Source organism: Cricetulus griseus, chromosome 2 (assembly GCF_003668045.3).
Source record: "Cricetulus griseus strain 17A/GY chromosome 2, alternate assembly CriGri-PICRH-1.0, whole genome shotgun sequence".
Classification (NCBI taxonomy): Eukaryota; Metazoa; Chordata; class Mammalia; order Rodentia; family Cricetidae; genus Cricetulus; species Cricetulus griseus.
In genome coordinates, this window is record NC_048595.1 from 8496444 (window position 1) to 8555189 (window position 58746).

Here is a 58746-nt window from a genome sequence, read left to right on the forward strand (position 1 = left end):
CTTTAGAGAATCAAGGTAGAGTGAATTCAGTCTGACTGGCAGTCTATAGAGGGACATTTGGGCTCTGGGGTCAGAAAAGGCTGGCTAACCCCTATGGGGCGTCAGTGTGCCAATAATTGTGCCTAGCAGTTTGCAGTTTTCATCTGATTTAACTTTCCTTTTTAAAAAATGGCATGACTTCAGGGCTAGGGAGATGCCCAGTGGGAAAAGTCCTTACTGCCTGAGGATCTGAGTTTCGATCCCCAGGATGACTGTAAAAATCCAGGCATGGCAGTGTGTGCCTATCACCTAAGTTCTGGGACAGCTGGGTCAGCTAGATCCCCACGGTCGGCTGGCCTGACAGTCTAGACAATCCACAAACTCCTGGTTTGGTGCAAGTTCCTCAAGGTGGAGAGTGATGGGAAAGACACGCTGTGTTGACTCCTGGTCTCCAGACTTAGTAGTGTTGCATGCCTGTCATCTCAACACAGGAGGTAGAGGTGAGAGGGTTAGGAGTTCCAGGCCATCCTCTGCTGACATAGTCAGTTTAAGGCCAGTTCAGACTACATGAGGCACTGTCTCAAAAACAAACTCGAAGCTGGAGAAAGTGGTTAAGAGCACTGGCTTTTCTTCTAGAGGAGGCTTCAATTCCTAGCACCCACATGGCAGCTCACAACTGTCTGTAACTCCAGTCCCAGGGGATCTGATGTCCTCTTCTGGCCTTCAAGGGCACCAAGTACGCACCTGGTACACAGACATACATGTAGGAAGAACACCCAGACACATAAAAATAAACAAATAAAACTTAAAAACAAAAAACAAAAACAAGACCAGGCATTGTAGCATAAGCCTTTTTAATCCCAGCATTCAAGTGTCAAGAGGCAGGTGGATTTCTGTGAGTTTGAGGCCAGCCTGATCTACATAGTGAGTTCCTGGCAATGATGGGTTTAAAGGCAGGTACCACTGCCCAGCATTTTTTTTTTTTTTTTTTGAGACAGGGTCTCATTGTGTAGTCCTGGCTGGCCTGGAACTCACTATGTAGATCAGGCTAACCTCAAACTCATAGAAATCTGCCTGCCTCTGCCTCCTGAGTGCTGGGATTAGAGGCCTGCACCACCACCACCTGGCTCACATACTGTTTTTGAAGAAGAACCCAGTTTGGTTCCCAGTTTGGTTCAGGTCAGGTGCCCCACAACCCCAGTAGCTACAGCTTCAGGGGATCTCTGGACCCCAAGAGCACTTGTATTCACACATGATCAGAACCAATAAAAAATAAATATCTAAGCAATAAGGAACATTTATAAAAGACAAACAAAAAATAATTTAGAGGGGACGTTTGGACATGAAGAAATCCAAGAAAACAAGGGACAGCCCGTGGCAATGACAGCATTGAAACAGTACTACCTGGTATCATTGGGGCAAACAGACTTCAGACAGGCCCAGGGACTTCATCACAACACCCCTACCAACAACACAACTGGACAGCTACCAGAGTGGCTCAGGGAACAACCAGATCTCCCTGCCTCAGGGTCCTAGGTTCCCCAGGCATCTTTCATACCTTCTGGGCAGGAGCCCCCAAATTTGGCAGGTCCCCTCAGGCAAGGCTGTGATCTCCTGATAAGGCTGCTGTGCATTCGTGGGGCTTCCCTTCTGCACCCACACAAATCTGTTTAACTTCAAGCCAGGCCAGTGAAGCAAGCACCCATCAAGGCTGGGGAAGGGCAACTCGTGTGGCCCTGCAGTGGATAGAAGCTGGAGAGTACATGATTAGGGATAGGATTCAGACTCCAAGCAAGCCCACATTCAGACGCTGCCTCAAACACCACTAGCTGTGTGATTTTGGGTAGATCACTCAGGGCCTTCGTGTCTCAAGCATCCCAGTTAGTCAAATGAAAATAAAAGCTATGGATTTTTTAGGCTCTGTTTTGAGACAAGATTTCACGTAGCCCACGCTGGACCTCAAACTCAATATGTTGCTGAGGAGGAGCTTGAATTTCTGACTCTACTGCCCCAATACCTTCTAAGTATTGGGGTTACAGGTGTGTCCCATCACATCCAGTTTTACACTGAGGTGCTGAGGATGGAACCCAGAGCTTTGAGCATGAGGAGTGTGCACTCTACCCACTGAGGTGCTCGCCCAGCTCCAGGTCATGGTTAAATGAGATGAAACTGGCATCTCCTGACATACTGAAGTCCCACAGTGCATTGCTGTGTTGATGCCTTTACTGATCACTGGAAGACTGAAGGCTTGGTTATTGATAGCCGTCTGTGACCACTGGCTTTCATCTGTACCCCTCCCCCCATGTTGCTTCTCACGAGCACAACTGGAGCCCAGGAGTCTTGAGATACTGAGTCAGGCTGCCCACCCACATGGCTGCTCTTCACAGAGCTCTGGAGGAAGTCACATGGACAGGTCACAGGCAGAGAGTGAAGTGTTGTCAGCAGCTGTGACACATTCCTGGAATTCTTCAGCCCACCGCCCATGTGGGACCCAGAAGAGCCTGCAAGTACTTGGACCAAAGCCAGAGTCGTGGCCATGGTCAGGCAGGAAGGAAAGGATGGGCGAACTGCCCGGTGCAGGTGACAGGTACGTGTACACAGGCACTGCCACTCTGCCGTGCCCTGCCCAGGCAGACAGCAGTCATCGAGCCCGGAGCATCCCTGTGCCTGCTACATACGCCAGTGGATGGTGGGTGTGAGAAGTGAAATAGTGGGAGCGGAGTGTTTGCCAGCCCTGCTAGGAAAAACAGTGCCACTGGGGATGAGGGTCCCCAGAGATGCTAGGGAAGGGCTCGTCCCTGCTCCCAGGGCTGAGCTGAGCAAAAACCTGCTGATACCCACAGGAGTTCTGTAACCAGTTGGGGAAGGGGACCCAAAAGGTCCCTGCCCTCCAGAAGTCTCTATGTCTCTAAAGACCACAGGTATGGGTGTGGTGGCTCAAGTCTGTGATGCCTGCACTCAGGAGTATGAAGAGCAGTGGGTGGCCAGCTCGAGTTACAGAGTGAGTTCAAGTGTGGACTACAGATCCTGTCTTCTCACCCACACCCATGCACACAGAAAATACCAATAATTTTTTTAATTTATTTTTATTTCATGTGCATTGGTGTTTTTGCCTGCATGTATATCTGTATGAGGGTGCCAGGTTCACTGGAACTTGAGTTACAGACAATTATAAGCTGCCATATGGGTGCTGGGAATTGAACCTGGAACCACCAGTGAGTGCTCTCAACCTCTGAGCCATCTTCCTAGCCCAAGACCAATAATTTTTGTTGTTGGTGTTTTGTTACTGTATTGACGATGAAGGTTGGCTCTCACAGTTAACCACTCAAACCCAGAAGCCAGTGATAGGAAAAACAAAAAGTCAAACAAACAGTAAAGTAAAAGGCCCCAAGGCATGAAAACCTGAACTTAAGTCTAGAAGAATGATAGCCAGCTGCAGAGAACTAGCTTCCATTTATTGTAATAATAATAATAATAATAAAAGGAACTTGAACTTTAAAACAATCTATTTATTTTTACTTTACGTGTGTGAGTGTTCTGCCTGCACGTACGCAAGTCTACCACATGCATCCAGTGGCCATAGAGGCCGGCAGAGGATACCAGATCGCTGGAACTAGATGAAACTACAGACAGTTATGAACGGCCGTGTGGGCAGTGGGAACTGAACCCCTCCTCTGCAAGAGCAGCCAGTGCTCTTAGCCACCGAGCCCACCGCTCCAGGCCTTGAGGAGGTAATACAGTTGGGTAGACAACTTCAGAAGGCAGAGGGAGAGCTATGGGCACGCCTGGTCACAGGTGGGCTGGTGATCAGAACGGCCTATGGCTCTGGGCCCAGGGAGGCTGAAAGGGCTGCTTGGGGGTGAGCACTGTTGGTGTCTCACACTGGAAGGCGGCTTCCTAAGGACTTCTCTCCGGTCCTCTGCAGCCCATGGATCCCCGAGGTGGCAGTGCCATGAGCCTGAACGGAGAGGACAGAGGCGAAAACCACGGCCAGTCAGGCTGGGGATCCCAGGCCCGCCTTGGTTCGCCTCTCAGGTTCCAAGATGGCTGTCTCTTGCAAGCACGCGCCCCTCCTACTCCTGAAGCCAGGATGGAGCAGAAAGCACAAAGGACAGTCAAAAAAGGAAAAGCACGGCCCAGAAGGTCAGTCCCGCTCGCTCGGGCAGCTCTGTCCCCTCGCCTTTCCGGGCTTGGCACACGGGGAAGTGGTTGGAAACAGCCCCAGGGCTGGCCAGGGGAGAGGTCCCCGTGACTACCACGTGACCAGGGGTGGCGATGGTCCCATTGGTCCTGCAGGCTGACCTCATTGCCCAGGATCGCCAGAGCGCTTCCTGGGGTCACATTCCGCACTGAAGAGCCCCCCTCTCAGACCTTGGTTGGCGCCAATGTCTTTTTAGGAACCAAGGCTCTAATTTTAGTGTTCCGGCCTTTGACACCTTCTCGAAATAGCTCCCTGGTTTCGTTCCTGAACCTGCCCCTTCCTTGGAGGAGGTGAACCCCCTGCATCCCCGTGATCCGAGTCGGTGCTCAGTCCCCAGGCCTTGTATGGGTTTCGGTGTAGCAGGCTCTGTCCCTGCTGTGTTTGTGGCCTGTCTTTGGCCAAGGGCAGCCACCGGCACCATCAGAAGACCCGCTTGGGCCACCTAGGCCTAGCCTCAGTGAGTGTTCTCTCCTCCTCCCTGCCAACCTGCCATGGTCAGACTGCCGTGGTCAGGCAAGACACAAATCCGAGTCCACCCGTAGGAGTCGGGGTGCTAGACCACTTGAGCTGAGGGAAATGGACCTCCCCCGTTTTTCCTGTGCTTTCTCCTATCACCCTCACAGCGGCTTACCGGGCCTGAGCCCTTGCTTGAGTGTCGATTGTTTCCTGTACGTGCTTTAATTCAATTCTCTCAACCACCCAGAATTGTCCCCAAGGTCACACAGCAGCCAAGGGATGAAGCAGGAGCCTGAATTCAGGAGATGCAGCTCCCAGCCGTTTTGGGTCAAATGGAACTGATTTTTTTTTTAATCCTTGCGATTTTCTTCCCACCATCTGTGTCTCAGTCCCTCCACAAAGCGCCCTACAGCACAAAGCTGCCCAGAGGGTGGCCTGAGGTCATAGCCCAGACACTCCACTCACTGCACAGTTCCAAGCTCCGTGGCATTCCCAGAAGAAGGCTGTGGCTTAGCCAGGAAGTGGTGGTTCTGAGAGACAGTCATGTGCCAGACTGGCCACATCCAGGCAAAGGAGGTGCTTCCAGGAGATAGCTGCCGGGGCACTTTGCAGGCAGCAGCCCCATTCCCTAGGTAGTCAACATTGAGAACCCCCACCTCCCCACCCCTGTTTTGCGGTCCTGGGGATAGAAACGGACACCTTGAGCAGACCAGGCAACTGCTACGCCACTGAGCTACTTCTGTAGCCCGGGAAAAGCTCCCTAAAGGGTGTCCAGCTAATGAGTAGCTGGTGGCCGGGACCCATGATTCAGCAGCTCCCAGACACAGCCAATTAGGACCCAAGTTCTTCAGGGCAATGGGTACACCACAAAGAAGAAAAGCAAGACTGGGTCTTACAGGTTCTTTCTCCTGCAGTCAGAGTCCAAACCCCACTTGGAGGCGCTCCCCAAGGACAGTGACAAGTGAAGCACCCTCCAGGGGCCGTTCCAGTGGGGGCTCCTGCCTTGTCACCCAGGAGAGTGACTTCAGGGCCATGATAAGGAGGGCAGGGAGAAACGGGGTGGAAAGGGGCCAGGGGAGAGAGAGCTAGGGAAGGCCAGTATCCTGTCCCTGCTAATCCACTTTACTCAGCTAGAGAAGAGAGTGACTTGGGGCTTTGGGAAGCATCCTCAAACTACAGCCCATCCTGGTGACTTTTGCTTCCCAGGTCAGGCCATGTAGCTTATTGTCAGAGTGGATAATGGCTCTTCTGCAAGAAGCCAGGGCCCAGCAACTCTCCACAAGTGCTGCAGTCTCCTGAGCTGGCTCTCAGCACCGGAGGGTGGGAGCAAGCAAGCAGAGAAGCGCAGAGGGAACAGAACAGATGGCCTGGGACCCACGACAGAGTAAAATCATAACTCTTTTGGAATGCAGCTCAATCATATCTGAAGGGATCCTGCAGTGAGTATTGCCAGCCTGTGACAAATACGCCTGACAGTCAGCTAGGGGTATTGCAGGCATAACAGGACACTGGGGACCCCATGTGAGTAGCTCAAAGTGCAGGAGGAGTGTCTCTTAGGGGAATGATCCCATTTTCCTGATATGGAAGTAGAACAAAGACATTACAGAACACTTAAAACAGTTTTACCGAAAAAAATCTGATTTTAAAATGTTACTAAAAAGGTTGAGGTCCGGGTGTGGTTCCATGGGATAGCACTTACCTAGCACACACAAGGCCCTGGATTCCATTTCCATCACTAGAAAGGTGAAAACAACAAAAATTTCAATATTACGTTTTCCAAACAAAACATTCTTGCAGCTGTGTTGAGAGATGGACAACAACCTAAATGAAAGTTATGCTTTTCTTATTTAAAAAGTACATTGTCAGACTGGAGAGGGGGCTCAGCGGTTCAGAGCACTGGCTGCTCTTCCAGAGGACCAGGGTTAAATCCCTACACCCACATGGCAGCTCACAACTGTCTGTAACTCCAATATCTAATATCCTCACAGAGACATACATTCAAGCAAAAACACCAATGTACATAAAAATGTAAATTATTTTTTAAAAAATGTACATTGTCAGCTGGGTGGTGATGGCACCTACCTTTAATTCTAGCACTTAGGAGACAGAGGCAGGTGGATCTCTGAGTTTGAGGCCAGCCTGGTCTACAGAGTGAGTTCCAGGACAGCCAGGGCTACTCAGAGAAACCCTGTCTCAAAAAACAAAACAAACAAAAGTACATTGTCTTGGGCTTGGGATATAATTGGTAGAATGCTTGCCTAGCATGCATGAAGCTCTTGGTTCAGTCCCAAAACTACATAAACCAGAATGGTGGTACACAGCTATAATCCATGACTTGGTGGGTGGAAACAGGAGAATCAGAAGTTCAAAGTTATTCTCAGCTACACAGTGAGTTTGAGACCAGTCTGGTATGCAGAAGACCTCTCCCTCCCCCAAAAGAAAGCATGTTGTCTTATCTGTCACCGTGACCTTGTGAGCCAGCCTGGGCAGGTCAGCTGCACCCATCTAACAAGCTAGGAAAACTGAGGCCCAGCTAAGTGAAGCACTGTGAAAGTGCCCTGCAGCATCAGCAGAGTCCAGATCTAAGCTAAGGATGTCTCTTACTCCAAAGGCCGTGCTCTCTCCAGTCTACCAGGCCAAAGTCAGGGGGTGAGGAGAGGAGCTGGTTGGCCTACAGCACCAAACCTGCTCCCTACCCTCCCACCCCACCCCCAGCCCCAGCCCCCACCAGTGCTGAGCCACCCCCAGCATCCTCCTTGCTCCCTGCTCTCAGCATCCTCAGAAAAGCTCAGAGTGGAGATAAAGTTACTGAGGTGCTGAAGAGGCACGTGACAGACATCTCTGTAGCTCTGCAGATGCCCCTGCCCTGCAGGGCCACTGTGAAATGTGGAAAGGAAGGGCCAGCAGGTGACAATGATGGGTAGATTCCGGTGTCCAGACTAAGACGGCCTCTCCTCTGAGGTCACACCCCGTTCACAAGCGTCCTGTGGTCCCTTGCCCCATCCATGAGCTTCCTACTCCCCCAAACCATAATCTCACCGCTGGAGCTTGCCTGCCCTTGGGGTCCTGATGCATGGGACCTCCCACAAAGGATGTGCAGCTCCGCAGCCCCCATTGGATCCCTCCCTTCCTCAACAGTAAGCTGGCTTGCTGCAGACCCTGTCTGTGAACCAAATGGACCCCTTAATGCAGGCCCCTAAAAAAGCTAGTGGAACCTTCGCCCACTTGGCCATGTGCTGGGGCGGGATCTCACTTCTGCACACCAGGAAGCTGTGGAACATCTGTTCAGTGTCATCCCGCCAGGAACAGGCCATGTCACCCAGGTAAGGAAAAGACCTTAAGCGCCACCTGCTGGAGATACAGCAGCAGCTTTCTACAGGGGACGTCCCAAGGGTGTCTTGTGAGACTGAGGCGAGGTGTGAGCAGGGACAGGGACGGGACCAGGGGCCTCTCTGGAGTCCTCTACTTGGCTCTATAAATAGGCATGAGCATTTTCCTTGTAGTAACCTCAGGAACTGAAGCTGGAGAGCTTAAGCCATGAGCATGGCCTTATAAGGGTGGGTGGGTGGGTAGGTGCAGGAGGCGTGGACGAACGGAGGCCAGCAGACATGCACAGATGGATAAAGGGAGGAGGCATCGATGGATGATGATGGATGATGGATGATGGATGATGATGGATGATGGATGATGGATGGATGGATGATGATGGATGATGGATGATGATGGATGATGGATGATGGATGATGGATGATGGATGGATGGATGATGATGGATGATGGATGATGATGGATGATGGATGATGGATGATGGATGATGGATGATGATGGATGATGGATGGATGGATGATGATGGATGATGGATGATGGATGATGGATGATGATGGATGATGATGGATGATGGATGATGGATGGATGGATGGATGGATGGAGTAGTTTCCTCCACCCATGTGGTATGGGCTGGTAACAGCACATTGCTCGGTCTCCACAAGTGAAATAACAGCCAATGTTAGTTCAGTGTGGAGCCTGGACTGTGTGCTTGTTGCAGCAAACTTTTTAAAATCTATTTTTATTTAATGTGTATGAGCATTTTGTCCATGCATACGTATGTGTATCATCTGCATGCCGAGTGCCTGTGGATATCAGAAAGGATGTAGGGTCCCCTGAAACTGGAGGTGTGGACAGTTGTGAGGCACCAAATGGCAGTTAAGAGCACTGGCTGCTCTTCCAGAGGACCTGAGTTCAATTCCTGGCATCCACATGGTGGCTCATCACTGTCTGTAACTCCAGTTCCATCTTCTGGCCTTTGAGGACACCAGGTGCACAGACACATATGAAGGCAAACACCCCCATACATATAAAATTAATTTAAAAACTTAAGACTTTGGTGGAAGCATATACAAACTTAGATCACATGACTTGTTTTGAATATGTTGGTAAATTTATGGGGCTTAGACTCTATGGCGGGGGGGGGGGGGGGCATGGCAGGCAGCTGCCCCAATCATCTGCACCCATAAAAGTTTTTACTATAAAAAGTATGAGAGGTTGAGTATATAGTTCAGGTGGTAGAGTGTTTGCCCAGCATGCAGGAGCCCTGTGTCCTAGTTTCATTTCTGTTGCTGTGATAACTGGGAGAGAAAGGGTTATCCTAGCTGGCAATTCCAGCTTGCAGTCCATTGTTACACGGAAGTCAGCCGGGCAGTGGTGGCGCACGCCTTTAATCCCAGCACTTGGGAGGCAGCAGCAGGAGAATCTCTGTGAGTTCCGGGCCAGCCTGGTCTACAGAGGGAGGACAGCTAGGACTGTTATACAGAGAAACCCTGTCTCAAAAATAAAATAAAATAAAAAAGACTGTCCCCAAACAACTTTGAGACACCATCTTACTCCTGTCAGAATGGCTAAAATTGAAAACACCAATGACAGCTTATGCTGGAGAGGATGTGGAGAAAGAGGAACACTCCTCCACTGCTGGTGGGAGTGTCAACTTGTACAGCCACTGTGGAAATCAGTATGGTGACTCCTCAAGAAAATGGGAATCAGTCTACCACAAGATCCAGCAATTCCACTCCTAGGCATATACCCAAAAGAAGCACATTCATATAACAAGGACATATGTTCAACCATGTTCATAGCAGCATTATTTGTAATAACCAGAACCTGGAAGGAACCTAGATAGATGCCCTTCAACCGAAGAAGGGATAGAGAAATTGTGGTACATTTACACAATGGGAAAAAAATGGAATCTTGAAATTTGCAGGAAAATGGATGGAACTCGAAGAAACCATTCTGAGCGAGGTAACCCAATCACAAAAAGACAAACATGATATGTACTCACTCATATGTGGACCTGCTTTTTGATACATAGTAGTGACCGTGCTTTATCAGAGCTGTTTTTAATGATGTTGCTCAGAATGGTTTCCTCCAAGATGATGTCTGAGAAACTAATTTAAAAAAAAAATGGTGCCAAGTACCACAAGAGTAAAAAAAAAAAAATATTTGGCTGCACAACCTTTCTCAGGGCCCTGATTTAATGGACTTCTCTGCAGAAAAGCCACTATAATTCTTTGCCTTTTAATATTTGACACCCCTTTCTCTTTAGTACCACCTCAGACAGCCCTTCTAGACCAGCTGGAATGAACCCATTAGTCTCTGACAAATAACTTGTGTCATTTGGTAAAAAAATATGCAGAAGTTTGGCTTGGTTCTGTCAAAAAAAAAAAAAAAGAAAGAAAGAAAGAAAGAAAAAAAAGAATTCTATGATGGTTTGAAAGAAAATGTCCCCTAAAGGGATTGGTACTATTAGGACATGTTGACTTTGTTGGAGTAGGTATGGCCTTGTTAGAGGAAGTGTGTCACTATGGAGGTGGACTTTGAGGTCTCATAGATGCTCAAGCCATTCCCAGTGACTCTGACCACTTCCTGTTGCTTGTGGGCAATGTAGGAATTTCAGCTCCTTCTCCAGCATCGTGTCTTCCTGCATGCCACCATGTCACACTGTGGTGATAATGGATTAAATCTCTGAAAATGTAAGCCACCCCAATTAAATGTTTTCCTTTATAAGAAAAAAAAAAAAAGACTGTCCCCTACAGACACGCCCACAGGCCAGCCTGATTTAGACAATTCCTCACTGAGACTCTTTCCCAAATGATTCAGATTGTGTCGAGTTAATTTAGTTAACAACTAAACTAACAAACTAGAGACCACCAAGTAACCAAGTACAGTCCCCTGACTTCGTATGACAAGAGGCTTTCTACTTCCTACAAAAGACTCAGGTTCAGTTCCCTGCACCCACAGTATGGCTTTATAACCACCCATAACCCCAGTTCCAGGATCTGACATCCTTTCTGGACTCCGCAGGTACCAGGCATGTATGTGGTACATGGCATACCTGCAGGTAAAACACTCATATACATAAAATAAAGATAAATCATTAAAAAAGAAAACTACGGGCTGGAGAGATGGCTCAGTGGTTAAGAGCACTGGTTGTTCTTCCAGAGGTCCTGAGTTCAATTCCCAGCAGCCACATGACGGTTCACAACCGTCTGTAATGAGATCTGGTGCCCTCTTCTGGCCTGGGTACACTGTATACATAATAAATAAATAAATAAATAAATAAATAAATCTTTAAAAAAGAAAAGAAAGAAAGAAGGAAAGAAAGAAAGAAAGAAAGAAAGAAAACTACACTTTGCTTTTCCTCCAAGGACCCCCCTCCCCCGCTAGCTCCAAAGAAAGAAAGAAAGAAAGAAAGAAGGAAAGAAAGAAAGAAAGAAAGAAAGAAAACTACACTTTGCTTTTCCTCCAAGGACCCCCCTCCCCCGCTAGCTCCAAACTCTGTGGTTTAAGTATGTGGCCCTATCCACACCACAGCAACACGTTTTCTGACTTCCTCTGGGACATGTGGGAGCCAAGATGCTCTGGAGGGCATTTTCTTCTCCTGTGGAGGGACCTGTAAAGTGAAAGTATATCCTTGAGATGGAGAGAGGCAGCATTCCCAAAGACAGCATTTGAGACCCTGGATCCAGCCACACCTGGGGTTACATAACATTTTTCAGGAGCAGGTGCTAAATTATCCTCTTTTCTTCTTGAGCCACAATTAACAGGGGTCCTCTTACTAGAACTGTGGTGTCTGTAAATAGTGGCACTCCTTCCTGCCCACAGCCAACGGTTGGGCTGTGTCTCACATTGAGGTGGGGATGCTTGCTTCTTTTTCTCAATATCAAAGGGAACTCCTACACCTCTCCACTCTCAGTCCATTTCACTGCGGCAGCTTCTAGCCCGCCCTCTGGGGCATCCCTGGCTACCTATTTCAACTTGCTGACCAAACACTGGGTGTCCTGGAAGGGTTAGAGTCTGGGCTTGGACTGGTCACCTGAAGCATACTGGGGTGTCCTTTGGACACTGGAGCACCTACTCTCAAGGAGCTAGAATGTTTCCCTAGTCCCTTCACCATTGAAGAAGGGGAAACCCATGCTACCCACTCCTGAGAGAGGAGACCCTACAATGGGAATGTGTATCTGGAATCAATGAGTGAGCCTTATTGGCACTTAGAGATCCCATCCTACATAGAAACAGGACGCCTTTGAAATACTTCTCTCTGGGAGCTATCCTGGCTCATGTGTAGCCAGTGACCCCATCTTAACAGTTCCCCATGCAGGCTTATGAGCCTGTCATAGTCATTTATATACAGTGTCTGAGGCTAAGCATGTGGCCCACTGTTTGACCATGTCTAGCGTGTTCCAGATGAGGACAGTTTGAAGGATGCCCTGGGTGGGAGATCGGGTTCTGTCCGAGGTGCTGAAAACCACTGTTTACAACATGCTCAGCTCCCAGATCTGGGATACCCACGCCTTACATGGAGCTACCTCTTGGCAGGATTTGTTCCAGCTGCTCAGTGGGAACAGCATCTCTACCCTCAGCCTTACATGTTTAAATACTGCTTTCTGCCCACAAAATTGTCTCTAGTGCATTCTGGGTGCTTCTTTGAGTACACATTAGAGGACATTTTTGTTTTATTTGTTTTTGCTAGGCTGACCTCAAATTCACAGGTCTTCCTGCTGCTACCTTCTAAGCACTGGATTAAAGGCACATGCCACCATCCTTGGCCTACAGGATGGCTCATTTGGTCACCGTGTGTCTCCATGTCTTATGCCCAGACTCTGACTCGCACTGTTTTTCAAAGAGCTGTTCTGTTCCCACCCTCGGCCACATTTCAGAGTTCTTGACTTTTCCTTTCAAATATTCCTGGGAAATTGTTCTTCCTGCTCTCCCACCTTTTCCCTCTCAATAGAGAACTGGCTGTGAAGTGTCCCTTCAATGGCCCGCATCTGGCAGAAACTCAGGTGGGAATAGAGGGAGGAGAGCTAACCAGCAGTCGTGGGAAAGAAATCTGGAAAGACAGGCACAGTGTCCCAGGGTGGAGGCATCTCCTGCCTCCCCAGTAACTGCAAGACTGCTGTCCCCAAGGACCCGGGGGTGTCATCCTCTCTATCTGGTCCTCTACCTTCTTCTCCAAGCCCTCAGCCCTCTCGACTCTGATGTGAGTTCTCTGGTTTGCACGTCTCCTTTTCTCTCTTTCCCTCCATTGTCAGTACGAATGTTCTCTTTCTTCTATAAAAACAACCGTTCAGGTGGGTGTGATGGTTCATCCCAGTACTTGAGAGGTTGAGGCAGGAGGATCACCATGCCTTTGAGGACAGCCTGGATTTTAGTGTAAGACTTTGTCTCAAATAAATGAACAAAACTGTTGAGCTAGCCGTGGTAGCTGACACTTGTAATCCCGGCACTCAGGAGGAGATGTAGGAGATTGGCATAGTTTGAGAAGAGCATAAACTATAAGACTGCCTCAAAACTAAACCCCACCCCCTAACGCCCCAACAGTGACAAGGACAAGTAAGGTGCTGCTTATCACTGAGCCTGATGACCTGAGTCTGATCCCCAGGAACACATGGTGGAAGGAGAGAACCAACTCCTGCAAGGAGGCCAACACACACACACACACACACACACACACACACACACACACACACACACACACACACACAGAGAGAGAGAGAGAGAGAGAGAGAGAGAGAGAGAGAGAGAGAGAGAGAGAATTTTAAAGAATTCCATTTTAGAGTTGTCTAAGAAAAAGTAGAAGTCACTAGCTCTCAGGGAATAATTCTTCAGGGCTGGAGGAATCGTTCAGTGGTTAAGAGCACTTTCAGAGGGCTGGAGTTTGGTTCCCAGCACCCATGTCAGGTGACTTTCAGTTGCCTGTCACTTCAGATTCAGGGGATCAATCCAATACCCTTCCTGGTCTCCATGCTCACCTACACACACACACACACACACACACACACACACACACACACACACACACCACATAAAAATAAGGTATTTTTTAAAACTCAAGAGAAAAACAAACAACCACAGAAACAAGAGGAATCGAGCTTCTAATAGATGTCATTGTCTAGAGTTTAGTCCTGTGATCTCAGAGTTGCATGGAGAGCTGGAAAGGTAGTGTTTATTGGGAAAGTCATAAGCCCGACAGTCAATGGAAAATTCTGTGAGGGAAAAGTTGAATACTGGAGAAAAAGTCAACCATGTCTGGCTCTATAGCTACTTTTCTATTGGGATAAAAATCTGTCATGGCAGGAATCATGACAGCCAGACCTTGTGACTGGAGCAGTCGCTGGGGACTCACATCTCAAAGACCACCTCCAGTGACTCATTCCCTCCTAAACCAAAAAAAAAAAAAAAAAAAAAAAATGCCATCAACCAGAGATCCAATATTCAAACATCTGAGCCCCATGAGGGACAGTCTCATTCAAACCACCACAGAAGGGGAGAGAAAGTTTATTTATTTATTTATTTATTTTTTTCCAGACAGGGTTTCTCTGTAGCTTTGGAGCCTATCCTGGCACTCGCTCTGGAGACCAGGCTGGCCTCCAACTCACATCGATCCACCTGCCTCTGCCTCCTGAGTGCTGGGATTAAAGGCGTGCGCCACCAACGCCCGGCGAGAAAGTTAAACAAAAGAAAAACATTCCCATTTAGGACTGGAGATGTAGCTTGGTTGGCAGAGTGCTTACACACAAGATGCCCTTTGGACTTCTTGAGCCCCTTTGGACTGAGCTCTGGGTTGGCTGTAACTGCCTGTTAACTCCAGTGCCAGGGGACCAATGTCCTCTCTGGCCTCTGCAGGTCCCTGCATGCGTGTGCTCAAACATACACCCAGCTCCACACACATATACATAAAATAAAAATAGTAAAACAATTGTTTACTTCAAGGTCACCTTTTGCTACATAGCGAGTTTGTAACCAACCTAGGACACATGGAATCCTGTCTCAAAAATAAGAGTAGTAACAAAAGAGGAATTTATTTTTTCAGAGACAGGGTTTCCCTGTGTGGCTTTGGAGGCTGTCCTGGAACTCACTCTGTAGACCAGGCTGGCCTCGAACTCACAGAGATCCGCCTGCCTCTGCCTCCCAAGTGCTGGGATAAAGCGTGCACCACCACCGCCCAGCTAAGGGGGAAATGTTAAATTGCAGTTTGAAGTTAATAAATAAAACAAAAGATGGTTTCGGATCTGAGTTCATAGAACTCCTGGGTTCTGTCCTTGGACTTCGGGTAAAGAAGTGCTGACCTGCATGGCAGTGGGTAGAGCACACTTCCCAGGCATTCTGTGAAGTGGAAGACGCTTTAGGCCCATTTGACAGGTGGGGATGTAGAGTGTGAAAGTTTAAGGGACCTGTGTGAGGTCACAGGTATGAGGACCCCATATGACAGAGCTGAATTGGGACCCATGCCCGACTCCACACACAGCTCCCTGGGAGTGCTGCCTAGTGCCCTCAGAAAGTTTCATTCTGAGAAGCCACAGCCTCCTCTCCCCCTCCCTCTCCTTTCCCCGCTCTCTCTCCTCTTTCTGTCTCTGTCTGTCTGTCTGTCTCTCCCTCTCCCTCCCTCCCACTTGCCAGTCCTGTTTGCTAACCCTTCACCTCAGTGGTCAGGTTGACTCCTGTGGTTCCTGGAGGCGTCCAGGAGTCAGGTAAGATGAACAAGAGGTTCATATAAAGGAAATACAAATAACCAGTAACAATGGCATAATCGACCTCATTTGTTGTGGAAAAATGCAAGCTTAAAATATGGCATCACTTTCAGTTATATGAACCAATAGAAGGAAAGAACAACAAAAAAGCTATCCAATCTTCAGATAATAGCAAGGCAATACCTACAGTTGACCAGAGGGTACAAAGATGGTGGTGTTCACACACGACTAAAGTATAAACTGCAGTTTTTCAAGAGAAATATGATAACATATACCAAGGTTGTTTGTTTAAACCCTTTGAACCAGTCATTCCATTTCTAAAACCTGTCTGCAAGATACCATTAAGCACGTCTCTCAAAATGCCAGTTTTCACTGTACTACTGCTTACACTAAAGACACAATTAAAACTAACAGCCGGGCGTTGGTGGCGCACACCTTTAATCCCAGCACTCTGGAGGCAGAGGCAGGTGGATCTCTGTGAGTTTGAGACCAGCCTGGTCTATACAAGAGCTAGTTGCAGGACAGCCTCCAAAGCCACAGAGAAACCCTGTCTCGAAAAATCAAAAATAATAATAATAATAATAATAATAATAATAATAATAATAAAACTGCTAACAAGGAAATGTGTACACTATGATACAGCTCCCTCAAGCCCAGTAATGTTACCTCAATGAATTTCTCCCAAGCCAGGCCTAGCTTTGCCTTTCAATAGTCTATTTTTGACAGTGGTAAAAAATGTCAGACATCTTAGTGGGGGAATCTTTGGGGGGTTATTCAACACTGATAAAACAAACGTCACAGCTTTATAAAGATATAAACCTGGAAGCTCCAGCAGCAGTTTATGTTACTGCAGCTAAAGCAAAATGAGTACTGAAATGCTAATGACAACTTAACCCTTATACTATGTGCCACACAGACATCATAAAAGACAATATCTTAGAACCACTAAGTCTACCCAACAAGAACAGTTACGAAGAGCAGATGTATTTTCTTAAAATTACAAAACACATGACTCTCATTAAAAAAAAGTTAATATGGGGCTGGAGAGATGGCTCAGCAGTTAAAAGCATTGACTGTTCTTCCAAAGGTTCTGAGTTCAATTCTCAGCGACCACATAGTGGCTCACAAGCACCTTGAATGAGATCCGGTACCCTCTGCTGGCATGCAGGCAGAAGACTGTATAGACTATATACATAATAAATAAATAAAAATCTTTTTTAAAAATGTTAATATGGATTCATTTGCAACAAAAGTTTCTGGAATGGTAACTCAAGTCTTACGGTAGTTCTGTGAAAATGCTTGCCTTCAGCAAGTTTACACTTTTTTTCTTTCTATAAATCACATTTATCATTGGAAGATCTGTCTTCCAATTGTGTCTTTAGTGTACACAATAGTACAGTGAAAACTGGCATTTTGAGAGACCTGTTTAATTGTATCTTGCAGACAGGTTTTAGAAATGGAATGACTGGTTCAAAGGGTTTAAACAAACAACCTTTGTATATGTCATCATTTCTATCAACTACAATTCTGGACAGTAAGAAGTAAAAATATTCAAAGGAGCCACTGAACTGGAAATCTGCTCTTTAAAAGCATTTGGGTCTTTAAAAATGTTTTGATAAAATTTGACCACATCCAGCATTTTATTTTAGTGAACACAGAAGACTGCCCCCTTTTCTTTACTCAGGATTTCTATCATGACTTGGTACCATTTCCTATAAGAATTTCTTCTGTGAAGCAAAAACAGTCCCAAGATGAAGGATCCTCGGGTGTCATAGGAACAGCCGATGCTATCAATGCTATCAAATCATTGAAGTTAAGAATGATGAATTGCCTCTGGGATGGTTTAGAATCACCATGATGTGAAACACTGTGATGTCTAGATCCATCAGGTTTGCTGAGAGCCACTGCAACAAAATGGTGCTCATCTATTTTGCTTTCCTCAAAAGCCCATTCTTTTTCTTCTTCCCCATCCAAGAACAAAGTGTTTCCTTATAAACCTGGCCTATATCCAAGTTTAATGGAGATATATCAAATTCAAGTCGATGCATTTCAAATCCCAAACCAAAACCAATGGCTTTTATAAAAAGCTTCCTTTCAGTGCCCAATGATGGTAAAACATATCCAGTTGAGCCCATTCGTCATTAAAACTTCTGATTGTTTCCCACTCCTTGTTGGTAAACTTTCTTTTCATAATATGAAAGAATTCTGGAATTGAACCACAATCTGGAAAACTAGTCTTCATTATATCAATGCCAATTTGTAGCTCAGGTTCTGCAGCAAGAACTGCATAGTCCCCTTGATGAGAGATGTTGAAGTTGGGATAGGGATTTAACGAGTCTTTGGCAAGAACCGGCTTTCCTTTTGAAGTTCTCTGCAGATGAATGTGATTCCAAGGGATATTTGGTTTCTCTGCAACTAACTTCCTTATCATCAGACGACCAGCCAGGGCCGCGTTGGCGTCGCTGGCAAACAGGAACTGGCCGACGCGTTCCTTCTCCTCGGGCTGGATCGACCACAGCGCCAGCAGCCATTCGGTTCCAGCAGCCATTCGGTTCGTCTGGGCAGCCAGATGGCGCAGGAGAAGGCCCAGCGATCGCCCTCCATGGCCGGCATGACGCACAGCGCACAGCCTCTTGGCTGGGAGCATCATGCGCCTCCGAGGGCCCCCCGCCGCGCTGCATGCCTGATGTTGGATGGCAGGCGCGCCACTCCAGGAGTCAGGGTTTATAGTGTTTCTTAGGAAGAGCAAGACAATCATTAACGTGAGCCTGCTAGCCCAGGCTTTCTTACCCACTTCTCTGTGACCTTCCGCAAGTCACTCTCTTTTTTCTTTGGTCTCAATCTTTCGCAGGTGGGATTGGAGTTAGGGGCTGTCCTCCTTTGGTTCTGGAGGGAACTGTGAAGATTGGCTAAAACTATGACAGTGATCAAGACAGAGGTGATTAGCATCTCTCCTGTCATGGCGCTGGACTGGGACCAGAGCCAGATTTCCTCCTCTGAGGTTGATGGTGGAGTAGGCAAACCCCAGCTTCGGTTGTCAACTCCAGAGTTGCACATAAATCTTTTCCTTGTACCTAAATCAACCCTGGGTCTTCTGGTGTAGCCCCACCATTTCTACCCTGGATGGGCATGTTGAGGTGGCAACTCGAGGTCTTCTTCTCCTCTGGAGAGAGAGAGAGAGAGAGAGAGAGAGAGAGAGAGAGAGAGAGAGAGAGAGAGAAACTGCACCCCCCAGAAACAGAAGAGGACAATGAACACTTGGTACTTTTCCATCGCAACATTTCTCAGGGGTGAAATGTCACCCCCAAGTAGTGTTCCCCTCACAGGGTTTCAGAGTTACATATGAAGATGAGAGTTCAAAAAACAGGTGCTGTGGAGTTACTTACACCTGTGCCACAGTAATAACAAGGACCAAAGGTGGCTTGCAGGGTGAGGGATGGGGTATAAGAAGCCATGCAGTGGGTGAGACATTTCCATTTTGCAGCTGTTGGGAGGAGCTGGGCTGTGTGTGAGGAGCCAGCAAGGGCTGCAGCAAAGACAGACGGCAGTCAGAAGTCATATCATGGGGACAGTCCAGAGCCTGCCTTAGACACCTGGATAAGGGTTGTGCATTTTATAATTAATGCTGAGGAAACTCAGGCAGAGTGGGTTATGGCTACCGTCAGTCAGCACTTGGGAGGCTGAGGCAAGAGGACTGTCAAGAGTGGGAGGCTCAATCTGGCACCAGGGAAATGTCCAGAGATCCACAAGGACGACTGCAACTAACAATCTAAGCAATAGTGGAGAGGCTACCTTAAATGCCCTTCCTCTATAATGAGATTGATGATACCTTAAATGCCATCCTAGAGCCTTCATCCAGTAGCTGATGGAAGCAGAAGCAGTCACCCACAGCTAAACACTGAGCCAGACTCCTGGAATCCAGTTGCAGAGAGGGAGGAGTGATGAGCAAAGGGGTCAAGACCAGGCTGGTGAAACTCACAGAAACAGCTGATGTGAACAAGTGGGAACTCACGGACCCCAGCCAGATAGCTGGGGAACCAGCATAGGCCCGAACCAAGACCCCTGAATGTGAGTGACAGTTAGGAGGCCTGGGCAGTCTATGGGGCCTCTTGGAGTGGAACAGAATTTATCCCTAGTGCAAGAATGGACTTTGGGAGCCCACTCCACAGAGGGACACTCTTTCAGCCTAGATACATGGGGAGCGGGGGGTGGGAGGGTGGGAGGGGTGAGGGCCTAGGCCCTGCCCCAAATGATATGACAGACTTTGATGATTTCCCTCATGGAAGGCCTCACCCTCCCTGGGGAGTGGATGGGGGTTGGGATGGGGGCGTTGGTGGGGGGCAAAGAAGGATGGGAGGGAGAGAGAACTGGAATTGATATGTAAAATAAGATTGTTTCTAATTTAAACTTAAAAGTTATATTAAAAGTATATATATGAGTGGCAGGCTGCCTTAGCTACATTGAAAGACCATCTCAAAACACAGAACTCGGGGCTTGGAGAGATGGCTCAGCAGGTGAAAGCATATACTGCTTTTGCAGAGGACCCAGGTTTGATTCCCAGCACCCATACAAGCTGAGTAACAGCTGCAGTAACTCCAGCCCCAGGGACTCAGATGCCTCTAGTCTCTGTGGGCATCTGTACTTACAGACACATATCCACACATAGGTACCTATACATGATTAAAAATAATGGGGTTGGACTTTGATGGTGGCGCACGCCTTTAATCTCAGCACTCGGAAGGCAGAGGCAGGCAGATCTCTATGAGTTCGAGACCAGCCTGGTCTACAAGAGCTAGTTCCAGGACAGCTAGGGCTACACAGAGAAAAACCCTGTCTGGAAAAACAAAAATAAACAAACAAACAATTTAAAGTCACAAGCTATGCTAGGCAGAGTGGCACATGTCTATTGTCTCAGCATTTGGGAGTTGAGTCCAAAGCTATCCTTAGCTACATACCAAATCCAAGGCCAGGCTGGGCCACATGAAACCTGTCTCAAACAAACAAAGAAAAAGGCCCAAGGAGAAGGCTCAGTGGGGAAAGCACTTGCCATGCAAGGTGAGGACTTGAGTTTGGATCCCCAGCACCCATGTAACAAGCCAGGTGTTTCCTATAAAGCCACGGGTAACTCCAGCTCTTAGGGTGGCAGAGACAGGGGCTTGCTAGCTTCCACTCTCCCTGAGATGCAAGTCCCAGGGTTAGGAAGAGACACTGCCTGAGAGGAACAGGAAAGAGTGATGGAGAGGGCATCCGATGTCCTCGTCCGGCCTCCATTTGCACCTGTACTGATTAAGTACACAGTGCTTAATGTGGGGATGTCCTTCAGTATGTATGTTTCTCTTATTGGTTAGTGAATAAAATAGTTTGGCCATTAGCAGATAGAAGCAGGAAGATAGGCGGGGCTAGGAGACGAAGAGAATTCTGGGAAAGTCAGAGGGAGCCTGCCAAAAAGAGCCACCATGCTGTCCAAGAAGTTACATGCCGGATTACGGGTAAGCCACAGCCTCATGGCAATACTTAGGTGAATAGAAATGGGTTAATAGTTAAGACAGGGTTAGCCAGTAAAAGCCATAGCCACTGGCCAACAGTTTATAAGTTAATATAAGTCTGTGTGTGATTATTTGGGGCTAAAGTGGCAGCAGGACCTGGCAGGAAAGAAAATCAAACAACACTGTGCCCTGCCTGCCTGTCTGCATGTCTGTCTGTCTCTCTCTTACACAGACACACAGACACACAGACACACACAGACACACACACACACACACACACACACACACACACACACACACACACACACTAAAAAAAAAACCCAAGCCCACAGAGACCCTTCAGTGAGGCAGCTCCCTTTTTAGCACTTCAGAGGCGCACTGCAAACACACCAGTCATCCCAAAGAAGCCATTGGGGTGCTGTGGGGAGGAAGGGCAGAGAGAAAGCCCCAACCAGTTTGCTTCCAGCCTGACACCAGGAAGTTGCATGGACTTGCATTTTTCCTTGGGGCTTAATTCCCCATCTCTGAAATTGAGGGAGGTTTGTTTTTGAAATTGGGTCTTTCCATGTAGTCTTGGCTGTCCTGGAACTTGCTATGTGCACCAGGCTGCAATTGAGTTTAAAGACCATCTTGCTACGTAGCCCACGCTGGCCGTGAGCTACTGTCCATACCAGTATCTGTTACAGAGTGCCAGGGTTACAGATGTGCACTACCATACCTGGTTTGCATTTGAGATCTTAACTTCCCAGCAACCTCCTCCCACATGAAGCCACACCGACAGAAAATACTTAATACAGCAAAGGCCTTTGGGTCTGGGGACTGGCTCTGTAGCCCTGGCTGGCCTGGTACCTCCTGGTACTTGTTATGTAGCAGAGGCTGGCTTCAATCTTGCTTCAACTCTCCTGCCTCTGCATCCTCACAGTGCTGCAATTACAGGCATATGCCACCCTGCCTGGTGTAAGAGTTTGTAAATGAAAGCTGTGGTTTGCAGGTCTTAGTTTATTTGAGCCAATTTAAGATTTTTCTTGTGTCTCGTGTGTGTGATGGTTCTCAGCAACCACGCATGGTACATATGTGAGGATTAGCAGAGAACCTGTGAGAGATGGTACTCTCCATCCATTGTGGGATTGAATTCAAGTCATGAGGTTTGCAGGGCTGGCCTCAAACTCACTGTGTAGTCAGGAGTGCCCTTGAACTCCTGGGTTTCCTGCCACTTTGTAAAGACTGGGATTCCAGGTCTGCAAACTGCACCTAGCTACTAGTAGCTTCCAGTTTAATAAAACTGCAGGGTTTGTCACAATGTAAACAACACCCTTTACTTTGCAGTCCCTACTCTCTGGAAGAGGCAAGCTGGCTTCTATCCACGTCTCTGCACCTCCCAGTGCTGTGGACTGAAGCAATAGAAACCAGGGCTGCCCACAACACAGCCCTATCCCTTGTTTACTCTTGAGCAGCTGTTGTGGTCCAGACACACAGATCCTGGGCAAGCAGGCCAGCTTTCTGGTGAGTCACAAAGTCAGGGAAACCACTAAACCCCAAGGATGACAGACCCCAGCTGAGGGGGTTGCTACCCCCATTCAGTCCCTTTCTCATCCCTGGAATAGACAGTTCTCTCTCCACACAAAGAGCAGAAGGCCCCTCACTGTCTGCCTCCCCCACCCCCCTTCTCTCCAGTCAGAGAAACCCAGGGCTGGAGGGTCCAGACCCAAGGATGGGTAAGGGAGGAGGAGGCTGCAACACAGCAGGAAACATGCTCTGGCCCTGTGGCAGCACGGCCCACAGCCACATGAGAAAACTGAAGACCACCCCAAAAATCTAGTGGTGGGGGAAGGTGTGATGAATGTGTCCAAGGGTTCAGCACACACAAGCCAGTCATGAGAGTTTAAAAGATATTTATTTTAAAAAGAACAAAAAAGCTTTGGTATTTCAAAAGCCAACAACCATCCATCACTAGAAAGTTAAACACCTTTCCCAGGGACCCGAAGTACAAAAGGACAGATCCCACTGGCTCAAGGTAAGGAAGAGGCAATGTGCAAACCAGCGGAGGGCAGGGGACGCACACCTTCTCCAGGCAGGGTGGCCGCCTGGAGCTCAGGTCCAGCCTCCAGACTGTGTGGGGCCTCCGGGTGCCAACCAGGTGGCAGGGATCGGTGGTTGCCACCAACAGTCCTGATCTAAGGTGGATGAAAAGCCACCCAGCAAAACTTCAACAAAAATAAATTAGAAATCCATTCAAGAAAGAACACATTAAATTAGGAAAAGAACACAATTTTCCCTCAGCAAGTCTTTAAAGAGGATCTATTTCCTGGGATGAAAAGGGGGGAGTGGGAGGAGTGCGCTCAACTTCAAGTATTCTCCCTACGGGGTGTTGTATTGACTGGAAATCTTACAGAAGTCCTCGGCCCTCTTTCCCCTCCAGTGCAAACTCTTGTACCCACAAGCGCTTCTGAGTCACTGTCCCCCACAAGGCACAAAGGGTTGGTGCTTCCAAAGGCTCCCTGTTCATGCAGCAGCAGGATGCTCAGTGCTGGGTGTCTTGTGCAAACGGTGGCCGAGAGTGGGACTCGAGGTTCACTCAGACACTGGGATCTTCCTGCTCAAGGAAACAAAAGGTCACTATTTAGTACCAACCCGCCACATCCCAGCCACAGAAACATCTGGGGAAAAGCCAGGCATGGTGGTACACACCTATGATCCCAGCATTTGGGAAGTAGAGGCAGGAGGAGAGTTCAATGCTACTACATAGCAAGTTCAAGGCCAGTCTAGGCTACAGGAGACCATCTCAAAATAGAAAAGTACACACACTGGTAGGGGAGCAGACCACAAGGACAATGTCTTAGATCCAGCCAAACACACAGCTCCTGGCCCAGGGCCAGGCTAGCAATACTATGGCTGGGGCTCTCTCTGGCATGGCAGTGTGGGGCATGGGCAGCTCCTCAGGGAGGCAGTTTGTCTTCCCAATTGTACGTTGAACATGTAAGAACATACGTGCCAAGCAAGAGCTAGGGCAGGCCAGTGGCCGGTAGGGGAAAGAGCCTGCGGGCTCCAGAGGCTGCAGAACCCACCTTTTCTATCACAGCAGGCCAAAAGCTGGCTACTGGGAAGGCCTTCTCCACACTGGTTTCCGACCCAAGTCTCCGCTGGTTCCCCATCGTGAGGAACTCAGACCCGCCTCCATCTGCTGCCTGCTCCTGAGAGCCAAGCTCTGCCTGCCCTGCAAGCCTGGCCTTAAACCAGAAACCAGGTGCCAGTTTCTTGGTGGCAGGGACTGGCCCATCTCCTGTGTGGGATCAGGGCTTCCTAAATGCTGGGGCACAGATTTACTACCTGGTCTACTATGGCCTGGGGAGAGGAGAGGGGCAGAGATGGGCCTGGCTCTCCTGCTGCTGTGGGCTGACAAAATAACTGCATCGCCCAGATCGGCACTGCGAGCCTGACTTTTAAGGGCAATGGTTTGGGGTTTTTGTTCTCAAGCTCACAACTTTACTGCTTTAACATCTTCAATGCGGGGATAACAGGAGTACACTACCGTAACTAGCCTGCTGTCAAAACAGACTCCTCTCTTTGACACTGAGAGCTGTGGGCGCTGGTTTGAAGGACATCCCACTATTGCCTAGGCTGTCCCCTGGCCAGGATACCCTTTTTGGACATGGCTGAGAATGGCAGAAGCATGGGACTTTAGGAGTAGAGGTGGCCTACCTTGCTCCTGAAGAGGGGCTTGGCTCCAGGCCCGCAGTACTCATTGTAGATGAGCTTGAAGAGGAACAGGTGGAAGAGAGTGATCAGGGAGGCCACGCTGAACCAGAAGAGGAAGGGCAGGCCGGGGTCCTGCTGGGCCATGTGCTCGTCGTGGGCCAGGATGGCCTTCAGGTGCAGCGTGTGCCGCAGGTCCTGCAGGTGTGTGAGGTCAGTGGAGATGTACAGCAGTGGTGTAATGGGCTGTGTCACCATGACAGAGAAGGTATGGCCCCCAGGCTCTGAGGTCAGGTCCACAGGGTCATGGAGGCAGCCTGCCTCACAGGCGTAGATCTTCACAGGTTGGCCTCGGGACTCCACAGACACGTGCAGGTAGGGCTTGCCCTCGGCATCCACCAGCACAGCCAGGTTGATGTGGTCGTTCTTGTAGCGGATTCCGTGCAGTGCATAGCTGTTGTGGAGCACCTCGGGGTCGGCCTGGAACTGCAGGTGGTTCTCTGTGAACTGGAGCCCGCCGAAGCTGAGCACCATGCCTTGCAGGATTCCCGGAGCGCCAACCTTCACCAGCCCCTTGCAGCCTCGCTTCTGGAGGGTCAGCTTCCACAGGTCAGCCAGCTGCAGGATCTGCTGCACTGAGGAGACCTGGCCTGGCCACAGGTTCTCAGCATGCATGGTGGCATGGCCACTGAAACAGTGGTCTTCATAGTTGAGCGTTGCTTCCATTTGCTCTCGTTCCCTGTGGCTCAGAGAAGGGCTAAGCAGGGGGGCCGGTGAGCAGGAGAGCATGTAGTACAGCGTCAAGTTCACGGTCAGGCCGGACGGCGTGTGGGCATCTGTGATCTTCTTCATCTCCACACCTGCAACACCCAAAGGCTGCACATTAGGGAAGAAGGCCTGGCTGGAGGCAGAGGAAACGGAGGGCCAGGGCTACAGAGGTGGAGCTCTGGGTCCAGTCATAAAGGACAGCAGTTTCGTGCCCTGGGTATGGCAGCACCATCCTGACTTCACAGATGGCAAATCTTCATTCAACTATCACAGAAGCAAACACATGGGCACATCTATGGAAGAGTTTCTACAGCAGGTTGAGGTGGGAAGATCCTTACATGTCAGTGGTGCTACACCCGGGGCTGGGGTTCAGGACTGAGTACAGGAAACAGCAGGCTGATACCAGCACCCATCTCTCCCTACTTCCTGACTTGCAGATGCTGTGTGACCTCCTGCTCCTATGTCTCTCCCACTCTCATGGGCTGCGCCTCTTTGAACTACAAGCCAAACTAAACTTGCTTCAGTAAGTTGCTTTTGTCATAATGATGAAGAGTTAAGTAATAAGACATCTAACGAGATCAGCTAGGGTTCATGGGACCTCCTGCCAGAGCCGAGAACAACATACACTGAGTCAGGTCTTGTCTAAATTCTATGGTCTAAAAGCCCCAACCAGAGTCATTTGTGCCTAGCCAATACTGGATGGTTCTTCTATCACTCTCTCCAGTAACTGTAGCTTAAGAAATTATTTTATATATGTATAAATGCATGTGTGCATAATATACACTCGGAGCCCTTGGAGGCCAGAAGATGACCCTGATCCCTTGAAACTGGAGTCATAGTCCATTGTGAGCCACCAAATGGATGCCAGGAATTAAACCCAGGTCCTCCAGAACAGCAGCAAGTGCTCTTACTCACTGAGCTATTTCAACAGTCCCTATTATAGCTATTTTAATATTTGATTTTTCTTCTTTTGGAGGCACAGGCTGACCTTGAACTCGACATCCTCCTGCCTCACACTCCCTAAGTGCTGAGATTATAGACTGAAAGTACCTTAATCTGGTTTAGTGCTGTGGCTTTAAATGACAGGGCTTCTAATCTAGACTCAAAGGGCTAATCACCCCACTCAGCATCTCCACCTGGATGTCTGACAGGCACAACTGACCTAGAATGAACTTTCACCTCCAACCAGGGCTTCCCCTATTTTCTCCAAATCAGGTCTCACTTCCCACAGCCAGACCATGGTCCAACATTGCTACCTCCCAAATATCAAGGTCCACCACTTCCATCTCCATGCCCCAACCCAGGTGTCTCCTCCTTCCCCTGGGCTCCCCAGGAACCACTTACCTGTGTCCATGCCCCCTCACTCCCTGTCCTTCTCCTCAAGGCTTCAGGCTCACACCACCCTGTTCCTGCTCATCACCAGGCTTGATCTGCTCCTGTTTAGGGCAGTCTCCTGGCGGAATGCCCACTTCCCTGTCACATGACTCAGGCCTAACTAGCTGGTGCTGCATCCGGGGTGCTGAGCAGCAGGGCCTCCCACCCTGCACTCTCACCAGCACCCACTACTCTCTTCTCCACAGCACTCTGCATTCTAAGAGTTGTCTCACTTAAAAGACAGGAACGTTCACGCTCCTGTCTTCCTCCCAACAAGACTAAGGCAAACAGTACTCAGTTTTTTGCTCATGTGTCCCACAGCCTATGGAAAAAGCACCTGTTGACAGAACTAAACTCCCTCTGTACAACCAACCACACATGAGTGCTGATAACTAACCCTGGAATGCAAAACTCAGTATGTTGGATTGCAATCCCTCCACCCCCACAGGTTTCTCTGTGTAGCCTTGGCTGTCCTGGAACTCACTCTATAGACCAGGCTGGCCTTGAACTCACAGAGGTCCACCTGCATCTGCCTCCAGAGTGCTGAGGATTGCATTTTCTTTAACAGTTAACAGGAAAGGTTTTCATTTGCAAAGAACAAATAAAAGATATTTTAAAAAGAAAAGAAAAGAAAGTTTTCATTTAGCATACACATTCCAACCCACTGGAAGAAGAAGCCTCCTGCGTTCTGGTAAAATAGCTGCAGCCACAATGGCAAAATGGATTTCAAACGTCAAAAGCCAAGGCCAGACCCAGGCAGGTTGTGGTGGCCAAAGCAGAGTGTCTGGGGGGTGGGAGGTGTCTCCCTGATGGTTTATTCTTTACAAATGGACTCCCTTCCCACACAGAACAACACCCTCCACCTGTTCAGGTCAGGCCTCAAAGCCAAGAACAAACAATAAAAGTGAACCTTGACACTCAGATCTTCATGAAAACCCCGTAAAACTTCCTGTTAAGGCTCAGAAAGCTAAGAAGCCCACAGAGCCAAGGTCATCCAGCTTCAAAGTGGTCAAAACAGATTCGACCTTAACATTATGCCAAAGTTCCAACCCTCGGTGTGACCGCTGCAGGGCATGGAGAACATTTCTAAAGTGGATGCATGCTCACTGGGGCAGAGCGGAGACTGTGCACCCAGCCCCCACCAAAGCCTCACCCGGGCTGAACAGCTGGGCCCAGAGGCGCTGGTGATCTTGCAGCAGCTCCGAGGCGGGCATCTCCAACAGTTCCAGCATCTCCTTCCTTGCCAAGTCCTGCAGCGCCTTGAGCTCCTTGGTTCCTTTGCTTTTGAGCACCTGGGGGTGGATGGGACCAGACACGTGCACCACCCACAGCACCGTCTCATCCAGCTGCGTCTTGGGAGCCACTTGGAGCCGGTTCACTAACTTCTTAGAGGCCACCACCACCAGGTGCACGAGCCCCGACGGGAGGGGCGTGGACCGGCCCGAGTAGAGGAGAAACTGATGATCTCCGACCTTCTCCAGAGTGCTGGCGAAGGCCTTGGGGATTGGGCCCGCGGTGGGCCCCACAGTCTGCAGCGCGGCCACCCGCTCCGTGGGGTTGTTGATCTGGATGCGCTGCACATAGACATGGGGTTGGCCTCGGTGAGCCAGGAAGTCCTCCTGCAGCAGCACGCAGTCACGGCCCGCGCCCGCCGAGAGCCCGGAGGCCGAGGCGGGCCCGGCGACGCCAGCGGCGGGGCCCGAGCCCGGGGTCCCCAGCTGCAGGCAGCGCACTCGGCGCAGCAGGCCCTCCCGCAGCAGCAGCACGGCCTCCCCGGCCTCCGCCAGCACATTCAGCGGGCGCAGCTGCACGAAGGGCACGAAGTCCGGCGTCACGGCAGGCTCCCGCTCCCCGGGCGTCACCCACAGCCGGTTGTAGGCGGCGTCCAGAGCCAGAAAGCCGTTGGCCACCAGGGCTGGCACCCCGGGGCCCAGGGGCACCGCCTCGCCGCGATCGCGCAGGCCGCGCCAGGCGCGGGTGGCCGCCTCCAGGCAGGCGGACGGCTCGGCGGCGCCCGGCTCGCTGCGGGCCCAGGACGGCAAGCGCAGGCCGCCCGCCGCCCGCCGCGCTCCGGAGCTCGCGAACCACAGGAGCAGCAGCAGCAGGCGAGAGGCAGAGGAGGCGGCGGGCCCAGCTGCTCGACAGCAGCCCCGGCAGCCCCTTCAGGCGCTGCTGCAGCCACATCGGGCCCGCCGCCCAGCCCGCCCGCCCGCCCGCCGCCGCTCACTCCCTGGCCGGCGTCGCCGCGCCCACCTCGACGCCCGCCGCAGCCGTCCCGGTAGCCACCGCCACCGCTTCCTCCTTCTTCTCCGTTGCTTCCCAGCCGTCAAACGCCGCCAGCCGTAAAGCGTCGCCGAGTCTTTTGCGACGGATGGGAAAGTGGCCGGGCGGGGGCGGGATTTGGGGGCCAGGGGGCGTCCCCGCGGGGCGTGGTCTGGGCGGGGCCTGGGGCGGGGCGGGGCGCGGGAAAGGGAAGGCTTCGGGAGAGCAGAGGGGTGGGCAGGCGTCCAAATCTGTTTAAAAAAAGAAGGAAAGAAAAAAAAAGAAAAGAAAATCACAGAGCAAGCCAAACCCAGCATGTGTTGCGCCTCGTTTGCTGCTGATGGTTTAAACAGCCCTTAAGTTAAGAAATAAAAACGTACTGTTTCTGTAAAACTGTTCCTAACTGGATAAAGAAAAGACGCACGCACGGGTAAATGGAAGGGAGGGAGGGAGGGAAGGAGGCAGAGAGGAATAAAGAAGTGGAGGGAGGAGGGGAAGAGTAGTCGATAAAAGATGATTTCCTCGGAAATATTTTGTTGACATTTTCAAATCTGCCTGGCTGCGAGTACACCAGAGTGGGACATAAATCCAGCCCAGGACTGCCTGTTTCATGAGCATACCAAGTCGTTTTCTTGAAGTCAATTCTGAGTTTTAACTCATTAAATAACACTATCTCATACTTTGACAAGGCCTGTAGCATCTGTCTGGGGGGAAAAATCAGCTGGAGCACTCTGGCAGACAATGGGCGATTGTTTCCACTTTGGATTCTGGGCAGACAATGGGCTGATTGTTCCCACTTTGGATTCTGAGCAATCCAGAGCCAGACAGGCAGTTGCAAATTCACAGTTGACAATTAAACGGTCATTTGAGGTGTCTTCTAATGGACTGTAAGCAGACAGAAAATGTTTGCTGAAGTTGTGAGCCAGTGTCCCACTGGAGGAATGCTCATCCTGTTTTGATTGTATTTTATTATTTTTGTTCATTTATCTTTGAGACAGGATCTCTCTTGTGTTGTCCAGGTTGGACTTCAAACAATTCCTGGGCCCAAGGGATCTTCTTTTCTTAGCATCCCTAGTCTCTAGGATTGAAAGTGTGCAGGATGGCCACCAAGTGTGATGACCTGAGTTCTGTACCCAGGACCTACAATGGTGGAAGGAGAAAACAGACTCCTGCAAGTTGGCTTCTGACCTCCATATGCATAGTGTGGTATGCCCAAGTCAGAAGATGATGTAGATGGTGTGGATTCCCTGGAGTTGGAGTTACAGGCACATGTGAGCTGCCTGATACGGGGTGCAAACCTCTTAACCACCAAACCATTTCTCCAACCCCTCTTTTTTTTGGGGGGGCAGGTTTCTAAGACAGGGTTTCTCTGTTTTATTTTGGTGCCTGTCCTGGAACTCGCTCTGCAGACCAGGCTGGCCTCACAGAGAGCCACCTGCCTCTGCCTCCCAAGAGTTGGGATTAAAGGTGTTGCACCACCAACACCCAGCATCCAACCCCTCTTTTTAATTTTCAAAAAATCTATTATTATTGCATGTGCATGTGAGCATGATATATGTGTGTTTGGATACTCGTACCTCACACGGTCTGAGAACAATTCTGGGAGGTCAGTTCTTTCTTTGTTCTTTACATGAGTTTCAGGCGTCGTGTTCAGGTTGCCAGGCTTTTGAAGCAAGCACCTTTACCCACTGAGCCATCTTGCCTGTCCTCCATGCTGATATTTGAAACAGAGTCGCTGAACCTAGAGCTCATTGATTTTGTTAGAAATGGTTAAATACATTTATTTTTTTCTTAGCTAGAAATTGTAGCATAAGGTGTATGTTTGCATGTTATTTGTTTTAAAGAAGTTGAGAAAACTCTAGTATTGGGGCTAGTGCCAGTGGGAAATGACAACCCATCAGACAACTCAAAGTGTGGTCATTTCACTGGAACTGTGGCTCCTCCTCAGGCCAACAAAGGAAATGGAGATGCACACAGGCACATACACACACACACACACACACACACACACACACACACACACATAGGCACACACACACACACACCTTTCCCCATCCTGACGTTGTTCAGCACTTTCCTAATAAAGTGGAGTCCTGTGCCTTTAACAGTTTATAGCACGCATAGCACGTACTAGAAATACTAGAAGCAACATCTGGACAGCAGCCAGAACCTCTGCTTAAAGAGACAGGCCATCCTAGATGATGCATGGACCAAGTTCAAGTTCTAGCAATTTGGTGAAACAAACAGGAAACAGATCCCAAGAGAGTAAAGCAAAGCTTTGCCAGAGTGAATTCTTCCTCCTGAAGAGGCAGGCAGGATCTAAAACCGATCCCTCTTCTAATTTAGACTCTGGAGACTTCTGCCCAGGGTGTATCACCGATGAGTGTCTTCTGGAAACTGTCTGGTGCTTCCTTACTGTGGTCCCACATCAGGTGTGTGATGCTAAGCAGATACTTCTCTGAGCCCCAGTTTCTCATTTTGCAAACAGAAGCAAACTGCCTGAGCATTGAGTGAGAGCATTAAAATGAGCCAGCTCTGCTGGGCAGTGATGGCATACATCTTAATCCCAACACTTGGAAGGCAGAGGCAGCCGGATCTCTGAGTTCGAGGACAGCCAGGACTACAAAGAGTACACAGAGAAAACCCTGTCTTGAAAGACTAAAACAACCCCCCCCCCCAAAAAAAAAGCCAGTCAACACAAGGTGGCTGATTCTTCCTCCCTTCATACTTGCATTTCCTCCTCTAAAGGTTTGGAATCTCAGTCTGCAGCCCTCTGAGTCCAAAATAGCCTGTGGGTGCTTGGCACCAAGACCTGTCCCCAGCTGCAGCAGCTCCCAATCCTCGGTCCTAGCTAGGAAGCAGATGCTCTATATTCTGTTGAGGCCTCTTCCTCTGGCTTGCCTTGTGAACTTGAGCTTGCTTCTGGGTAGTCCTTGGCCTCACGTCTACTGTGTGAGTCGGTGAGCCTCTGTACAGCAAACCTCTGCAGTTTTCCAGCCTGTTTCCCTTTCCCAGAAGGCCACATGGTCCTTGATTGTACAAACATTGTGTGTCTTTCTCAAGAAAGAAAGGAAGAAAAGAAACAAGAGCTATCCAAAAATAATATGACATAGAAATGCTGTGTAAATTATATACATTTTTATGTCACAACTTGGAAAAATAACCATTGCAAACATTTGTTTGTAATTTTCTTCTGGCGAGGAGGGGGTTGTTTTGAGATAGGCTGTCATGCAGTCCATGCTAACCTCAACTAACTACATGGCTGAGCGTGTCTTGCTCCTGCTTCTGCTTCCTGAATGCTGGCATTCCAGCTTGGCTGTGACGCCTGGCCCTTTCCCTCATTCTCTTTTCCCCTGACAGACTCTGGCTGTGCAGCTGAGGCTGGCTTTGGACAACGGATCTCCTACTCCCATCTCCCGGGTGCTAGGATTTAGGCACACCTCACCCAACCCCACCCAGCATTGTTGTTACCTATCCACGGGCTGACAATCTATTTTTACGGAGTGAGCCTTTCCCGTGAGTCTTTCCCATTAGCATCCTGTAGATAGCTGTTCCCTTGCAGATACAGCAGCATCTGTGAAAGACCACTTCTCCCCAACTCCCTGACTCCTTCAAGAGCCTTCCCCACGACCCTGCCCTAGAGTTTAATCTGTGGGAAGGAGGCTCCAGGGTCGCTCAGGATTTCGACCGGATGCAGATGGTGTGGCTGACATCTGGACAGGGGCCCTTGCTCCAGACACCTTTGATCAGCTTTTACTTTGGGTGTCTGTGAAAATGCCTTGAAATTTTTCACTCCATCCATCCATCCATCCATCCATCCATCCATCCATCCATCCACCCACCCACACATCCATACCACAATTAACTCTGCAGTAAAAATTTCCTTGGCTCTTTCAGACTTCCCAGGAGCAGAAAGACAAATTAAGTGATTCCCTTTAGGGAGCCGGGACTAGACTTTCTATAGTTCCAGCATCTGCAGAGGTGTCAAGACTCAAACCCTCACCTCTGGAGTTTGGGAAAGGCATAAAGAACTTTGAAGTGCCCTGCAGATTCCACCATCTCTGGCAGATCCCAGTGAATATTAAGCCCCACTCTTCCAGACATCAAGGCCTCGCCCTCCTCTCCCACTTCTTCCTCTGGGTAGCGTCGTACCCATTGGAGAGAAAGGGGGGGGGTGCATTGGCCGGCCGGCGACAGGACCCAGGGACCATAATGAGCTGCCCCACATCTGGAGGACCTGCGCGCCTGAGCAAGAAAACCCTTCCCCGGGGCGGGCGGAGGAGTGCGCGGCACCGCCCCCGGGGCGGGCCCAGTGCGTGGCAGCGCCCGCCCACCCGCCCGCCGGCCCCGTCGCGAAGTTTCCAGTCCAGCTAGAGTCTCGGTGCCGGCGGATCGCGTCCAGACCCGGCTATGCGGCCTCTGCTGCTCCTGGCCCCGCTGGCCTGGCTCCTTCTGGCCCAGGCGAAGGACGACGCCAAGCTTGAGGGTGAGGGCGCGGTGGGGGAAACGGTGCCCGGCCGCCCCACCGAGGACCGGAGTGGCCAGGCGACCTGGGCTGGGAGGGCGGGGGAGTGGGGTTGCAGTCGTCTGTCCACTTGCCCGCGGGTGACTCCGACAGATCACTTCCTCTCATGGGGCCACGATTCCCACGTTTGTGCAGCGGGCGGGAGAGGAGACAGCCGGAGCGTGCGTGCGCGCGCTCACACACACACACACACACACACACACACACATTCACACACACACACACACACACACACACACACACACACACACACACACACACACACACACACACACAACACACACACACACACACACACACACACACACACACACACACACACACACACACACACACACACACACACACCACACACACACACACACACACACACACACCACACCACACACCACACACACACACACACACACACACACACACACCCCTACACACACACACACACACACACACACACACACACACACACACCCCTACACACACACACACACACACACACACACCTTCCACCCTCCCCCCCCCAGCACGATTAGGAGCCATGTTAATTCCCATAATCAGTAGCAAGGCTCCTGTTGATGGTACACGACCTGCTGCAGCCCGCGCCTCACCAGTTAGTTAAGCGCCTCACCAGTTAGTTAAGCGCCTCACCAGTTAGTTAAGCGCCTCACCAGTTAAGCGCCTCCTCACCAGTTAAGCGCCTCACCAGTTAAGCGCCTCCTCACCAGTTAAGCGCCTCCTCACCAGTTAAGCGCCTCACCAGTTAAGCGCCTCCTCACCAGTTAAGCGCCTCCTCACCAGTTAAGCGCGTCTGCTACTCGGGTACTGTTCCCTTATGTCATCCCCGTTTTCCAGCTTCACAAACTGAGGCTCCAGAGTTGATTGTTTCTCCCCAAGGGCACGTGGCTCATGGGCCCTGGCAAAGGCTTCATCCCACCTCTCTGGGTGTGTCTGGTTCCAGAGCCCAGCCCTGAACTCTTGTTATCTTTAAGGTGAGAGGGGGCTTTGGAGTGAAGGAGGTAAGCGTAGCTGACATTGGTTGGTCCCAGGTCGGCCCGACTCCTGGCCAAGTGCTCATTCTGCTTCTCCGAGGGCCCCTGGGTTCCTAACTTGTGTCCCACTATCCTGAGTGGGTGCTCCTGTCCTCCCAGCCCTTGCTGGACTATACCACTTCTCTGAGTCCCTGAGAGTCCCCACACACACACTCACACCTTGGACCACCCAGACAAGCAACATTCTCCAGGGCATCCTGTTCCGTCCTGAGGGAGGATCTGGGAGCGGGCCTCCACATAGTGGGTGATAGGATAGTTAAAGGAATCTTCGTGGGTTGGAGAAGCTGCCCAGGGAGGCTGAGGCAGGATCGTCAGAAGGTCATCCATCCTCAGCTACCTAGAATGGAGCTCAGTCTAGGAGAGAGAGAGGCTTTGAGACCCATGTGCTGGGAATCACGGATTTTTGCATGCCTGCGGATTCCATGCTAAATTATACACAGGGTCACACGCCTCCCACTGGTAACGTTGACGATGCACAGCCTTTGAGAATATTGGTGTTCGCAACCTCAACGCAGGGTGGCAATACCTCATTCCTAGAAATCGTGAGAGATGCCTCTTATGAAGCCAGTCCCCGGGTCTCCTTAAGGTCAAGAAACTGGGCATTTTCTCTCTGGGCTCAAGAGCAGCTAGTTTTGCTGGAGGGTCTAATCAACAGGACATGAAGACAGATAAGAGACTATCCGATAAGGAAGTCCCACCACAGGGATCAGCTGGTAAGGTGTACAAAGGGCCTGGGTCCATTCACTGGCAGGAGCTGGGAGCCTGTAGTCTGACACCCACCTCCATCCCCTCCCTCTCACTTTCTCCTGCTTGCTGCTCCAGACCACCCCCCCGCTAGAGCCTCAGCTGTCCTCTAGGAAGTCAGAGATAGGGCTCCAGGTGCCCTGACCCAGAAATGCCACAGGAAGGGCTGTGCCTGAGGGTGCACAGCTCCCTCTCTTGGGAGGGTACCCCTCTGTGTCAAGAATTGAGGCGTCACCTGACAGACATGAGCTCATCGAGTCCTCAAGAGAGTCCTCACGAGAGTCTGAAAGAGGAATTCCTTTAGCCATGATTCCTATTGAGGAGAGTCTCTGAGAGAGGACTTCCTTTAGCCATGATTCCTACTGAGGCGCTTTTGGAGCCTTCTGCCCTCACCACCCTTCTCTGCCAACTCCTTTCTTTCATCTCTGAAGACCTGGGTCACAGTTTGTCCATCTGGGGAAATGATTGCTGGACTTTGGGCAGCAGGTGGGGAGGGCTAAGCTTACAGGGTGCCAAGGCCCTTGTGGCCCTGGTGGCTGTTGAGCATAGAAAGCAGACAGCAGGGAAGTGTGGGTGGTATCCTGTTGACACTGTGTGGGTGACCCAGAGCTCTGATGGGCCTGATATTGGACTGGAGAGGATACCTACACCGAAGGAGCCTGCAGAAGCCCCAGTAATTCTGGGTTCTATTTTTAGTCTGATGTTCTACCGTGCTGGGTGCTGTGGCAGGTTAAGAGTCTGGACGAGGCTGGGTGTGGTGTTGCACACCTTCAATCCCAGCTCTTGGTGGGCAGAGGCAGGTGGGTCTCTTGATATCCGGGCCAGCTTGGTCTGCATAGTGAATTCCCAGACAGCCAAGGCTATGCGGAGAGACCCTGTCTCAAAACAACAACAAAAAGAGTGTGGCTGTGACCTGTGTATGGTGGTGCAGTTCTGTAATCACAGCCCTTGGGAGGCTGAGGCTGGAGGATTTTGTTCTCTTGGCTTTAACTCCTGTTGTCCAGTGGTAGGGGAAGGGGAAGGTCTTACCTGCCTGCCGATGGCCTGCCTGGGATTTGGAGGGAGTTGTTGTTGTTTTTTCTCAGGGGGGTATGTTCTGTTCACCTAGGTAAATGGGAGTCCTGAATAGTGGGCCTGTCCCCCAACCTCCAAGGGCAGAAGTCTGAGTGGCATTCATAGGTTTTGACAGTGGGAAAGGGAAGGGTACTATGATTACTGGCCCTGGGATTCTGGCAAGAAGCCAGCAGCAAGACTCAGGCTGAAGAGGAGCATACACAATCCAAAGAATGAGCCCGCCTCTGGCTGCACAGAACCATGAATCCTGGGCAAGGCATTCCCCTCGCTAGTCAGCCCCACTGACTCCTGTCAGTGTGTGCCAAGTGCCTAGCAGCCCTGAAGGCAGGCACTTTATTGGCCCTATCGCATGAGTCTCAGAGGGGCCAGGGACTTGCCCTGGGTCACAGTTTGCAAGAGGCAGTGCAGGGGTCTAACCAGGCAGGCCAGCTTCTGGTCCCCACTTCTCAGACATCACAGCCTCCCAGTGGGGTCTAGAGGGGCCTCTGGGGGCTCTCACCCACAGATGAAGTCGTGGGAGCTGCTTCTAGCACGTTCTGCTGCAGAGGTGAAGTCACACTGCAGAGCCTGGAGAGGTCCCTTGTTGAGAATGTATTAACAAAGCCAGGCTTGTTGAGTGTGGCAGTGCATGCCTGCACCCTCTGCATTTGGGAGAGGGGACAGGAAGATCAATAGAGAAGGTCAAGGGGAGCTTTGTTACCCATTGAGCTGGATATGGGGCTGGGTTACATGAGACCCCTTTTCAAAATGAGAGGGAGGAAGACAGGGAAGCTAGAACCAGCTGCTCTGGCCACAGACACTGACGGGTGAGGGGATTTCAAGCCGGTTTCCACCCCCAGGCAGCCTGAACTGTAATCATGGCATTGGGAGAGTCAGCCATGCACGCAGGCTTGGGGAAGAGCACAGTGAATGAGTGTGTCCGCCCTCAGTGTACGCATAGAGAGCAAGTGGCCTCATGAACTCTGCACTTGCCTTCCCCGCTCTAATGCCCAGCACTGGCCAGAGAGATCCCCCATGCTCAGCACTCAGGACCTCTCCCTCCATCCCCAGGTGATGCCTGCAGCCTCTAAAGCCAGAGACTTGGTTTCAGAAGGCAGGGTGCAGACGCCCTCTTCTGGGTGCTGCCTGAATACAAGGAGCCCAGGGAATGTCCCAGCTCTGTCCTTAACCCACTGGATGGCCCTGGGCAGAGCCTGAGCCCTAGTCTGTAGTGGTGTGATGACGAAGGCCTCTGTTCAAGACTCATCCTTCTCTGTCCACAGACAACCTTTTGGTCCTCACTGTGGCCACCAAAGAGACAGAGGGCTTCCGCCGCTTCAAGCGTTCAGCCCAGTTCTTCAACTACAAGATTCAGGTGAGGGCTTCCTGGGAAAAGGAGAGACAGTGTGTGTGTGTGTGTGTGTGTGTGTGTGTGTGTGTGTGTGTGTGTGTGTGTGTGTGTATGTGTGTGTGCACGCATGCGCGCCTTGTGAGTGTGTGGTGTTGGGGGATCTAGGGCTTCTCCTTCCCAAAGTCAGGGCTCTTGGAACAGACTCGGGTGCCAAGAGGAGAATGAGTTAGGGTGAAGGGCAGAGTGTGAGCAGGTTTTTGGAGGTGAGAGGGAGAATGGTGTGGAGTGGTACCTGGATGGTCTTGGAAGGTTAGTGTGAATGGTAGGGCCTGGGGACCAACATTCCCACAATCCCCTGGGGCATGTTGGAATGGATGTGGTCTGAAGTCCCCCGGAGAGTGTACACCGTCACAAAGAAACATGTCTGTCTGCCGGGCGTGGGTTCCGTGTCCTCTGTTGGCAGCTCATGGGGCCCAGCCCTGCAGGAGTCAGCCCTCCTTCCCTTCAGCGGACCATTCTGAGCACTTGTCTGTCAGGCACAGTGTTGGGCCCTGGGGACAGAGATGTACTCAACGCCGGCCTCAATATGGCCTACACAGAGCTAGGTGTGAAGCCAGGCAGAAAGCTATCAGCTGCTGTGGATCGTAACGAAGCAGGGAGTTGCTTCAGACAGCTGGATCCAGGGTCCCAAGCAGCAAAGAGTTTCATTTTTCTGTCTCCAGAGACAGATTTTCTCCATCGTGGTAAGGTGCCCCAGACTTCTGCACCCCAACTTTGCAACCTTAGCCCATCGTAACAACCTTGCCTTCATTTTGATACAACAGCCCCAGGGAAGACTTTGATAGGGGGTGTTACATCTTCAAAGCTCGAGCTACAGGAGGGGCAGAGGAATGGGAGGTAGTGATTGGCTATCCCTGGTCACGTGACCACCACTGGCACCATCATCATCACCCGGTATGGTTTCCCTACATTGGGTTGAAAGGAAGCAAAGATGTCCACTCCCCAAACTGGTGGAAGAATATTTCTCTACCAAAAGCTGGGGGCCTCTCTCTGCAGGCCCTGGGCTTGGGGGAGGACTGGAGCGTGGACAGTGGACCCTCGGCAGGCGGAGGACAGAAGGTTCGGCTGCTGAAGAAGGCGCTGGAAAAGCATGCGCACAAGGAAGACCTGGTTATTCTCTTCACTGACAGGTGGGTGTGCTGGGAACTCCTGCTTGCATCCCTGGAGTACAGGGTGGTGTTAGGGGCAGGGGGTCCAAAAAAGACCTGGACATTATGTGTAAGGGAGGCTCCCTCTAACTAAGCTTATCCAAGGTCAGGAGACCCCAGGATGAGTCTCTCTGATGTAGGCCAATACTCCTCTTGGTGAAAGATGGGAGGTGTAAGCTGCCGGAGATGACACATGAGCCATGTGTCATATGACAAGGGCATGCGTTATGGGGACAGTGTCTCTGCCCAGCGTAGGAAACGCAGCAGACTGAGGGAGGGGCTCCTGATCCCTGTGTCCTTCAGTGGGTGCCCTCTTTGGACCCTGCTTCACCTTCTCCCCGCTTTGGCCACAGTTACGATGTGGTGTTTGCCTCGGGGCCCCGGGAACTCTTAAAGAAGTTCCAGCAGGCCAAGAGCCGGGTGGTCTTCTCAGCTGAGGAACTCATCTACCCCGACCGGAGGCTGGAGGCTAAGTATCCGACGGTGTCTGATGGCAAGCGGTTCCTGGGCTCCGGAGGTAAGAGCTATGTGCAGATGTGCACATCGCTGTGAGACATGGGTTCCAAATGCACACAGTCTCAAAGACAGCCTCTCAGGGATGGATGTCTTCCTCGCTTTGTTGAAGAGCCAGCCGTCTGTGCGGGAGAAGCTCAGTCACCCTGACTCCTTCACCTTCCAAATCTCTTCCTCTTCCCAAAGATCTCTAGAGTCCAGTAGCCCAGGCTGGGCTACATGACACTGTGTGTCAAAAAATTTTATTAAAAAGACAGGACTAAAACAAAACAACAACAACAACAACAATGAAAAACCAGGGCTAATGAAATTGCCCAGTGGGCATAAACCTCTTGCCATCAAGCCTGACAATGTGTTTGAACCTTAGACCCACATGACGGAAGGAGAGAAGCAACTCCTGCAAGTTGTCCTCTGACCTACACACACACACACACACACACACACACACACACACACACACACACACACACACACACACGTACACACACACACACACAACTCCCTCACACATACACACACACACACACACACACACACACACACGTACAACTCCCTCACACATACACACACACTCTTATGCTCACACACCCTACACATACTTAGACTCACACAGCTCACTCACACACATACATACTCTCACACACACAATGCACACAAATAAATGTGTAAAAAAATTTAAAAAACAAAAAACCAGGGCTGAGGACGTAGCATAGTTGGTACAAGGTTCCTAGCATGCGAAAAGCCCTGGGTTCCATGGCAGGCACTGCATGGGCGGTCTGGTGCCACGAACCTGCAATCCTGGAATTGGAGAGATAGTGGCAGGAGGATCATAAGGTCACCCTTGGTTACTAATGAGGGCAAAGCCATCCAGAGCTACGTGAGACCCTTTCTCAGTTAAAAACCTCTGTATCTATTCAGACCTCCACCCACTACCATCTGGACCTCCTCATTTCCTGCTGCTGAGCCTGGCTCTCTGTCACTGTCTTGACACCATTCTGACACTTCTGCCCTCAGCCCTTTCTAGTCCTTTCAGAGAGGAGAGCCCACAGGCCCCACCCACGAGTCTCACTGGCCCAGAGAGCTAACACAGTTGCCATGGCCGGGGATGGGGTTGGGGAGGCTAGCCCAGGGGTCAAGTGTCTCCCCCCCTTGCTTGGGCAGCCCTCTCTTTACCTAGGAGCCCTCTGGACTTTCCCTGCTTGTCAGGGCTCAGACCCTGCAGTGCTAGGGGGCATTTTTTTCAGCCTCTCCCCTTCTCTGATCCAAGTTGCTCGGATGGCTGGATCCAAGCTTGGCCCTTGCGGACCTGCTTTCTAGGGGCCTAGCGCTAAGTGGTGCGGTTCAGTGGGTTCAGTTGATCTTGGGAATGCTCAGCCGGTGGCATTAGCTTGTGTCATACCTCCCCTCAGTCAGCAGTGAAGATGCCAGGGTTCGAGTAAAGTGGTGGAAAGTGGTGGGGAATGGAGGGCTAAAGCTAAATGTCTGTCTGTCCGTCCCCTCTGCCGCTGTCAGGCTTCATCGGTTATGCCCCCAACCTCAACAAACTGGTGGCCGAGTGGGAGGGCCAGGATAGTGACAGTGACCAGCTCTTTTACACCAAGATCTTCTTGGACCCGGAGAAGAGGGTAAGAGCTGGTAGGTGGGCTGGGGAGAGGGGTCTGGGGAATCCTGACCCTGGATCGCACTGGCCAGGGTGCACTGGGGACAGTGCTCTGGGGTCTGAGTGACTGGGTTGGTTTCTCAGTCCGTTTGGGCTGTTGTGACAGATCTCCATAGACTTGGGGGCTTGTAAAGAACACTGCCATTGCCTACCGTCCTGGGGAAATGGGGGCAGTGTGGTTGGGTTAAAGCTAAGCCAAGGGCCTGTGTCCTGGCTCAGTGGGTAAAGGAGATGCTGCTAGGCGTGGTGACTCCCAGGTCAGTTTCCTGGACCCCCATGGTAGACGGAGAAACCAGACTTCTGCAAATTGTCCTCCACACGTGCACGGTGGCACCTACACTCACACGATCATAAACGCATACAAAATAACTAGATGTTTGTCGCCGGGGAGATGATGGCTTAGTGGTTAAAAGCACTGGCGGCTGTTGCAGAGGTCCAGGTTTCTGTTCCCAGCACCCACGTGATCGTCTGTAATTCTAGTTTCAGGGGTTCTGTTGCCCTCGTTTGGTTTCTGTGGGTACATGCACATGGCACACTTACATACTTGCAGGTGAAACATATATACACATACATGTGTGGAGGATCGTGAATTTGAGGCCAGCCTGGGCTACATAGCTCAAAACCAGCGTGTACATTCTAAGAGCCTGTCTCAGTTAATATATCGAGAGTGAAAAAAACCCATACTGTTAGCATCTCCCCAGGAATGTTGTGAAGATCAGGTTCACTCACGTACATAGGAACCCGGGACTGGAGATAGACATAGTAACGTCACACCTTGGTGTGTGCTGTCATCCTTATGGCTGAGCCAGCTGCTTCCTTAGCTTCCTTCCAGTCTTGAGATTTCCTGGTTCTCTGAATAGAGGCAGGATGTGGCAGGCTGAGCCGGTGTGGGAACAGCCTCCCCATGCTGGGTGTGCTGGGGACCTGGCCTTGCCTGGGGCCTGACCCTGCTGCAGCCCAGGCCCTCCTTCCTGCAGGAGCAAATCAATATCAGCCTGGACCACCGCTGCCGCATCTTCCAGAACCTGGACGGAGCCTTAGGTAAGCAGTAGCGCTGGGAGGGGGTGGGGCCAGAGAGGAGAGGAGGTGGGGCCTGAGAGGGGAGGGGGTGGGGCCTGAGAGGGGAGGGGGTGGGCCTGAGGGGGTGGGGCCTGAGAGGGGAGAGGGTAGGGGTGGGGCCTGAGAAGGAGGGGGTGGGCCAGAGAGGAGAGGAGGTGGGGCCTGAGAGGGGAGGGGTGGGGCCAGAGAGGGGAGAGGTGGGGCCTGAGGGGAGGGTGGGGCCTGAGAGGGGAGGGGAAGAGGGGTGGGGCCTGAGAAGGGAGGGGGTGAAACCTGAGGAGGAAGCAAGGTTCTTCGGGAAGTGAATTTTTTTTTTTTTTAAGATTTATTTATTTATGTTTATTGGCATGTTGTCTCCAGGTACATTTACACACCTGAAGAGGGTACAGTTATAGACAGTTGTGAGCCACCATGTGGTTGCTGGGAATTGAACTCAGGACCTCTGGAAGAAGAGCCAGGGCTCTTAACCACTCCAGCCTGGGGAAGTGAATTCGTGCCAGGGCTGGAACCAAAGAAGGAAAGCCAAGGGGTTTCTTCGTAGTCATTGCGCTGGGCTATCAGCCTCCTGCCTGGATCCCACAGAGCCTCCAGATGTTAGGGGGTGCCGCAAAGTTGTGTCTCTCAGGAGGGAGAAGGGCAGCTGTTGGGCTTAGGAGGAGGCAGTGATATCCGTGTCAGGCACCTGGCTCTCGGCCCCGCCCGGCGTGCCATGTCAGTACAAGTGACCCCTTCTCCTTGGGCCCCAGCCGGTGACTTTGCTTCCTTCACACCCCTCAGTGCTGCACCAGTGTCTGAAGTTGGGGTAGTCTAGTCTCTGCTGCCCCTCCCCCACCCCATTCTGCCACCACACTAAGGACAGGGGTCACTGTGGCCTCTCCTCCTTCTATGCTGCTGTGTCAAGTGCTTGTAGCCACACATTTACCCTATGAAGGAGATGGCTCAGTGGGTGCAGGCGCTTGCTGCCAAGCCTGAAGAAGACCTGAGTTAGAACCCCAGAACCCACATGGCAAGTTGTTCTCTTACCTCCACATATAAACTCTGGACACTAAGTAAATAAATGTAACTTTTATTTTTTTAATTTTTATTTTGAGACAGGGTTTCTCTGAGTAGCCCTTGATGTCTTCGAACTCACTCTATAGGACAAACAGGCCTTGAACTCAGAGATCTGCCTGCTAAGATTCAAAGGCATAGCGTACCATGCCTGGCTAAATGTAATTTCTAAAGTGGTTAGGAAATCTTCCAGAAGATGGGAGTTTGGTTCCAAGTACCCACCACCTCAGGCAGCTCACAACCACCTGTAACTCGAGTTCCAGGGGATCTGATGCCTCTGGTCTCCTTGGGCACTGCACTCATGTGCGCGCGCGCGCGCGCGCACACACACACACACACACACACACACACACACACACACACACACACACACGAATAAAAATAAATCTTTTTTTAAAAAATAAATCTTTAAAAACAGAAGGAATTTAAGATGGGGAAACTGAGGCTTAGAGGGGTGAAGTGGCTTCCGCAGAGCCACAGCCTGAGAGTCCTCAGCGACGGCCACTCTGCCACTAGATGGGTCTGTGTATTCTTTCCCCCAGATGAAGTCGTACTCAAGTTTGAAATGGGCCACGTGAGAGCACGGAATCTGGCCTATGACACCCTTCCAGTGGTCATCCATGGCAATGGTCCCACCAAGGTAGGGAGGGGCCCAACCTTGGGGGAGTGTGGAAGGAAGCCCGAGTCCCAATTCTGCTTCTGTTGTGACTGCACCCTGGAGCTAGTGGCACTGTTTGTGGTCCTTGGATACAAGCTTGTCCCCGTGTCCTGTTTCTCCACTCTGGTGGGCAATGGTGCCCTCTCCATCCCTACTGGCTCACAGGATCCATAAGAGGCTACTGTCCCTATCTAGACTTTGAGGAAGGTTCTAGAATCATCTTATGCTGTTGCGATATGGCAGTCACTTGTTCACAGAGTGAACATGTATTGGTGATCTGCACCAAGGACCAATGTGTCACAAATAGAGTTGCTGTATTCATGGTGTTGTAGAAGGGGCTGGGGCAGATGGTGGCCAGGGACAGCAGACCTAAGTGGTCCTGAAGGACTGATTGGTGGTTCACAGTGTACTTGTCAGTCTCCAGCCTTAGCAGCCTGTGGGCAGGAGAGGAAAGGGACCCTGGGGCAAATGCAGATCTGTGGCTGGAGTTGTAACTCAGGCAGAGTGTTTGCCTCGAATGCCTGAGGACCTGGGTTTGCTCACCAGGGACCATATAAGGCAGGCATGGCAGTGCACACCTATACTCTCTGAACTCAGGAGGTAGAGGCAGGAGGATCAGGAATTTAATGTTGTTCTTGGCTACATGGTGAGTTTAAGACCAGCCTGGACTACTTGAGATCCCCCAAAACAAACAAACAGAAGAAAAAGAAAATGCAGCTCTTGGTTCCACCCAGTTCTGTTGCCTGGAACCCTGGGAGGTCTAGTCCCCAGGAATCTGGTTTTTATAAGCCCCAGCCCCTCTCCAGCAGCCAAGACGCTCAGGACCTGGAGCATTCCCCCCAGATCCTGAAAGATGGCAGGCAGGGAGATGGAATTTGCTAGTTTGGGGGTGTGGCTGGCTTGGCTTTCCAACTGCGTTTGACTCCCCACAGCTGCAGCTGAACTACCTGGGCAACTACATCCCTCGATTCTGGACCTTCGAGACAGGCTGCACGGTGTGCGATGAGGGCCTACGCAGCCTCAAGGGCATTGGGGTGAGGCCAGGCCTGAGCTGAGGGAGACAGTCCTTGAGATGGGGGAAAGGGGAGGTGATTCCCAAATGGTGCGTCTGTGAGCCGTAAAGAGGTCATTTCTCTGTCTGTGGGGCCACCTAAGAGCCTCTTCCAGGAAGCTCCTCCAGACTACACAGGCTCCGGCTTCCTTCCTGATGTCCGAGTCCATTCTCTTCTCCCTAGCCCTTTATGCTCCCCTAGCCTCTTCCTATGCTGTGAGCTCTTGTTGGCCCTTGTGGTCCAGCATGAACACCACACCGGCCATGATTGGGTGCCATGCTATCCACTGGCCCTTGTTAGAGCCCGGGGACTGGTTGACCCTTTCGTAGACAAATCTCACCATGTGTCCTGCCAGCCCCACACCTGCCTTTGATGCTCTGTGACCTGGGCATCTAACTTCCTGAGGCCATGTGCCTCAGGTATCCGTGGGCTGTGGTAGGGTGTGGTGGCAGGCGGTGACTAGACCCTGCTTGACTTTTCTTCTGTCTTTCCCTCTGTAGGATGAAGCTCTGCCCACCGTCCTGGTCGGTGTGTTCATTGAGCAGCCCACGCCATTCCTGTCCCTGTTTTTCTTGAGGTTGCTGCGCCTGCGATACCCCCAGAAACGGATGCGGCTTTTCATTCACAACCACGTGAGTAGCTGCTGCGTGGAGCTCGACTCAAGGGCCCAGCCTCGTGAGCTGGCCTAAGAACTCTGAGGATCCCACTGAATCCGGGCTGAATGGAAGTGGCCAGTGGGCTGTGTCCCCAAATCACTAGGCTGACTGGGTCGGGCGAACTGTGCTTGAGTCCCAACAATGCTACTTGTCTTGGCTGTGTGACCTGGGGCACCAACCTTAAGCTCTCTGTTCCTCTTTTCTTGATTTATTAAATCAAGGTTGGAATTGAGGTCATCACACTAAATTCCTGCAAGGGTGAAACAAGTTGACCTGTGAAGTGCATTGAAGACTAAGGGGGTGGGAAGTTGCTATCTAGCTACTGAGGAGGCTGAGGTGTGAGGTTTGTAAGTTCGAGGCCAGCCTGGGCTATATAGTGAGCCTGTCCCTCTCCCATAAAAAAAGTTTTGTAAAGTACTAAAGGTGTAGCTTAGTTGTAGTGTACTTGCCTACCTACTGTGTGAGTGGGTCCTGGGTCCTAAGTATCTTTATTTTCAAAGTTATGCATATGTATGTGTGCACGTGCACATGAGTGCAGGGACCCGTGGAGGCCAGATGAGGGCGCTGGGTTCCCTGAAGCTGGAGCTGCAGGTGGATGTTAGCTGTCTGACAAGGGTGCTGGGAATCAAGCTCAGGTCCTCTGGAAGATCAGCAGGCACTCACTATTTATTTATTTATTCTTGTTTATTTGTTTTGTTTTTGAGACAGAATTTCTCTGTGTAGCCATGGCTGTCCTGGAACTTGCTATGTAGACCATGCTGGCCTCAAATTCAGAGATTTGCCTGCCTCTGCCTCCCTAGTGCTGGCATGAAAGGTGTGCGCCACCAACGCCCAGCTCAGCCAGCACTTTTAATGGCTGACCAGTCAGTCTCTCCAATCCCAAATCCTTAGGTTTTGTCCGTCACAGTTAGAAAAAAGAGGCAGCCCCATTCACAGCCAGCACACAGCGACAGCCGTGTGTCTTAGTTACTTGTCTGTTGCTCTGACAAAACACCATGATCAAGGCAGCTTGTAACAGAAATTGTAAAGTGGACTTGTGGTTCCAAAAGTTTTAGAGTCCATATCAGTGGAACGAAGGCATGGTGGCAGAAACAGCTGAGAGTTCACATCTAGAATCAGGAGCAGCAGAGAGAGAGGGGGAGGGAGAGAGAAAGGAGAGAGAGAATGAACACTAGGGATGGCAGGAGTCTTTTGAAACCTCAAAGCCTGCCAGTGACACACCTCCTCCAACAAAGCCATACCTCCTCCTAATCCTTCCCAAACAGTTCCACTAACTAGGGACCAAGTATTTAAACATAAGCGTGTGTGGGGCCATTCTCATTCAAGCCACCACACCTTGACTGTGGTCATTTTTGTTTCCTGTCTCCTTAATGCTTATGGGTTTGATCTGGTGAAAGTCAAGTTGGTTTTCATTGCTTTTAGCACCTTCAGGGAACATGAGTACAAGCCCTGAGCTCTATGGGGAGCAGGCTGGTTCTTCAGCAGGCTCCTGGCTAGGTACAGCCTGGTCTCTTTTGCTTTGCTGTGTCTTTGACTTGCCAGATCTGACCCAGTCTGTGGGAGCCTTTGCCCTGTCTCAGTTCTGCTCAGATGTCTTGTCTGTGTCTCCCCTGTATACCTTCCAGCTGCAACAAGATGCCCCCTTCTGGGGGACCCATAGTCTCCCAGCCAGCTTGGCTCCTGGCCTGGCTTCCTTACATTCACCTCTGATGTACAGCAGGCTCTACAACAGTGGGACCTGTCCTCACGTGGCTCACAACTCCCCTGCATGAACTGCCACTCTGTGTAGAAACAGAACAGTCACAGACATGAGAACCTACTGTGTGCTGACTATTACTCACTGCCTACTTCCAGTGACCTGAGGGAGGAGACATCTTTCTCTAAAGTAGAGACAGATGAAGGTCCTGTCCAAGGTCATGAGCTCTTTGTAGCAGAGCCGATGTTGGTCTACCAAGTGGCCTGTGATCCTCAGGCCACTTGCATCCCAAGGAACATTACAGCATTTGTCAATGATGATGTGGTACCAAAATGTCCGTCAGTTGGGCATCCCTGCTTAGGTTTGGAACTAAAACTCCTGTTCTTAGATGTGGGGTCCTTGGGAGGTGGAGCTGTCCTGGTGACGCGCTGTGATGTGACCTATGGGGTGGGGCCTGGCCAGGGAAGATGAACGTGAAAGGATCACCAGAGAAGGGCCCCTGACAGACTGAAGGGAAAGGTACCGTCTCAGGACACCCCAGGAGCAAGTTCTCAGCACAAAGGAGATCTATTTGCCTAAGAGGGACAGAGGGCAGGGATAAGGGACAAAGACAGGAGACAGAGGACAAGGGAGAAGGGGAAGGGAACAAGGAAAAGGATCGGGGGACTCGTCTCAGAGGGGGACGAAGGCCTGCCTCTGGAGAGCAAGGAGACAGGTGTGTCGCATAGGCAGATGGTGGTTTAGAAAGGTACAGGGGAAACCCCATGTTGGGATGAGGTGTTTAGTTTAATTGGGCGTGTTAATTAGGTGAGCCAAAGGGGGATTTTGATTGCTGGACTTCAATACCTTGGTAGCTGGATGTTGTGGCCAAATAAGGAAATAGCTTTAGGAATGTAATCTAATGGTTTTAGCAAGGCAGAGGGCATAGGGGAGAAGGCCAAGGCCTGCCAGAGCCATGTTTTCTATGCTTGGGCTGGCTAGAGTCCCTTCGGAGACGCAAGGTGGCAGGAGTGTGCCAGAGACAGCATCATCTGGCAAGTGACAGGGGTGCTATGCGTCCTGGAACCTGCACCGTCATCTACACCTTGCCTTCACACCCCCAGGAACAGCACCATAAGCTTGAAGTAGAGAAGTTCCTGGCAGAGCACGGCACAGAGTACCAGTCCGTGAAGCTGGTGGGTCCCGAGGTGCGAATGGCCAACGCGGATGCCAGGAACATGGGCGCGTGAGTCCAGCACTGGGGTTTCCTCATGGATGGTGGGCGAATGGGCCATGGCATTGGGAGCAGCAGGCTGGAAATTCAGAGCTTTGTGGTCTGGGATTCAGGACTCTCCTCTGTCAGGACAACTTGGAGGGTCCCAGACAGTGTCATGTGGCTTTAGGAAGCAAATTAGGCAAAGGGAAAGATTGGAGACCTAGAAATAGATCAAGACTGACAGAGACAACCTCTGATTAAAAATATGGTGACTCCAGCACTTGGGAGGCAGAGGATGGGGCGTCTCTGTGAGTTCGAGGCCAGCCTGATTTACAGGGCAAGTTCCAGGACAACCAGGGCTGTTACACACAGAAACCCTGTCTCGAAAAAAAGACCAAAAAAGTTTTTAAGAAATTCAAAATTCAGACCAGGCCCTGGAGGCGCACGCACACCTTTAGTCCCAGCACTTGGGAGGCAGAGGCAGGTGGATCTCTGTGAGTTCGAGACCAGCCTGGTCTACAAGAGCTAGTTCCAGAACAGCCTCCAAAGCCACAGAGAAACCCTGTCTCAAAAAAAAAGGGGGGGGGAAATGACTGGATGGTTCTCAGTTCTGCCGGTGAGCTAGGTGGGCTTCATTGCCCTTGCTGAGCTGCCTGCCCTTGTAGCATAAAGATGGCCACTGATGTATAATGAATGAGTGCGATTGTGTTCCAGAAAGAGTTATTCTGGGACACTGAAATTTGACTTCCTCGAGGGAAAGCGAAATTTTCTTTTGATTGCCCCTTCCCCCACTTCCCTAGTCATTTAAGAACAGAGAACCATTCTTAGCTTCTGGGCGGGACAAAGCTGGCAGTGGGGAGCTTCAGGTCAGGGACCATCGTTTTCTGAGCCCTGGTCTGATTTTTAGGAGGTTGTTGGCATTTTGAGGCAGGGTCTCATGTAACCCCGTCTGGCCTGGAACTCACTGTGTATCCAAAGCTGGCCTTAAATTTAAGATTCTCCTGTCCCAAGTGCTGTGATTTCAGGTGTGCACCTCATACCCAACTGCAAGCTTTTAAAAATTATCATCATTATTATTTGGAGGAGGAGTTCCAGCAGGGTTTCTCTGTGTATCCCTGGCTGTCCTGGAACTCACTCTGTAGATCAGGCTGGCCTTGAACTCACAGAGATCTGCCAGGACTTCATGCATACCAGGCAAGTGCTCTGCCACTGATGGGCACCCAGCTTCTGTTGCTGCTAGTCGCCCAGCTGCTCTCAAGACACGAAGTGTTGAGGCCCATCTGGTGGGCTGTGCTTCCCCCAGATAACCTTTGCCATTGCCGAGTCCTCAATCTGAGAGCTAAGAAGCCTGAGGTCTGGATGTTAGAAGTGGAGGGGACCTTTGAGGTCCCAGGCTGCCCCTGAGTTTGCATGAATTCGAAGGCCTTTGCCACACTTACAATGACAGATGTGGTATCTTCTGGGGAAGCACTGGAACCAGCCTAAGATGCTGTGATGACCTCTCCGGTCCTCTCCCCTTCACCCTTTTCCTCTCACAGAGACCTGTGCCGCCAGGACCAAACTTGCACTTACTACTTCAGTGTGGATGCTGACGTGGCTCTGACCGAGCCGGACAGCCTACGGCTCCTGATTGAGCAAAACAAGTAAGACCGTGGGTGACCCCCTGAGCAAAGTGGAAGGCCCTTGCCTTTCTCCCCTCTTCCTGGGCCTCCCAGACTGACAACTCCAGGGGCCAACAGAATGGCACCCTCCTAGGTCTGTCCCCAGCATAAGAGGGATGAGGTTTCTGATGAGCCAGGCCTGCCCTGCCCCAGTAACAAGTGTAGAGATCCCAGCATGCAAATCACAGTTGCTTGGCCCCTCCCCTTCCCCATCCTCAGTATGGTCTGCCCCTGCCCCCTTCTCAGGAATGTCATCGCGCCACTCATGACCCGCCATGGGAGGCTCTGGTCCAACTTCTGGGGGGCACTGAGTGCAGATGGGTACTACGCCCGCTCTGAGGACTACGTAGACATTGTGCAGGGGCGGCGTGTGTGAGTATCATCACCTTCACTCTTCTCCAGGGTTTGTGGTTAGCTCCCTCTCTGCATTCCTGTTCCAGTTGCCCTAGAGTCGCTACTGAACCTCAAGCAAAGAGGACTAGAGTCAGACTTGCAGAAGAAATCCTAAAAGTTGTCTTGGGCTCCCATTTCCGGGGTGGGAAGAGGAGATTAGCACTGTTGATTTTAGGATTTAACCCAGTAGTAGAATGTTTGCAAGGTCCTGGGTTTGGTCAAACAAAATAAAAATTAAAAAAAAAAAAAAAAAAAAAAGACAGGGGCTGGAGAGATGGCTCAGAAGTTAATAACACTGACTGCTCTTCCAGAGGTCCTGAGTTCAATTCCCAGCAACTCACAACCATCTGTAATGAGATCTGGTGCCCTCTTCTGGCTGGCAGGGACACATGCAGACAAGAACACTGTATACATAATTAAAAAAAAAAAAAAAAAAAAAGGCAGATTAGATTGGGCAAGATGGCTCAGTGAGCACAACCTGAGTTTGATCCCTGAGACACACATGGTTGAAGGAGAGAACCTGCTCCCAAAAGTTGTCCTTGATCTCCATACATGTTCTGTGATTTTCTCTCTCTCTCTCTCTCTCTCTCTCTCTCTCTCTCTCTCTCTCATACACACACACAGATGCATGTATGCAAAATAAAATAAAAACATTAAAAAAATCCAGATTAGCATCCTCAGATGAACCCCCCCCCCCACCAAACACCGGATATGACCTCAAGTTCAATAGACTTGAACTCCTGACCTTTCTGCCTCTTAGTCTCCCAAGTTCTGAGATTATAGATGTTTGTGACCACACCAGCTTATGTATATCTTTGATGCAACTTTTTCTTCCTGGCTCCAGGCTCCCAGGCTCTGAGCCCTCCTGCTAGACCGTGACCTTATTATTTCCTCTCTCCTGCAGCGGCGTGTGGAATGTGCCTTACATCTCAAACATCTACCTGATTAAGGGCAGTGCCCTGCGGGCCGAGCTGCAGCACGTAGACCTGTTCCACTACAGCAAGCTGGATGCTGACATGAGTTTCTGTGCCAATGTCCGGCAGCAGGTCAGTGGGGCTTTGGGGATGTCCTTGTGCCAGGGGTGTGGCCCTCCAGCCTTGACCAGCACACTGGGCTATTTTGTCACTGTAAGCCCAGGAGCTTCTGCAGGCCAGCAGGGACCTCTTGGCACGCACTGTTCTCATAAGTCTTTAATCTTGTAAGCTTGAATCTGGTGGTGGAGCACTGCACTGCTCTTCCCTGGTATGTTCAGGATGAGGGGGCCTTTCTGTCCATCTACTGTCTGTCTGTAGGAGGTGTTCATGTTCCTGACCAACCGCCATACCTTCGGCCATTTGCTGTCCCTGGATAACTACCAGACCACCCACCTTCATAATGATCTCTGGGAGGTGTTCAGCAACCCTGAGGTGAGACCTGGGAGGGTGGACCTGGGCTGGGAGTCAGAGAGACTCCAGTTCAGTGATCTGGTGGCCAGAGACACTGGCCTGCCTGACCTGTTCTCCACAAGTCCCCATTCACCTCCAGGGCTCTATTCTGGTATAGAGAGAGCCTTAGACATACTGCCATCTAGTGGAGCAGGGAGCGGTGACTTATTTGAGACTTTTAAACCTTTGGGGCTCTCTTATGCGGGTTCTGAAGTTGGTTTTCCCTGGCTTGGCTTAACCCCTGAGGATGTCTTGATGATGAGAGGAAGCAGCAGTTGTGAGGGCATGTGACGTATACCTAAATGACGGGGTTTGCAGCTGACACACACGGGCATTTGTACATGCCTATACACAGACAGACACACGGGCATTTGTACATGCCTATACACAGACAGACACACGGCATTTGCACATGCCTATACACAGACAGACACACGGGCATTTGTACATGCCTATACACAGACAGACACATGGGCATTTGCACATGCCTATACACAGACAGACACACGGGCATTTGCACATGCCTATACACAGACAGACACATGGGCATTTGTACATGCCTATACACAGACACACGGGCATTTGTACATGCCTATACACAGACACACAGGCATTTGCACATGCCTATACACAGACACACGGGCATTTGTACATGCTATACACAGACACACGGGCATTTGTACATGCCTATACACAGACACACGGGCATTTGCACATGCCTATACACAGACACACACACGGGCATTTGCACATGCCTATACACAGACAGACACACGGGCATTTGTACATGCCTATACACAGACACACGGGCATTTGCACATGCCTATACACAGACACACACACGGGCATTTGTACATGCCTATACACAGACACACACACACGGGCATTTGCACATGCCTATACACAGACACACGGGCATTTGTACATGCTATACACAGACACACGGGCATTTGTACATGCCTATACACAGACACACGGCAAACGTACATATAGATGCAAATGTGAGATCCTGTGTATCCACACAACACGCCCACACCCACCAGGCACATGTGATAACCCGCCTGCCTCTCTTGAGTTCGTACCTAGTCATGTTTTGAGGGGCCTGAAGGCTGGAGATTCCCTGGGAACATTCCCTGCTATTAAGCTTAAGGTGACCACAGCTGACTCAGGCCAGGCCTGGGACCCCCATTGCACGTTGCATTCTCTACAGGATTGGAAAGAGAAGTACATCCACGAGAATTACACCAAGGCTCTGGAGGGGAAGCTTGTGGAGATGGTAAGGGGTCCATGCTGCCCACGTGCTGCCGTGGGAGCCCCTGGGGGTGGAGTCTGAATGTGGGGGAGAGAGATGAGGAGCACTGTTCAGTCTGTCTGCTCTGACAGTGCTTGGGGTGGATTGGCCCCGTCCCCCAGCTGAGGTCTGTAGACACTTTGACAGGAAGGACGGAACTGCTGGGCACGGTGGTATAGGCCTGCGATATCAGAATTCAGGAGATGGAGGCAGAAGGATCAGGAGTTCAAGGAAGAGGAGGAGGGGCCATCCCCAAATGCGGCCGCTGAGCCAAGAGTGAGGGATAGGGGCTCGGTCCTCTCACTCCCATCTGCGTGTCTGCCCTCGGTGGACACTCTCCCACGGCTGATGGTAGCTGTGGCTATAACCTGGGCTGGAAAGTCCATCTGATCTCTGTCCCTCTTCAGCCCCTCCCTCAGTCTAACCAGCATCCACCGAGCCCTCACTCCTCGGGGACACCCAGGGAGTTCCCCGAGGCTCAGGGAAAGAGCTGGGGGAGACTCACGAGGAGCTCTGCAGGGTCTCCCACAGTTTGAGGAGGCCATGGTGTTGTCACTCTGAACTCCTGTGATGGAGTCTTCCCTCTTCCCAGCCTTGCCCGGATGTCTACTGGTTCCCCATCTTCACGGAGGCAGCCTGTGACGAGCTGGTGGAGGAGATGGAGCACTATGGCCAGTGGTCTCTGGGTGATAACAAGGTAGTGCCATGGACGCCTGGGAGGCCGTGGGAGACTGCCTTCACCCAGGACGCCCTTCCAGGCTCTTCTGGTTACCTAGGCAGTCTTCCCAGGACTCTTTACTTTTAGGGTGCAAGCGGGCCACAACACGAGGTTTAGAAGCCGGAGTGAGTGTTGGTCCCCAAGCAGACAGTGCCAGTTGTGTGGCTTTGAGCTGCCTTAAAGTGGGGTTCAAAGCTTAAATTGGGGTTCAAAGTTTTCATTTCCTGGCTTGCTATTTGAATGCTTCAGCTTCCTGCCCCAGGCAAGCATGTGAAATGGGGAGAAATGAGCCAATGTGGGACAAAGGGCGTCGGGTACCAGGTCCATTAGACGTCTGACGCAATGGCACGGTGAACGTTTGTTCTCAAAAGGGGGGTCCCTTGACTACACGCGACTTGGGAACTTTCGGCATTGCCTTTAAAGAGTTCCTAGATCTGTGTGCCTCCAATTGGCTGATCTCCAACCCTACTATGCTTCTGATTACATGATTAACCTAGGTATTTGGGTGTCTGGACAGACAGAGACAGTCCATGAACCTCTGCACCTCAGTGGATGGGTGCCCGCCCCCCATTTCTATGCTGTTTCTAAGAGGCTTAAAACACCGTGTAGCTCAGTGGCAAAACACCTGCTTAGTGTTGCAAGATTCTGGGTTCACTTCTCAGCACCAAGACAAAACCCCCAAAGCACCCACTCATTGTCTCCTGGTTTCTGAGGGTCAGGACCCAGTCATGCCTCATCTGGGTCCCCTGCTGAGGCCTCACAGAGCTGCAGTCTAGAGGTCTGCTGGAGCTGTTCTTCATCTATGGATTGGGGTGTCATTATCAGCTCCTGACGTTGTTGGAGAAGTCAGTTCCCTAATGCTGGAGGACCTGGGACAGCTGGGTTCCCCATGACAGCAGGCGCCATGACCTATCTGCCCAAGATTCTCCCTTAAAAGGCTCACGGGATAGCTGTGACCACCCAGGATAACCTCTCTGTTGATTAACCCGAAGCCAACAGATTAGGACTTCAATGGCGTCTGCAAACCCCCTCCTCTTTGTCATATAATGTCCCATCCTGTGCCAAGGTCAAGGGGAAGGGATGAGTCAGAGCCTGGGTATCTGGGCATGGGGGTCTGGGGGCCATCTTGGATTCACTCTCTACGGTCGTTTCCAGGACAACCGTATCCAGGGCGGCTACGAAAACGTCCCCACTATTGACATCCACATGAACCAGATCACCTTTGAGCGGGAGTGGCACAAGTTCCTGGTGGAGTACATTGCCCCCATGACAGAGAAACTCTACCCTGGCTACTACACCAGGGTGAGGCTCCCCGGGGCAGCAGGATGGGGGACTGAGGGCACAGTTCCAGCTTTAGGGAGGGCATAGACGATTTGATCCCCTAGGAAGAGTACTAGTCTCCACACCGTTGGATGAGGTTGGGTGTGCATGTCTGCATTTTTACTTCTTTCATTTTTTTTTCTTTTAACTTTATGTGTATGAGTGTTTTGTCTGCATGGGTGTCTGTTACCACAGTGTACAGTGCCTGGTGAGAACAGAGGAGGTTGTCAGGTTCCCTGGGACCGGACTGGAGTTACTGATGGTTGTGAGCCAGTATGTGGGTGCTGGGAATCTAACCTGGGTCCTCAGGAAGAGCACGCTTGCTCTAGTGTAGCTGGGCTCATTCTCAGGGGACAGTCAGTCTATATAGTGGCCAGAAAAGGAAAAAAAAAAAAAAGTTGGAGTCATTCCTGTTCCTATCTGCCTTCCTTTCCTTCCTCTCTTCCCATCCCCCACCCCCTGGGTCCCTCCCTCTTGCCTCACATTCTTCCTGAGACTCTTGGTGCCAGCTGCTGTCCCAGGCACTGGTATTAAGTAGCCCCATGCTCTGAGAGTGAATAGCATAGCAGATTAAATGGATGCTCACTATAAACTCTCCTGCCTCTCCCTGGCCCTCCACAGCCTCTCTTGACTGATGCAGACTTTTCTGTCCCCTGCCCTGTCACAGGCGCAGTTTGATCTAGCCTTTGTAGTCCGCTATAAGCCTGATGAGCAGCCCTCGTTGATGCCTCACCACGATGCCTCTACCTTCACTGTCAACATAGCCCTGAATAGGGTTGGGCAAGATTATGAGGTGAGCCAGGGTCTCGGGGCTCAGAGGCAGGTGGAAGGAGGAGCCAGGCTCTTCTGAGCAAAGGGTCCAGGGGCTGAGAAGAAAATGGTGTCAGGTTATATGGGGAGGGCTTTCCTGGAAGAATTGGACTCAACGCCCACCTTGGCAGGAGTAAACATCTTCACAGGTGCCAGAGCACAAACTCCAGAGGGTTGGGCAGTGGTTCTGCACGCTGCCTTCTTCCTCAGTAGCCCTGTGTCCTGTAACAGGTTTCTTGGCTTCTCTGTTTCCTTCTGTCTTCTTATGAGTTGTTAGAACAAGTGAGGGGGGACCCAGGTCATGACTTATAAGAAATCCCAATAAATACTCAATGGGTGACAGCCAGTGGTGAAGGAGTCTGGGTTCTCCTTATGAGAAGGAATAATTCTTGGGGAGTGTGGGGACTGTCAGCCTTGGTGTAGGGCACAAACCTGTGCCTGGAAGAAAGAACTGTGGAAACCAAGAAGGCATTAAGATCAAGAAAGGCCATTTTGAGGGCCTCAGCTAGCCCTCTGCATAGGGCCAATTAGCGAGCTAGCTTGGGCTATTCTATGAGTTCAAAGCCAGCCTGGTCTATTGATCGAGTTCCAGGACAGTCTCCAAAGCTACAAAGAAACCCTGTTTCAAAAAAAAAAAAAAAAAAAAAGTCTTCAGAGAGGGTCTTGCTGTGTATGTAGACCAGGGTGGACTCCAGCTCATAAGAGATCTGCCTTTTGAGTGCTGTGATCACAGGCCTGACCACACCTGGCTAAACTAAACTCTGTGTACTTTTAGTTTATTTCTGTCAGCTATTCATAGCAGCAGAACTTGAGGCTTAGGTGAAGGGTTAAGGATGGAGGTGACCTTTGCCCCAGAGCCACCCAGCTCTGTATCTCCTAGTGCCTTTCTCAGGCAGCTGGTGACTGTCACTCCACAAGGTGTCCCCGGACCCTCAGTGCTGACAGGCTCCTTGGCTGTGATAGAACAGAGGACAGGGAGCTATGGGGAAAGAACTCACTGATGCTTCCTCTCTCCCAGGGCGGAGGCTGTCGATTTCTGCGCTACAACTGCTCCATAAGAGCCCCAAGGAAGGGCTGGGCTCTCATGCATCCCGGGCGGCTCACACACTACCATGAAGGGCTTCCCACCACCAAGGGTACCCGCTATATTGCTGTGTCCTTCGTCGATCCCTAACTGACCAGTGCCTGCCTCTGTTAGACCTTTCTCTTCATTGACAACCACTGCCCAGCAGCCCCTCCAGGACCTCTGGGTCCCAAGGAACCCAGTCCAACCTCCGATTCCTGAATACCTGTTGCTCTTGAAGCTGCCAGTCAGAAAGATCAGGCACAGACCAGAGACGGGAGGCTGCCCATGGTGCTCCCACCAGTCCCAGCAGACGGTGGTAATATTCATCTTCCTGAAGTTCCCAGCCTTCCTCCTTCCTCTTTCTCTGGGGGCCAGACTTCTGCTGGAGCTGCCTGGGAGACTGCAGAGTGAGAAGCTATGCCCAGAATACCTCTCGAAGATCCAGCCCCTAGGATCCTGTTTCAGGTTTCAGTGCCACCAAGATCTGGGCATACCTACTCCCAATTCCACCCCCGGACCTAGGACTGTTGAAGCCCTCCCTTCCAGGTTTGTATCATCAGAGCCAACAGTTGTCTCTGTTGAGACGGTGACTCAGAAATCCTCCCTGAGGGGCAGAAAAGACATCTGTGCGAAGCTTGGTTCTCTACTGACCCTGCTTAGGGGGAGGGGCGTGCTATGTCCACACTGTACTGGGTCACCCTGTCCCGATGCCTCTGGAGACAGGGACAGAGATGAGCGTTCTATTAAATGTTGTTCAAACCACTGTATGAGCAATGCCTGGGGTGGGCCAGTGTGCACGTGACTGGCAGACATCAGCAGGGAGGGTTGTAAGAGCCCCTGGCTGGTAGGTCAGGCTGTTAGCAGACTCTGGGACTCCTGTTTCCTAAACCCGGGGCTATGTAGCTTCCAGGGTGTATTTGTGTATTCTGAAAGTCTCTACTAGGAACTGGGGACTGTCTGGGACATACTATTTCAGTTGCCAAGACCTGTGTTACCTGTCACTGCCTTCCTAGCCTTTGCCAGCCCATCCTGCAGCCACAACTATGAAATCAAGAACAGAGCTTTGGGTGGCCCCCCACCACAGCCTTAAGCACACTGGTCTGGCTTCAGGGCATTTGCTAATAAGTGCTAGCATCTAGTCTGGTGGTGGTGGTGGTGGTGGTGGTGGTGGTGCACACCTTTAATCCCAGCTTTCTGGAGGCAGAGGCAGGTGGATCTCTGTGAGTTGAGGCCAGCCTGGTCTACAGAGCTGGTTTCATGACAGCCAGGACTGATGCACAGAGAAACCCTGTCTCAGAAGAAAAAGAAAGAAAGGAAGGAAGGAAGAAAGAAGCCCAAACAAAACCCTAACATTG

General features: G+C 51.0%; 2 protein-coding genes and 1 pseudogene across 3 annotated transcripts; 1 reads left to right on the forward strand and 2 right to left on the reverse strand.

The window, feature by feature from the left end:
- Positions 1 to 17214: 17214 nt before the first annotated feature.
- Positions 17215 to 18309, reverse strand: LOC100761344 (annotated as a pseudogene).
- Positions 18310 to 23020: 4711 nt separating this feature from the next.
- Kiaa2013 (KIAA2013 ortholog) lies at positions 23021 to 29336 on the reverse strand. Its single transcript, XM_027398177.2, is given in 4 exon segments — positions 23021 to 23738; positions 24845 to 25698; positions 28134 to 29089; positions 29091 to 29336. Coding segments are annotated over 4 exon segments (1902 nt in total). The 5' UTR covers positions 29165 to 29336; the 3' UTR covers positions 23021 to 23720.
- Positions 29337 to 33569: 4233 nt separating this feature from the next.
- On the forward strand, positions 33570 to 58154 carry Plod1 (procollagen-lysine,2-oxoglutarate 5-dioxygenase 1). 2 transcript variants are annotated; one of them, XM_035439423.1, is made up of 19 exons: positions 33570 to 33728; positions 37894 to 37985; positions 39018 to 39151; positions 39523 to 39686; positions 41195 to 41307; positions 42299 to 42383; positions 43994 to 44091; positions 45042 to 45143; positions 45662 to 45793; positions 48617 to 48738; positions 50247 to 50351; positions 50616 to 50741; positions 51667 to 51808; positions 52055 to 52168; positions 53397 to 53462; positions 54070 to 54174; positions 55351 to 55497; positions 56183 to 56308; positions 57344 to 58154. In XM_035439423.1, the coding sequence occupies exons 1-19, from the start codon at positions 33653 to 33655 to the stop codon at positions 57497 to 57499; spliced, it is 2205 nt and encodes a 734-aa protein (XP_035295314.1). In that variant the 5' UTR covers positions 33570 to 33652; the 3' UTR covers positions 57500 to 58154. The 2 variants fall into 2 exon arrangements, with proteins under 2 accessions (XP_035295314.1, XP_027253977.1); XM_027398176.2 differs by having other exon boundaries at positions 33571 to 33728; positions 42320 to 42383.
- Positions 58155 to 58746: the final 592 nt, after the last annotated feature.

Excerpts from the sequence above, each read along its gene's own strand:
- Plod1 (XM_035439423.1), top strand. The coding sequence starts at position 33,653 with ATGCGGCCTCTGCTGCTCCTGGCCCCGCTGGCCTGGCTCCTTCTGGCC. Across the intron at positions 42,384-43,993 it reads GAACCTGGACGGAGCCTTAG|ATGAAGTCGTACTCAAGTTT; the intron begins GTAAGCAGTAGC and ends TCTTTCCCCCAG. Across the intron at positions 53,463-54,069 it reads AGGGGAAGCTTGTGGAGATG|CCTTGCCCGGATGTCTACTG; the intron begins GTAAGGGGTCCA and ends CCCTCTTCCCAG.